Source organism: Patella vulgata, chromosome 5, assembly GCF_932274485.2.
Source record: "Patella vulgata chromosome 5, xgPatVulg1.2, whole genome shotgun sequence".
In the NCBI taxonomy this organism is placed as follows: domain Eukaryota; kingdom Metazoa; phylum Mollusca; class Gastropoda; family Patellidae; genus Patella; species Patella vulgata.
In genome coordinates this window covers 68,410,226-68,471,173 of record NC_065883.2, presented here as the reverse complement: position 1 = coordinate 68,471,173, position 60,948 = coordinate 68,410,226, and the positions used below count along the sequence as shown (strand labels likewise).

At 37.6% G+C, this 60,948-nt stretch overlaps 3 protein-coding genes and 1 long non-coding RNA gene across 5 annotated transcripts; all 4 read right to left on the bottom strand.

Annotated features, from left to right (window-relative positions):
• Positions 1-18,815: 18,815 nt before the first annotated feature.
• LOC130010285 (histidine N-acetyltransferase-like) lies at positions 18,816-22,655 on the bottom strand. The gene is made up of 4 exons (XM_050550257.2): positions 22,572-22,655; positions 20,954-21,127; positions 20,214-20,441; positions 18,816-19,642 (listed from the first exon to the last, which is right to left on the bottom strand). The coding sequence occupies exons 2-4, from the start codon at positions 21,116-21,118 to the stop codon at positions 19,097-19,099; spliced, it is 939 nt and encodes a 312-aa protein (XP_050406214.1). The 5' UTR covers positions 21,119-21,127; positions 22,572-22,655; the 3' UTR covers positions 18,816-19,096.
• A 5,813-nt stretch (positions 22,656-28,468) lies between these two features.
• Positions 28,469-32,271, bottom strand: LOC126821760 (histidine N-acetyltransferase). The gene is made up of 4 exons (XM_050550256.2): positions 32,185-32,271; positions 30,708-30,881; positions 30,003-30,230; positions 28,469-29,014 (listed from the first exon to the last, which is right to left on the bottom strand). Exons 2-4 carry the CDS (start codon positions 30,870-30,872, stop codon positions 28,469-28,471), a joined length of 939 nt encoding a protein of 312 aa, XP_050406213.1. The 5' UTR covers positions 30,873-30,881; positions 32,185-32,271.
• Positions 32,272-34,006: 1,735 nt separating this feature from the next.
• Positions 34,007-38,687, bottom strand: LOC126821768 (uncharacterized). 2 transcript variants are annotated; one of them, XR_007680488.2, is made up of 4 exons: positions 38,594-38,687; positions 36,656-36,829; positions 35,390-35,623; positions 34,007-34,870 (listed from the first exon to the last, which is right to left on the bottom strand). It is a non-coding gene; the product is annotated as an uncharacterized LOC126821768 (long non-coding RNA). The 2 variants fall into 2 exon arrangements; XR_007680489.2 differs by lacking the exon at positions 38,594-38,687 and adding an exon at positions 38,453-38,514.
• Positions 38,688-40,765: 2,078 nt separating this feature from the next.
• LOC126821759 (uncharacterized) lies at positions 40,766-43,277 on the bottom strand. The gene is made up of 4 exons (XM_050550255.2): positions 43,262-43,277; positions 42,814-42,987; positions 41,812-42,045; positions 40,766-41,317 (listed from the first exon to the last, which is right to left on the bottom strand). The coding sequence occupies exons 2-4, from the start codon at positions 42,970-42,972 to the stop codon at positions 40,766-40,768; spliced, it is 945 nt and encodes a 314-aa protein (XP_050406212.1). The 5' UTR covers positions 42,973-42,987; positions 43,262-43,277.
• Between the last annotated feature and the right edge of the window lie 17,671 nt (positions 43,278-60,948).

Here is a 60,948-nt window from a genome sequence, read left to right as displayed (position 1 = left end):
AATTATTTAATCTTCAGTAACAAAAGAAGGTGAATGGAGACTCGCTATAACTGTTCCACTGTACCGTTTACATGACAACTTTTAAGCGTGCCAGGAACGGTGCCGAGAACGGCACTGTTATTTTTTGTAGTGTAAACCGGTCAAACAGAAGTGTGCCTTACTGAGGTGCCAGTTTGGCCCACTGAAGTGAGGTGGTCTCGGAACGGCTCTCAGCATGGCCGGTTTAATTTTCGTAAATGGTTCTCAGTACGGATTATTGCGCATGCGCCAAATAAACCTTGTCAAAATGACTTCCCCAAGTAACATAAGCTATGTTATAAGCTATTTATAAACGACATGATTCGTCTCCTCTGGTAGCTTGATATCAATCAATAAGTTAATGATTCTGCTAAGGCATCGAGTCCCTTAAAAAATAACCATTCATTTTTGATTTCTTCGTACTCTCAATAACAGAAAGAAAATAATAAAAAAAATGGGCAAAGCGTAACTAATTCAACCGCCATAATTGTTTTCATCTGGGTAATTTGCGTAAGGACTGAAATTAACTTTTCGTTGAAAAGTTCCACATTTAGCGCACCTGGCATGGTCCCCGAATCGGTTGTCGTAGAATAATGTAAACGGGTCATTTTCTTGTAATTTATCGCGGCCAAGTGTAAATGGGGCTTATGTCTCTCATGGACGCGGGAGGGGTGGGGTGGGGATGTGTGTCTGGCGGGATGCAAGATATCTGGGTTAAAGAACTGTTGATGCTGTGGACAGTCCCAATAGTTAACCTTCTGGAAAAGATGAATGCATATTTGTAACAAACTTACGCTAAAGGGCCGTTTTCTGTTTCTGCGAACTAAATAATAAATTACAGATCGCTCAGATTCGCCAGTTTCTAAAATCGAAAGGGGCTTTGTCTATTTTTGCGAAATACAGATCGCTCTGATTCACCAGTTTCTGAAATTGAATAGGGCATTTCGTATTCCAAATGGGAAGTATAATTGAACGGAGGCATTTAATATTCCAAACGGGAAATATACATGATTAATCGAAGATTGGCCGGGGTCCTGACTATACCTATTACCTAGAGATTCCTCAATGCCCTATTACTACGAAAGGGGCGTGTAATCGCCCTATTAAAGCCAATGTATCCGAAAATGTTATAGTAGTCATTATTATACATCGAGTATGGGTGATATCAACGACGCATTTAGTTTTAAGATCATAATACCTTTGGTGTAATACGACTTGCTTAAATTTACATCCAAATAGTAGTTGTGGGTGTTGAGTTCGACCAGGCTATGCGTGACCTTATCCAAACACATTTCAAGCGGGAACGGTTTCTCCATTGGGGAAGTCCACTTACTGTTGCCCAGTTGTGTCTTTTATCGTCGGCAGAAATTTTGTTCTGACAAACGGCTATTTCTTATGTGGGCCTCGTCTTTATTATGCCAGTCGGTGCAGAAAAGTAGGATGTTAAACCCCATTTCATTTCTTAGGTGGGCTATATATTTCAAAATACAAGGTCCAACAATATAGGTCGAGCCTTAGTTTTTGGTATTCAAAACTGACCCATTTCGGACAACAAACGCCCTTTATCATCACCACAAACACACCAATCAATTAAGAAATCAAAGAGCACGTTGTCATTTTCTTGTAAACACGTCGAGCACTGGGGTAAACCTAGGATAAAGGCTGATCGTTAAGTAATGTGGATTAAGTAACCACTTAAATCTTAAGTTGAATAAAAACAAGGGGTACATGTATAGTACGCCTGGAGATTCAGGTACCTCTTTATTTCGTTAATCCGCGAGTAAATATACATAAATCGATAATGTTAATAAAATTTGTAAACTCATCCCAAATTAAGCTCATATTGCGTTGATAGCTATAGTTCAATCTACTTCAAGGGATTTTCGTTTCAATAAGAAAAAACCCAATTAAACTATAAAAAAAAAAAAAAAATTGTTTTTAAATGTCAGTTTACCCAAATTAATATTATCAGTAAATCATTAAAGGAAATCAAATGGGGTTTAAAGTCCTACTGTTCTTCTCTGACAAGGCAAATAAAGACGGTCATTAAAGTAAATCGTTTTAAATCAGTGTTGGTCCTAAAGTGTATCGGGATGTTCCAGACTAATTATCCTCTTTCAGTGGCGCGGGACGAAGAGTCTTGCTAGCTAAAACCTCTAGTCTTTTGGATGGGATGAAATATCGAAATTCCGTGTATTCGACTCGCACCAGGTTAAAGATTCCCCGGTAGTAGGCCATAGCGACGCTGTTTAGACTAAAGTTCTTTCATAGCACATAGTCTTTTTTCTCCCGGTTAACGTTAATAGAGAGAGAGAGAGAGTGTGTGTGTGTGTGAGAGAGAGAGAGAGAGAGAGAGAGTTTAACGTCCACTCGACATAAACTAGGTCATTTTGAGACTAACATATGGTTTAATTTTATTTCAATAATTCGCTTACGCGTAGGGGTCTTTAGCAGTGGGAGGACAACAGAGGACCCGGAGAAAACCCACGAGGTTGGACAGACGACCCTACTCCTTGTCACGTACAACCGGGGATTCGAAACCACGCCAGTTGACTCAATGGCAGGCCTTATGATACAGCGCGCACGTGCTAATTATTCGCCCCACCCCCAGGACAAAGGGTCTTGCTAGGTAAAACCTCTTGTCTTTCGGATGGGGTGGAATATCCGTGTTTTCGACTCGTACCAGGTTAAAGATTCCCTTGTTGTAGGCCATAGCGACGCTGTTTAGACTTAAGTTCTTTCATAGCACATAGTCTTCATTCTGCCGCTTGACGTTAAACTCCATTTCATTTCTTTGCATTATGAGGCTGTAGATCTTAAAGGGCCACCGAGTCCATAAATACAAAATGACAGATTAATTAACAGTATATGGACTTTACTCTGAAAAGTGTCAAAGCGACCGACCATCTATGGGGAAGGTGTTATCGGATGTTCTAAAAAGAACAAAATGTACAGATAACTTTTAATGCTAAGACTTATCTAAAAATAAGTCCTTACATAGAAAGAGGAAAAAAGGGGATTATATAAGGCTCACTCAACACAAAGCTGAGTTTGCACTTGGTTCTCGCGGGTGACAAGGAGTAGGGTCGCCTGTCCAATCTCGTGGGTTTTCTCCGGGTCCTCCGGATTCCTTCCCACTGTTAAAGACCTCTATGCGCAAGCGAATGATTGTAATAAAAAATTGAACCATGTGTTAGTCCTGAAATGACCTAGTTTGTGTCGAGTGGACGTTAAACCCCATTTCTCTCTCTCTCTGGTGCTAGCGGGGGGGGGGGGGACTTAGTATCAACGCGTGCATGTTTAATTTTTGTGATGTAAACGGAGTTTTAGTCCTTTCGGGACTAACATATGGTACAATTTATTTAACAAATTCGATTGCGCGTAGGGTCTTTAGCAACGGGGGTGGGGGATAGGGGCAGGGATAAACCCCACGAGCTTTGGCAAGTGACCCTTGTCGACCATTGATCGAAACCACGACACTTGACTCAATAACGGGAGTCACGGTTGCTACGTGAGTAGGACGCTGGCTCGTAGCCTGAAGGCCGCGGGTTCGATCCTGGTTTATCGGGATTTTCCGCATGGTTTCCCCTTGTTAGTTGTGCAGGACGGAGGGCCTGAAAAGGACAGTTGTCTGATGGGACGAAAAACCGAGGTACCGTGTACACATTGACGTGCACGTAAAAGATTCCTTGGCAGTTGGAATTCGATATACGAGTAGGCCATAGCGCCGCTGCCCGGGCAAAATTGGCCCCATAGCACAATTTATGGCATATGCCCGTCTTGATTAGCCGAGTCGGAGCAGAACAGTAGGACGTTAAACCCCATTTCATTTCAAGACCCAATAACGGACCTTACGATCTAAATCGCGTTATTCCAATCAGCCACTCAACCCCCTCCCTATCTAGAATATTCCAAACATGACACATTATAATGTAAACTTATCTATATAGGTAAATAAAGAAGGATATATATTTCCTGAATGTGCACCAGTAATACAACTGTGATTACCGCAGGACATAACTTTACCATGCTGTCAGTTGCACGTCTAATTAATCTATTGACTTCTTGCCTTTAACAGCTTAAGCGATTAAGGTTAAAATATCAATAACTGTTTTAGTGTTTAAATTACGACTTTTTTGTGTGTTTCGCGTCAACGCCGATACCATAAACTCAAATCAAAGACTCGACTAATTTTAATTAAATACGACCGTCGTTTAATCGATCCCCGTTCCTCGGCGCGATGCTGGAATGTCTTCAAATACAGAACCGCTGTGTTATTGCGGACTTTGTCGCAAATTATACAGTCTTAAATAAAATCTTTATCTAACTGAAATCATTACTGTCAACAATGCAGTTATTAATGATGATATGATATTTAATTGATGACAAAATTACTATCTGTTCAAGAAATATGAGCGCTGGCATACGTCACCAATATCACGTGGTCTTAACTAGTTATTTTTCCAGACGATAGGATTGGTCGGTTGTTGTGACAATCTTCAAGAGCCCCATAAGACCTAAATCAACATAACGTAATCCCATAGGTTTATATAAAGTAGCTCTTTCAAGTAATTCCAGCAGATTTTGGAAGAACTACCCCAAAATGGCAGTGTTATGGTTTATTTTGGGATATTGTCTCCTAGTACAGACGTTTTCATTGAAGGTAAGTTCTTCTGTTGCTATTGTATCGCAGTGTCACCGTGTCTGAAATGAGATAAAACCAAATTCAGTTTTTCAATTTTGATTTCTAAGATTAGAAATTGCATATATTTATTTAAATTGAATACATTAAAGCACCCTATTCTCAGGTCGTTTTCACCGAACAGGTTGTCTGATTTTCCAGCGTGGTTTCTCAATGTCAGGAGAGCCTGGCATGGAACATTGAAAAAAACGAAGTCCAGCGTGACCGTTGGCGTGCATTTACAAGAACCCTTGAAGGTTTGGATTCGGCAACATTTGTCTCATAGAACACTGCAGATGGTGCAAACGTTCCCTGCCTTATATAAATCTCATCCAGATTCAACGAAAGAATTCGCCAACTTTGTTCAAGCTGCTACCAAAAATATGGCCTACTGACAAGTTTCGTACGTTGCAGAAAGAGACCAAGTTTTGTAACAAACTTTCGATGTTGTAATAACTCCCTGATCGGGGCAGTAACATATTATTTATAAATCATCATTGCGCTCACTCTATGGGTCGTTGTAGTCATGTGGTTATGTGATATTACCAGTTTTCAAGTTGAGTTCTAACTTGTAAGAGCAACTAGCGCCTGTATAACTGTTCAGGAAAGTCTGGTCTTTCGGAATAAAACAAAATCTGAAGCCTTGTGGGTTAGTTGTAAAGGATGATATGACGAAGGGAAAGGAAAACAGAGAGAGAGAGAGAGAGAGAGAGAGAGGTTAATGTTAACTTGACACACACTAGGTCATTTCGGGGCTAACACATGGTTCAATTTTATTTCAATATTTCGCTTAGCTTTAGCAGTGGGAGGAAACCGGAGGACCCAGAGAAAATCCACGAAGTTAAATGAAATAAACGAACACAGGTCTAAATGTAATATGAAAGTATATGAAGTGATATTTAAAAAAAAATATTTTAATTTCTAATCAAGTATGTTCGGCGAAATACGCTAACAGCCCAAATTGAGGACAATTCATTTCTGCCAGCTTAGTCCACCATGTTTATTATCATTTTGTCGTTTGTGAATCAGTCATTACTAATTACATCACCTTGTACTGATTATAAAATGTTCATCGTGTCTTAAATATTGGATATTAGGATTCCAACAGAATAACAACATTAATATTGTTTGAAATTTTCAATGTCATGGAAAATATTGAGTTAGAGGTTTAGCACCTTTAAAGGATCACATTTTATACCAACGTAACAACGACGAAAATGTATCGCTACTTATAATAATTCTCCTGTTCGATGGCTTTAATCGCTGTTTGATATACAATGTATATATAGCAGTGACTTATGTCAAAATCAATTTAGACTCCAGAATACATCATACTAAACTTAGGCTGTCTGTCTGAGAACAGACACTAAGCTAGTTGACCGACATTTTAAGTCCTAAATCGACGTTTTTAGTCGAAAACACTAAGTATACATCGATAATTTTGTTTAGTATTTATTCTGCTTCCATTTAATAAAATTGAAAAAGTTTATTTAGTCTTTGTGTGTGTGACAGATGTGAAACAGAGTAGAACCGCATTACAAAAGAGTATACTATTTTTTAAATATGGCGGTCATTTAGGGCAGAGATCTATTCTCGAGGAATGAAGTAGAGTATAGAATACGTGTTACTTGCAGATCCGTCTTCATTATCCTGGTTTGTGCATAGCTTCATTTCCGTTTAATACGCGGATAATAATGTTGCTACAATATGTTGTAAATACCGAACTATCACTGAGAACATTAGTCTGCAGAACCGTCTTCATAATCCCCACTGGCGCAGAATTAAACCCCATTTCATTTCATTTGTCTCAAGAAATCCACTCCAAGACCGCGAATTTGGTTCCATCCATTTATTAAGGCTTGTCGAGTAACCGTTAACACGTGTATTTTTTTTTGGCGTAATGGAACTAACACAAATAAAAGTTTTGTTTTGTTTTGGCCTAAATCAGAGTAAAACTTATATTTTATATTTTCAGATTCCTAAACAGGATGTGGATACCCGTCTATTGAGGCGCATGAGGGGTCAACATGTGGCTGGACCACATAAACCAGCCGAAGAACAAGGCACCAAGTTCGAATCAGACATGCAACTCCAGCTTCACCAAATCGAGTCTATTGCCAGTGTCGGGAATGGCCGAGTTCGAAACCGAAGAGAAGCCGAAGAAAAAATGATATGGCCTGAAGGCATAATGCCATATGAATTTCACCCAGATATACGTAAGGGAATTCTGTTATATTTCTTGTACACACTGGCGTGCACGCAAAAGAACCATTGGCAGTTGGAATTCGATATAAGAGTAGATCGCAGTGGATCTGGCCGTGCGAAATTGCACTCGTAGCACAATGTATGGGGTATGCCCGTCTTCATTAACCCAGTCGGAGCAAAACAGTAGGACTTTTTTTTGACGCATTTCATTTCATTTCGTTTCGTTATATTTCTGATTCTAACACACGGTTATTGTTCCTGTTTGTACTATGGCCATGTGTACAGTATAAAAAAGGATACATTTGCCCAGACAATCACGTGTTCATCGGCTCTTCTAATTGTCGTGGGTTCCCTTTCTTAATGCACGCTAAGGTGTACATAAGGTTGATCTGGATTTTTTTTGTCCCATCCGAAAGATTAGATGGCCATGTCAAATGGGAACAGGGCTAGGAGATTAGAGGTATATTATAAATATAACCAAAACACGAATGTCATTAATTTTTAAAATATTTATCAGAAGTAAAATGGAGTTTATCGTTCTACGTTCCGCGCAAACCGGGCTGATGGAGACTCGATTACGCCGTATTGTGTGCTATGTGAGCCCAGTCCCGAAATGGTCTAGTTTGTGTCGAGTGGACGTTAAACCTCTCTCTCTCTCTCTCTCTCTCTCTCTCTGTGAGCCATCTTGTCGACCTTCGGTGAATAAAAGCTGTCCGAACAAATTCACGTTTTTCCTTGTCATGTACTCTGTCCTGCACCACTGAGAATGGGGAAATCACGCTGACAAATCTCTAGGACTTCCCCAGCCATCACCGGCATCGAACACATGTAGCACCATAGGTCCTTCTGTCTGACGTGGAGAGCGGACACAGTACTAAAACCGGTCGCCACATCCTACGTAGAACCCATGCATCTTTTCTTACTACATATTTCTGTAGCCTTGTGATCGTCTAGAATTTGTCTCTAGCTGTCTTTACTTCTGCTTCACGTTGTGTATTTACTTCTTACAGTTTCTTAAGACGTTTGTCTTACCAGGAATAACAATGCAACAGTTTGCTTCTACATATTTTATATATATATATATATATATATATATATATATATATATATATATATATATATATATATATAGCTGAATACAGGTATACAAGCATAATAGATAACAATACTAGCTAAAACCATTTCTCTACCCTAGCCAGCCTCGCGGCTGTCTAGGAACTCAGATGTAAGCTCTCTGGAACCTAATAGAAGTCTGTCCAGTTTAATCAGTCAGCTGGAACGATCGGTAATTACAGGTTACTTCGAATCGAAAAGGGGGTCACTGACAAGGGGAAACTACGCCGGAAAATCTGGATGAGCTTTCTCGGCCAATGCAGGGATCGAACACCCGACCTCCAGGCTAGCGAGTTAAAGCACTGAAGCTCGTATAACCGGCCCGTAACAATACTCTACATGAAGCTGGCATATGATCAAAAATTTCATATCAAGGAATTTTGGTTACATCTCAAAATAATTTATGTCCCTAATTTGTTACTGTTGCAAAAAAAGGAAAGTTTTGGAGGGGCTGTATTTACACACATGTATAATTTGTGTGTGGGGTGGGGAGGCCGTTGGCCGAATGGTTAGCACGTGCGCGCTGTATCATAAGGTCTGTCATTGAGTCAACTGGCGGGGTTTCGATTCCCCGGTTGTACGTGACAAGGCTTAGGGTCGCTTGTCCAACCTCGTTAGTTTTCTCCGGGTCCTCCGCCCCCCTCCCCTCACTGCTAACTATATGTTTGTCTCGAAATGAACTAGTGTGTGTCGAGTGAACGTTAAACCCCATTTCTCTCTCTCTCTCTCTCTCCCTTCTAAACTTGAGATTTTTTAATATTAAATTTGGATGTAACATTGATGATTGATAAGTCTTTATTTTGAGATGTAACCAAAATTTCTTGACATCAAATTATTGATCCTATTTTAACACGATAATGTGAATTCTCTTTCCACAGCCCTGAAAATGAAAACGACCGTAATGGCGGCCATGAAACACTGGGAGGATAACACTTGTATCAAATTCTGGCAGTACACACCGGAAATAGCAGAAGAACTAGGACATCATGATCGTGTTCGATTCCAAAAGGGAGATGGGTGAGATTTCTTTTTATTTTGTTGTAGTACAAAAAAAGCACAAAAATTAAACACAGCAATAACAATCCCTTGCAAGCTACAATATTGTGCTAGGAAAATGTCGGTTCTGTTTGTATTTACAAAGATATGTGTAATGGAAATTTCATCGGTCTAATTTTGTGGTCGAAAATGTTGTTTGTTTTACAAATCCGATTGAATCCAAGTCGGGAGTTTATATAGCGTTGGTATATTAATGTTGTTTTATTAATTAAATGCTAAATAATCAAGCTGGGTACATATTAGCGTGTATTAAGCCGTGGTGAATTTGATATTTTAGAGAAAAATGCATATAAATTTGACGCATAGTTACTTTAATAGAATCCAGCTTTATCGAATAATAAATAAATTGAAGCTGTACAAATAAACTGGGTGCAAAAAGCTTAAAGATACATTATGGGAACCTAATCCAGTAAACATCGCAGGCTAGCCTTGACATCGCGAGTTTATTATGGTCTGGATAAGTTAATTAATGTCTAATTGATAATTTAGAAAACATTTCAGGCCTAAAGAAAGAACTTTAATAGGCAGATTTAGCTCTTGCATAATGCATGTTTAATATTAGTCCTGGTTATTAAAATAATGATCAGTAACTATACACAAGATAAAAGTTATGCATTCTCTGTATGTTTCACAATGACTGGTAATATAACCTTAATTGCAAAAATACGCCTTTGACCACCAGAAAACCTAAATGGTTTATCTGATTTTGAGATTTTAATCGTGATTCTGAAAAAAAAGAATTCCAAGATGGCGTATTTGAGCCATCGGGTTTAAACGCCAATAATGATCTATGTCATCAATGCTATCAGTGAATTGTGTATGAAATAGCTTTATTGAACGCCCGCTTGGACCGAAGTGATATCTTCGACAAGTTATCGAACTCAAAATTACATCAATCACGATGTTGAATTGTGTTTCTGACCCTGCACGTCCATGCTTATTGTGACTCCCTTTTCGCTCAAACACGATATCTAGTTTTGCCGTAGTTGTAGAAATTTTTTTATTATTTTACCAGCTGTACATCAAGTGTTGGTAGAAGTGGTTCAGGTGTTCAAATTACAACAATTGGTACAGCGTGTAATATAGTAAGTATTACTGTCAAAAATGAGTCCGGCGACCAACAAAACCTATATAAAAATAATATATTACACCTGTTTTTCGTCAATAATGTTTGTCAAGATCAATCTGAGACCACATGTGGCCGCCATCTTGGATTTGTTGCTTTCCTGAAGCTAGCCCGTTGGCAAACTACATATATCTTCACTATTGACCCTTCTATCAGAAACCTTCGCCAAACCTTATTCCCCGAGAAATTATCACGGATCTGGGGGTTGTGCCCTATTCTTTCTGGTTCTCACCTAAATTCTCTTTAAAAACAAAAATATTCGTTTTGATAAATTATTAAATTCTGAAATTGGTATAAGTATCTTTTCCACATGTTCTGTTAAACAAAATGCTTAAATCGAATCAAAATTTGGTAAATTTCAGATGGGATCAGCCGCCCACGAGATTGGACATTCTCTTGGATATTATCATGAACAAAGTCGTCTGGATAGAGATGAACACGTGACTATTAATTTTGATAACATTGTTCCTGCAATGGTCGATAACTTTCGGAAATACGGAGACAACGTGAAGAGTTCGGAACCTTATGACGTAGCATCAATCATGCATTATGGGCCAACGGTAAGTTTAAACGAAGAGTAATGGTACGTTTTAAAACCCCTATGATTTGGTTCAGTCACAACCATGGCTACTCGCCATGGTGTGTGTGGGTGTGTGTGTGTGTGTGGGTGTGGGTGTGTGTGTGTGTGTGTGTGTGGGAGTGGGGGGTGGGGGGTGGGTGCGTGGGGGGCAATGTACCATGATAGCTTTGATTAAAACCAGTAGTTCTTGCTGCGTCTGGACTCGGGTTGCCAGCTGCTACGCAAGTAAGCACAATCACGATCCCCTGGCCACGGTCAAGGTCTCATTGTGTTTCAGGCATTGATAAATGTGTCCTTAAAAATATTTAAAAATGTCATAAATTAAAACTGACAAAATAAATATATTTCAGTTTTTAAGTCGTGATGGACAATCTGAAACAATATCAGCCAAACAGCGACAATTGGCCGGATACATGGGTCAAAGAGAAGCATTGAGTTTCTTGGATATCAAAACAGCAAATAAAGTCTATAGATGTGATGGTAAGAACGTTAGGATTGAATATTTTTTATGCCAGTTGGGGGCGAAGGTGAAGGCCGTGTGGAGAAGTTACTTCGATACGGGAAAATCATCTGTTGGGGAGTCTGGCATAGGTTTAAGAATTTGGGGGAGAGGATAAGTCTCCACATAAGCACTGGCCTAGAATGATGAAAGATTAGTTCGTGATATTTCCTAGTTTTATTAAAAATACATATAATACATTAGATTTATATACAAAGGCGATTTCACTGTTATTGGGTGTTGGTGGAGCTGATGGTCTTCCTTGGATGGTGCTTCTGGTATTCTGGTATTTTTGTTTCTGAAGAAAACAAAAGGGATAAGTTTGAGGCTCTCAATCGACCCTGAAAATACACCCTACGTATTTTAAAACAGTTTAAAAATATTTCTGAACACTGTACATACATACTAAAACATAATATGGAATTCTTGTAATTCCGCCGCCATTTTTTGTGTCATTTTAATTATATTGCCCGGAATAGGTCGGATGTGTTTAGCGACCCCGAAAACGTACAAAACGATATATTACACGACCTAGGATGGTGAAAAATGATTTTTTTTTTTATTTTCCCCCCACCATTTTTGGCCGCCATCTTGAATATTTAATTTTCCCCATGGGTGACACGACCACACCCACCCTGGAAAACTCAAGGGTACCCTACCCAACAATAATCCACCGAGAAACATTTATATCAGACAAAAGTGGGTTCAGTGATAATTTGGCATTTGACGTCTCGACTATTATTATAGTAGCAGTAAGTGGACTTCCTAAACCTCGTGGGGTTTTTTCCGGGTCCTCCGGTTTCCTCCCACTGCTAAAGACCCCTATGCACAAACCAATTATTGAAATAAAATTGAACCTTATTAGTCCTTAAATGACCTAGTTTGTGTCAAGTGGACGTTAAACCCCATCTCTCTCTCTGCAACATTTGATATTACTAGTTATTACAGGTCACAGGTTTGGGTTTATTTGGTTTTATTTTCCGAGCTAGTTTTATTTCCGGAAATGTGATTTATCTATCTACCCACTCGGTATTGTTTTGTATTAGCTCAATGGTTATTACAGATCGGGTTTTTCTTTGTTTTTTTTTGTAGCAAAGTGTGAAAACCCACCGAAATGTGAGAATGCAGGTTTTGTAAATGAAAGATGTAGATGTGTCTGCCCACTAGGAGTATCTGGACCTACATGTGAAAACGTAGCTGCTTCTTCTGAAGGTATGTTCTAATCTAGTTCATCTCTTGGCCATTACGGTCCGCGGGAAAATTAATTATACTAATTTCAAACAGACTGGACAATAGAGTGTTAACAACGGTTCGTCACAAAAAGGGCCATAAAACTTAAAAAGGTATGATCAAGAATCGTTTAAATAAACTAATCCTCGATTGTCAGTTCAGAACGTTCTGAATTAACGGAATTGCAATCGAGTGAAGCGGAATTCAATCCTGTCACAGTTCTGTCAGGCCCAACAACGGAGGTGGTGTGAGTAGAATCATGACGTAATTAGACCTATTGGATATGTTTCAGCTGTCATGGCATGTTCCTGAAGCAACGTCCGTGAGTTTTACAACATCTAGCTTGACAAGATGTACGTAGTTAAGACGAGATCAAGCCTTCTATTGAAGATGCTGTCATGGTTGGCTGAGATAATTATTTTCTCATGCAGTCAGCGCATGCGTTCAAGCCCCAAATCCCAATTTCACTCGATTATCACTATTTTTGGGATTGAGAAAATTCAATTCCGGAACGTTCAATCAAGTACCCCCTAGGGTTTGGTTAAAGGGGGATAACTCCGAAATGGAAAATATGGTTTTCATTTGGACAATAAGAATATTTTTTTGTTTCTTTCTTTTTTCATAATTAATTGTATTGATTAATAAATAAATTGTATTTTTTTATATTTTTTACAGGATGTGGTGGTTTATTGACATCAACAACAGGCAGTATTCAAAGTCACAATTATCCATCTGGCTATGGTGATCGAGCTGTGTGTAACTGGTTGATACAGGTGAACATTACTGGAAGTCTCAAAGATGTTTGGGAGAGAGAGAGAGAGAGAGAGAGAGAGAAGAGAGAGAGAGAGAGAGATGGGGTTTAATGTCCACTCGACACAAACTAGGTCATTTCGGGACTAACATATGGTTTAATTTTATTTCAATAATTCGCTTGCGCGAAGGGGTCTTTAGCAGTGGGAGGAAACCGGAGGACCCGGAGAAATCCCACTAGGTTGGACAGGCGACTCTACTCCTTGTCACGTACAACCGGGGATTCGGTCATTTCGGGACTAACATATGGTTTAATTTTATTTCAATAATTCGCTTGCGCGTAGGGGTCTTTAGCAGTGGGAGGAAACCGGAGGACCCGGAGAAAACCCACGAGGTTGGACAGGCTACCCTACTCCTTGTCACGTACAACCGGGGATTCGAAACCACGCCAGTTGACTCAATGGCAGGCCTTATGATACAGCACGCACGTGCTAACCATTCGGCCATCCAACTACCACAAGATGTTTGGGAGCCACGGTGGCTCAATGAGTAAAACGTTGGCTCGCTAACCTGGAGGTCCCTTGTTCAATCCCGGCCGAGAAAGTTGATTTCTAGCGTGACACGTCCTTGTCAGTAGTGCAGGACGGCAGGCCTGGTGTGCCACAACGTATAGTAGTTCGGGGGACGACAAACCGAGATCCCGTGTACACATTGGCGTGCACGTAAAAGAACCCTTGACAGATGGAATTCGATATAAGAGCAGGTCACAGCACTGCTGTCCGGGCAAAATTTCCCTTATAGCACACTGCATGGCGTATACCCGCCTTCGTAAACCCAGTCGGAGCAGAACAGTAGGACGTTAAACCCCATTTCATTTCATTTTATTTTATTTGTAGGGACCTGCAGAAGCAAATATTACAGTTGAATTTGATCATTTTGAAGTGGAGGCTGATGACTATGCACCGTGTGGTTACGATTGGTTAGAAGTCAGAACTAAAGGACCGGAAATTCCTGGTCTCAAGTAGGTTGATGTTTTTATTTACATTACTCGCTTTACTACAGTAGTAGCCCGGGAATACGTCAACGACTAAGTTCACCCATTATTCGTTAATTGTTTTAAACAGCTATTTTAACCACCCTAGTTGCCCATTGTTTGATCCAGTGGTACCAGCCCATCAGGTATTGCTGAAATGACTGTAATACCAGTCCTGCTCAGCGTGCCCATGAATGATGCGACACAGCAGGATTGTACGTACAGTGAGTCATTAGGTGGTTCATTCTTTTTCCCTACGTTTTGTGTGTTCCACACATTCTATCCTCGAACATCCTTGACTAATTTCCATACCTCAAATCTTAGTCATCGCGGTGATCATCATTTATTATAAGAATTTGTGGAATATTTTATAGGTTTTGTGGAAACAAGATTCCAGCACCCATTCACCATTCATCAAATATTTTGTTTCTACAATTCCGATCTGATGCTCTATACAATAGTTACACTGGCTTCCATGCTAGGTACACCATCACCACAAAACCTAGTAAGTATGACCCGATGCTCTATACAATAGTTACACCGGCCTAGGTACATCATAATATACCTGATGCCTTATGCAATAGTTACACTGGCTTCTATGCAAGATACACCGTCAAAACAAAACCTAGTATGACCTGATGTTGTATATAATAGTTACACTGGCTTCCATGCTAGTTACACCTCCAATAAAATCCTAGTAAGTATGGTCTGGTAGCCTTTTAGATGACAATAGCCCAATCGGAGCAGAACAGTAGTTTCATTTCATTTTAGATGAAATGCATTAGAGATTAAGGTCGCAGTGTCCTTCTCCATTTTGCTACCGTGACGGGTCCACGTGTCCATCGCGGACTGTGTTCTGTAAGTCGACGTCCCAGACGGCGATATGTTGGACAAATTGTGACTCACGGACATCAAAATCTGCACACGTTTCAAGAGAGTTATCTCCTCCATGCGGCTACGTTGCATGGTGTGCTTGAAGAGGACACAAACGTTGCTGTAAACTAAACGATTTGGCCTAATGATTCGGCTAGTGTGTCCACCGTTACATAGGTCGGCGATTGTGCATTTGTGCTATATGTTGAACAAATTGTGACTCACGGACATCAAGACCTGCACACGTTTCAAGATGCTGACGCCATTCAGCGACTTATCTGATCTCCTCCATGCGGCTACGTTGCATGGTGTGCTTTAGGAGGACACAAACGTTGCTGTAAACTAAACGATTTGGCCTAATGATTCGGCTAGTGTGTCCACCGTTACATAGGTCGGCGATTGTGCATTTGTGCTATATGTTGAACAAATTGTGACTCACGGACATCAAGACCTGCACACGTTTCAAGATGCTGAAGCCATTCAGCGACTTATCTGTTCTCCTCCATGCGGCTACGTTGCATGGTGTGCTTGAAGAGGACACAAACGTTCTGTAAACTAAACGATTTGGTCGAATGATTCGGTTAGTGTGTCCAGCGCTATTGTGCATTTTATTGCTTCGGTAAATGTCCAATTTGTAATTATGCCCAAATCACATTTCAGTTGCATTATGTTGACAGTAGGCCGTTAAACACCTTTCATTTCATTAATCGTCTCTATATATTTGCTATTATCCGGGCAAAATTTCCCATATAGCACACTGCATGGCATATGTTCGTCTTCATTAGTCCAATGGGAGCAGAAAAGTAGGACGCAAAACCCTATTACATTTCATTTCTATATATTTTAGACTATAAATGGTCTGATTGGAACGGATGGACAAGCTGTAGTGCCAAGTGTGGCGGCGGAAACAGATTAAGGCGGCGAGAATGTCTGGAGGGAACATGTGTCGGATTGAAGTTCGACGTTGAAAGATGTAATATGGATCCCTGCTAATTTACGCAAAATGGACACTGTGAAAAAAGGTTTAATGGGAAATGACCACAATCTAAAATATTTGTCTGTATTGAAAACTATGCTTCATCAGTAGAAGAATAAGGTCTCTTTAATTTGGACTAAATCTATTTGTTAAGGCCAGCTCAATTTTTGCAAAGGTCGCTGAGATGTAAACAAGGTTAGGGCACGTGATTGTTGGCGAGATTATACGTTAGGGTTAGGTTAAGCATTGAGGCTGTGTCAAAGGTTAGGGTTGGGATTAGCGGTAGCCATGTTTACGTCTCGTGAGCTTTGATCAAACTTAAAGTTGACCTTATCAAATAGACCCAACCCTTTAATTTGGGTTAACATAAAAAATAATATGTTTGGCTAAATTTTTGATTTATATAAATGAATATGAATCCATATATGAAGAAAACATCAGCTGTTTTCTCTTCAGCAGTTGTTCGTTTAAAGTCGAAAACGAAACTAGTCAATTAGTAAACAAACATACGTCCGCTTAACATGTACTTGGATTCGGTTTGGAAAAGCTGTACGACAAACAAACAGAATTGGTTCCAAATCTGGAAAGAGTCTATTATTATTTGAATTTGGATTAATAAGTCTTTTACATCAAAACAATACGATTATCTTCACAGTACAGCTTATTAAATATTACATATGTTTGACTGATCGTATCAGGCCTCTCTATATTAGCTGCCTTTAATACTAAAATTCTGTGACGTCATTTCCCATTAAACTTTAACGATACCATTCTCTACAAATAGATATTTATTGAGTCGAGTCTATCTTGTCATTGCATTTCAATGCAGATTATTCCGTCCACAATGAATAATACGAACGAAAAATATTTATTTCTCTTATATATTCAAATTATTCCGTCCAAAATGAATAATAGAAACAAAAAATATTTATTTCTCTTTTCAAATGTAATTTCTTTTATATTTTCAAATTATTCCGTCCAAAATGAATAAAACGAACAAAAAATGTAATTTCTTTTATAATTTCAAATTATTCCGTCCAAAATGAATAATACGAACAATAAACATTTATTTCTCTTTTCAAATTTTATTCTTTTATTATTGTAATGAAATTTATGTTTTTAAATCATTCCGTAATTACCCCTCAAAACATATTCGTTTGTAAATTATTTTAATGATTATTATAATTATCTTCAAGTGGCATTTAGTAACTGAGAAACACATTTATAGAACCATCAAATATGAATGTAAACAAAGTTTTATGAATTGACGTACGGGCTCGATTTTTGTTTTAACTTTACACGTCTGCCCGAAAAGTCAGATTGCCCGAAGGTTAGTGGGTAGTTGCCCCCTCCCCTCTGGTTTGTACGCCTATGGTTTTATGGAAAACATTTACTGAATGTAACCTGAACAACGTTTCAGCAATGTTTCTTGTGTCGTAATCAAACTTGATACTGAGAAGAGAATCATTATTCGATCGTTGCTCCTATTAAATTCAATCATTGTCATTCCATAAAAGTTTTGAGTTTCATTTATTGTGACCAATTACTAGCATGTCACTTAAAGAAATGTGTATCTAATGTGTATTTTGTTATGAATCATTTGATATTTTAATAATTAAAAATAATTATGATTATATATTTAAATGAAACAAATCAATTGTAAAAATTAATGAAATCAGAAAAATAAAATCAAATCTTTGCAACAAGTTTTATTTTGGTCAAGTCTGAAAAACACTGAGAGAGAAATGGGGTTTCACATCCACTTGACGCAAAGTAGTTCATTTCGGGGCGAATATATGGTTGAATTTTAGCAGTAGGATGAAACCGGAGGACAGGCGATCCTACTCCCTGTGGCATACGAGCGCGGAATCGAAATCACGCCACTTGACTCAGTGACAGATCTTTTAAGCGCATGCGTTAAACCACCACTCAACATACCAAGCACAGCTCTCATAGCTTTATTTATGCATTTTTGACTTTTTAACATTCTGCTTTGTTGTGCCTATAAAAAGAGAATTGATATGTATGTTTATTTAAGTGATTCGTATAGGGGTCTTTGCAACTCCGAATCTATAACAACAATCAGATTTCTGATGCTTAGATTCGATCTCTTGTTCCCCTAGCCTGGGTTCGAAACCTTGACTACCTTACATAACGCACTGAATGGGCTACAGCGCACGCAGAAGACGCATTGTAACTTTACCCCAATACCTTGTCGTTTCAGTTCGCGAACCGACGTATAATTCGTGATCACAATACAACAGAGTCATACAGATCAGTTCGGACCACTAATGTTAACAAAATGTTTCGGAAACACTAAGTAAATAACAACAACATTGAAACTGCTAAATCTGCCTATTGCAGGTCTTTCTTTAGGCCTGAAATGTTATCTAAATTATTAATTAAACATTAATTAACCTTTCCAGGCCATAACCAATTCTCGATGTCATCGCTAGCCTGCGATATTTACTGGATTAATATCCGATTTGCTGTTCAACTTTCATTCATGATTAAATCATGAAATGGATAATCGAGACTATATTTTTTTTATCGTACCGACTTTAGTAATGATGATCGAGTGGATCGGTTCAGAGTGGATCAATTTGACTGAAATTTTCAGCAAATTCCCTTTACATTATCTAAATTTTATCTATTATAGTGAGAACTGACAGCTCTTTATCTAATCTCAAATAATGTATCTTTAATAGAATAAATATTACAGTGAAAGCGCTACCACCTTTCTGTACGTTAAAATCTCAAAATGGTAATATTCAGATATTTCTGTCTTTAATCTTGTTTTTGAAGCAGTTGGAATTCGATATGAGAGTAGGCGATAGTGCCGCTGCCCGGGCAAAATTTCCCTCATAGCACACTGTATGGCATATGCCCGTCTTCATTGGCCCAGTATATGAGTAGGACGTTAAACCCCATTTCATTTCATTTCTTGTTTTTAAAATTATCTTATTTCCCGTTCAACTACTATCGACCTATTCCCGGCCAAATCATCGTTAATTTTAAGGCCACTCTTTTCAAACGTAGATAAAAATGTCCCGGTATCTTGACAATCTAGTGAATGAGTTATGTGAATCATAATAGACGTATATGTTCCGCTTTTAACCAAGATATTCAGATTATGTATATGTTTCAGACAATGTTGTTGTATATCAACTGCGTCACTCCCATAAATACAAAGTTTGAACATCAATCTATTTCTTAACTTGAAATGTTCTGTAACAGTCAGTGTCGTGTATTTCGATTGATCAGAACTTTTAGTGCCCCAGAATTGACACCCGTCCATCATTAGAGGAATATTCTCAGGTAGCAGACGATAGGGATAGCAGTTCGGCACAATTCTTTCTCCCGGAAATAATTTGGAACACATTTCTTTAGATTGGAATATTTCCTTCAAATCTTCTGATGTCAGCTCTTGAACTCTAGTTTGATCAGAATCAATTTTATTTGGTTTAAAATCCCCTACTTCTCCAATTATCTCCACAGTTACCTGAAAAAGTAAAAGACAAATTTATAGCATCCCACATAAAGATAGAGAAATGCGGTTTAACTAGTTCATTTCGGGACTAACTGCTAATTCGACATAACCTTGTGAAATGAAATGTAGTTTTATGGCACGTCAGCTCTAACCGGGATAATAACTATGTATATATTTTAAAGGGGCATTAGTAAGATAAGATAAAGAGCCGAAAATTTCATTCAAATTGCGTTGCTCTGGGCCCTGATTCAAGAAATTTTAACTTAAGATAAAATCCAAATTTTAGTAGATACCTCAATTTTGATTGGCTAAGCACTAAAATCAATCTAATATTATCCAATCAAATTACTAAAATTTGGATTTTATCTCAGTTAAGTTTTCGTGAATAAGGGCCCAGAACTTAGATATTAGCGATTCTATTTTAGGCTAGCCACGATCGTCATTACTACCATTGTCATGATATTAAACAAAGTCTCGATTGTCCATTATTGTGGTTATTTCATCCAGCACAAAACACTAAACATCGCAGGCATCGATTTATTAGGCACATATTGTATTTTTGCATTTCTTTCAAGATGCTTACCCTTTCTAAAATCTGTGTAAACTTTCGTTTTATTCTTTCACCATTCACGTTAATATTATTAATTGTCATAACTTCATATTTTACCGTCTTCATATTTATATACGAATCGTGCACATGTTTCAAAATGGCTGCTAAAATTCCTCGACCTTGGTAACCCTCTTTAACACGTGCAGCCGCGGTTGCTAAAGTTTCACCGGCATCTACCAATCTATCTGCATGGAAAGCTACCTATAAGTAAATTATTTACCAAATAAGTGACACTAGATGTTCTCTGTAAGTCATCATTTCTAATATTTTAATTGGGTGATTGTGATATTGGAAGCTGATTGGCGAACCGCATTTAATGTAGCGCTTTTAATCAATACCCAAATCTCTATAAGCAAACAAAGGGAAGTAACTATCCCTATGAACTGAAATTCGGTTTAATATTAGCCCTGATATGCTCCGACTGGGCTAATACAGACGGCACACGCCATGTACCTTGCTATGGGGACATTTTGCCCCGACATCGCCGCTACGGCCTAATCTTAAATCGAATTCCAACTGTCAATGTTTTTTTTTTACCAATATGTACACGGGACCTCGGTTTTTCGTAACAATCCGAACGACTAGACATCTGTTCTTATCAGGCCCTCCATCCTGCACCACTGACAAGTAGAAGCCACAGACAGAAATACCGATGAACTATGATAAAAATAAATGCCTGAACAGTAGAACATAGTCGGAGAAACATTACTTACAATTTCACCATCTATTTCACCAACATAGCAGTTGAACCATTTTAAATATTTTTCATACATTGCAGGAAGATAATCTCGTCCTCCATAAAGATGTCCAATATCCATAACACCCCGATAATCTTCTAAAATTGCTGATCTTATGACCAGATCGTCCGCCATGTTCATTTAGTAAATCTAATAAAATAAGAGTTTGAAAATCTCATGAGACGAGAGTCTTAAAGGACAATATTGGTGTCAGGCATTATCACATATGTGATAGAACTAATTAAACACGTTCCAAATATAATTTTAACACAGAGATCATTGCTACGATCATTCTATATAATTGACTGAAGTGACGAGTGATAACAGATACATAGGCGAATTTCTGCTCACTAATAACCCCTTCCAAGCCCAATAGTTGTTGTGTGAGACTGTGAGAGGATATCTGACAATTCATAAAAAGAATTGACTGTCACTAGATAAGAGAACACGAAAGAAAAACAGAAATCGTCCGTGCATTACCATGTTTTTATAAGGTATAGAATGAATATAAACAAGGGAATGTACGGACTATTTCTATGTTTCTCGTGTTCTCTTATCTAATGACATTCAATTACTGTATTGAATTGTCAGGTATCCTCTTACAGTCATATAACAACTTTTGGTCTTCGAAGGAATTATTAGTGAGCAGAAATTCGGCCGTGTATCTGTTATCACTCGTCACATCAGTCAGTTATATAGAGGTATGACTCGTGTTTTCCTTTGGCGTTCGTCACTTCCGATTCAGGAAACCTGTATTACTCAGCTATCGTAGCAATGATCTCTGTGTTAAAATTATTTTTGGAATGTGTTTAACCAGCTCTATCACATATGTGATAATGATTGGCACCAATATTGTCCTGTAACCTCGTAGTGGCTATACGATCATGTTCTAGAATATTTACGATGTACATTTGATGTACGGAGAACTCGGGGTTAAATTGTTTATATACCCCGTTGTGCTACTATCTGACAACCGGGCCAATGTTTTGCGTTTTTCACAATCTAATTTACAAATGTCACTTCTATCGTTTAATAATTCATTTAGGTACTGCGCGTTATGCCAAATTTCCATGAAATGGTCGTCCTTCATTCCTTCATACAATCATCGTGTTTACCATTAATAACCATAAACTTAGTCTTCTTTTGGTTCATCACCATACCTGACCGTGTGCAGGAATCGTTCAGTATCCTTAGTTTGTTAATACAGCCATCTCTCTAGTTGTTAATAAAATGGTGTCATCCATCAATAAAAGAGCGTGTACCCACTTCATAAAATCATCGTTTGGGCATAGACGGTGAAGATTACGGACAATCATCTATGTACAAATTAAATAGAAAACAACTGGAGAGGGATCCTTGTCGGACTCCCATCGTTGCCAGTATTGATGCTGCGTCCAGTACCATCCTAGTATCTGAGTACATTGACGCTATAGCGGTTACCATTAGATATTCACAGCCTAATCGGGATAATGTATGGATGAGGGCATTACGGGGTACCTTGTCATAGGCTTTAGAAAAGTCTACGTACGTTATAAACAGGTTAACATTTTTACACATTGCATAATCTATCAGTAACCGCATCGTAGAACCTTACCTTTTTATTTGATCTTAATTTATGTCAATGTCATACTAAGTAATGACGATATATATAGTATAAAACCATGCAGCAACATGTCCTGGCTATCTATAAAGAATACAAGTAGTGTAAAGTTTCTTCTTTATCTATTGTACATATTGTTGAATGTGACTGGGAGATGAAATAAAGGGAGTAGTTGTCGCGTTCCCATATATTGATGTATATGGAGTTATTTTCTACCCCTGAATACATATTTTCTGTTAAACACACTTACTACTCTTGGATTTTAATATGATATGTTTAAAAGATGTAGTGTAAATTCACGTACATAATTACTATTTAATATGTATAAACAAATAGTGATAACTGTGATATTTGTAAAAAGGATAATTTTTTGTTAAAAGACAATTCAACATAGTACTGATGGGTACAATGTGATATTTGTTAAACATACATTATGCAAGAGCTAAATCTACCTATTGCAGGTCTTTCTTTAGGCCTGAAATGTTATATAAACTATTAATTAGACATTTATTAACAAACCAAGACCATAATCAACTTTCGATGGCATCGGATTTTAACTAGATTATAACGGTTCGCCATTTAAAAATTTAATTTAAAACATGCCATGGGAAAGCGAGGCCAAGTCTCGAATATACCCGTGCCCTGGTTATCACTATGCACACATCTTGTCAAAACTACAAACAGTGATAATTTGGCTCACAATTAAGTAATTTGAATGGAATTTTCAATATTCTCTTTTTTATCATCTATTTTTGAATTATTATAGCAAAAAATCGCCAACTCTTTATTAAACTCTTAAATAATGTATCGTTAATAGATTATTGCACATAAAGTGTGATATTTGTTAACAGAATTGTGTACGTAGTATCGATGGGTAGAATGTGATATTTCTAATAAGACGATTGAACATTGTTCTGATGGGTAGAATGTGATATTTTTGAACATAGAGTGTGATATTTGTTAATAGAATTGTGTACGTAGTACTGATTAGTAGAATGTGATATTTTATTAATAGATAATTAAACATAGTTCTGATGTGTACAATGTGATATTTGTTAATAGATAATTGAACATTGTACTGATGGGTAGAGTGTGATTTTTGTTAATAGATTGTTATATACGGAGAACAAGAAAGTGTTAAGTTAATCCAAGGTTCTACTTCCTACACTTTTATTCCCAGTTTAAACATTATCTCGACTATTATACTCCCTGGAATCGTCAAAGTATGCATGGTCACGTTTAGCCCTAATTCGCCATGATCTCCATCGGAGGTCAGCTGAGTTAAATGTAAATAAAATAAAATGGGGTTTAGCATCCTACTGTTCTGCTTCAACTGAGTTAAATGAAGACGGGCATACGCCATATAGTGTGTTATGGGGGAAATTTTGCCCAGACAGCGGCGCTACGGTCACTCGTATATTGAATTCCAACTGCCAAGCTATCATTTTGCCTGCACGCTAATGAGTATACGAATGACCAGACAGCTGTCACATGCCGAAAAATGCCGATGCACACTGGGAGCGAATCCGCGACCCCAGGCTAGCGATCCAGTGCCCTACTCTATTAGCCACCGTGGCTCTGAGATGTAAATGAATCAATAATCCATTGAGGGAAGAAAGCCTTACCCTTGAACGCAGTCATAATCCTATGGAATTACTGAATGCCGTTTCGACTAGGCTTCTCTAATCCTTATCTCGCAAGTGTCTGTAGCATATTAAAAATGAATGGACATCATATACAAGTAAAGGAGATTAAACGCTAATATAATATGAATATAAATGATTAACATTACATCGTTTCCTTTTTTACTTTAATTTCAAATACGCCAGAAGTCTCAGTCGAATGGCAATTCTAGCGTCTGGTTATTCCATTCTACGCCGATAGTATTTATTGCGCATGCTCTCTATATAAGAATATGAGGTCACCGTTTGACATGACTTGTGGAATATGTCTAGCCTCGTTCTTCGAGTCACTCGTTACAAATGGACCTGAAACGCATCAAGGAAAAGGTTTATTTTGTCTTAAATATTGGATATCAGAAGTCCACCATTTCCCGGTAAGATCACAATATAAATTGACAAATAATTCATGTTTTCAATGTCGAAGACTTTAGATGAAACTGGGTTAGAGACTAAGCTATTTTAATCGATGATGACCAATAATAGACATTTAACTAGTTACCCCGGGGGAGACCAAACTTATATCACTGTCACGTTTTTATAATCATATAACCTTAATTAATTTGAATCTTTAGTATTGACTTGTATGTTTGTGTGTTTCATACTTGCACTCGTATTGAGCTGAATACATTCGAGTACATAAAGTTATTATTTCCTGGTTGCCTCTTTAAAAATGATTGTGTCACAGCATACCTTTGTATATCACATTGGGGATGCTCGATTGAACGTTCCGGAATTGAATTCTGTCAAACCCCAAAATATTGACATTCGAATGAAAATGGGAATTTGGGACTAGAACGTATGCGCCGACTGCATGAGAAAATATCTCAATCAACCATGACAGCTGAAACATGCATCTATTCGTTGTGCTTAATTACGTCGGGATTCTACTCACACCACCCTAGTTGTCGAGACTGACATAACTATGAAAGGACTGAATTCTACGTCACGCGATTGCAATCCCGTCAATTCAGAACGTTCCGGACTGACAATTCAAAGACATAGAATTTATATGTTATTAATTTGTATGAATTTTGGATGAAAATGACCCATTGTGCAATACTATAAAGGTTATTTTAGTTATAAGAAAGGTGTTCAGTTTAATATAGAAATTCTTTAACTACATGATGTGTGACGAAAACTAGGTCAGTTAAGTACCTTGCATTAATCTACTACTTTCTTAGACTAAGTTATGTCAGTATCCATTTCTGGAAAGTGGGGTACTATCGTCCAGTCATCTCATGCTCAGATTAGTACAATTAACTAGAATAGTGTTGACGTAAAACGGTGCCTATACGAAACACTTACCCAAAAATGGTAATTGTCCCGCCTTAATAGCTGACGCATTATACTTCTATATGGGAGAGAGCGGGTTTGATTTACCCTCAGACATCATGACAAGACTGTAGAGAAGATATCATAGAGCAGCCCGAGAGGAGAACATCATACCCACAGCCGCCTCGGTTGAGAGACTGGTATAGAGACAAAATGTATTATTTAAACCGTTAGGTCTGAGTTGTAAAGGATGCTAAACTCAGACCGTAGATATTTTAATAAAGTTTAAGGTTTCTATAATAGATGTAGTAGTTTTCCTGTATTTAACTTTGTAGTTTGCTGTATTTGTTATATAAACTTAGTAACAACATAAACGGTGTTCCAGAGTCAGTTAATTGATGACTGAAATAATTGATCACACAACGTGAAGTCAAAGAAAGTCCTAAACGATAATGTCACAGGTAATTCCTCTTTAGTGCCGTGACGAAGGATAGTCATATCTACCCCGCAGTGTCACAGGCGTTTTTATTTGGAACCGCGACACAGCATAGTGTCAATATTGAACGTTGCCATTTCACTGAATGGGGCCTACACTACTCCATAGGAGCTAGATATAGAACAAGAAACGTGCCTGGTTGATCAAATGAAATGAAATGGACTTCAATGTACTTTGTATATCTGTTGAATTTATCTGTATAATTTGTATGTTTTACATGGGATGGGAATGACTCATTGAACGTTGAAATTTCACATTTCACTGAATGGGGCCTACACTCCTCCAAAGAAACTAGATATATAAAAAGTATCATGTGTCTGACCGATCAAATGAGAGACCGAGAGAGGCGGGGTTTAACCTCCACTCAACACAAACTAGGTCATTTGGGAACTAACATATGGTTCAATTTTATTCCTAGCAGAATCACAGCCAGTCACCATATTACAATATATAATCATATAACATAATCAAAAATAATGTATAATTAAATTACTATATATAAGTTGTTTAAGCGGTATTTAGTAACTAAATGAGACTAGTATATAATCATAAAGTAATTAACATAATCAAAAATAAAATATTATATATTATCAAGTTACTATATATAAGTTGTTTAAACGGTATTTAGTAACTAAATCAGACTAATATATACTCTTCAAAAAAAGAAACGCACAGCTCATATTTTGATCATTTTTTTTATTTGTGTAAGGATAAAAGAAATTCACTATTGGTTTTAAATGTAGGGTCACTAATTGTGACTAGTCATCATTTTTGCCAAAATGTGTTTTCGCTTGATTGCACCAAGACACATTAATTTAACAACTTCGCGAGCTTTTCGCATGGAACCTAAATCTAAGGCCTTTAAAATCCCTGGGTTCTCGGTTTCCAAATCAGTTGCACATGTAAACACTCAACGAACCAGATGATGCCACATCTGAACGAAGACCAACGCAACAACGTTATTGGTTGATTACAAGCAGGTGAATCCCAGACAGATGTAGCCAGTCTGCTGAATGTTTCCCCGAGTTTTATTTCTCGCCTTTGGGATAGGTACCGACACCGAAGTTCAACACGTGACCGCCCAAGCTCAGGTCCAACAAAAGTGACCCCACCTGTCCTGGATCGTCAATTCCGGTTATGTCATTTGCGGAAACGGTTCTCAACAGCGACCTCTACTGCAGCAGCAATTCCCGGAGGGCGTAGAATCTCAGACCAGACAGTTTGTAAACGCCTACGTGAAACCGGATTACGAGCCAGACGTTCCCGTTAGAGCTGATGTTTTGTAAAACGCCGACATCGTGAAATCCAATTTCGGTGGGTTCAGACACGAATATTATGGCCCCAACAACACTGTAGAGCAGTTTGGTTCAACGATGTGTCGCGGTTCCTATTGCAACGAGGCGATGGTAGAGTGAGGGTATACCGACGACGAAATTTCACATTGCGTTTCTTTTTTTGGAGAGTATATAATCATAAAGTAATTAACATAATCAAAAATAAAGTATTACATATATTTAAATTACTATATATAAGTTGTTTAAACGGTATTGTGTAACTAAATGAGACTATTTAATGACACAATTATATGGCGACCTTACTTAATTAAAGGAGCTAAATCGTTAATATTTGGGACCTACAAATTGACACAAATGGGTCGCAACGTATATAATAATGTAATATGAATGTAAAAAACTGATTTACATTCAATCTTTTCCGTTTTTACTTTAATTTCAAAACAGTTATGTTCAGCGAAATACTCCAGAAGTCTCATTCTAATGGCAATCTCTAGCGTCTGGTTATTCCAGTCTACACCGATAGTATTTATTGCGCATGCTCTCCAGAGAAGAATATGGGGTCACCGTTCGACATGACTTGTGGAATATGTCTAACCTCGTTCTTCCGAGTCGCTTGTTACAAATTGCGCTGAAACGCATTATGATACACGATTCGTGTACCAACCGTAAAATGTTTATTTTGTCTTAAATATTGGATATCAGAAACCCATCTTTTCCCGGTAAGATCACAACACCAATGTTGATTAAAATTGACAATTAATTCGTGTTTCCATTGTCGAAGGTTTTGGATGATATTGAATTAGAGACTTAGCTACTTTAAATATAAATTCCTATTTACTCTGTATACAACTGTTAACATGTCAATAGTCTTGTTGTTTCTTTATGATTACATGGACATTTTAAGTGCCCCTGAATATGTTATATGAAAGCGGGGACTATAAATATGCTGTAATAATAATAATAATAATAATAATATCATAAAAAAATAAATAATTAAAATCCAATTGATATAATCAGAAATTAATTAAAATAACAACAATCGAAATGATTACTTAATAATTATAAAGTTATTAAAATTAAAATTACAATTCAATTTTTAAGTTCAATTATTGCTGATATGATGTAATGTGTTATATTTCTAGAAATTTATCTTATTTTCCGTTCTAATAGAATCAATCTATTCACGTCCAAATCATGGTTAATTTTAAGGCCACTCTTTTCAAACACAGATAAAAATGTCGAGGTATCTCCACAATCTAGTGAATAAGTTATGTGAATCATAATAGACGTACATGTTCCGCTTTTAACCAAGATATTCAGATTATGTATATGTTTCAGACAATGTTGTTGTATATCAACTGCATCACTCCCATAAATACAGAGTTTGAACTCCAATCTTTCTCCTACGATAAAATGTTCTGTAACAGTCAATGTCGTGTATTTTGATTGCTCAGAACTTTTCGTGCCCCAGAATTGACACCCGTCCATCATTAGAGGTATATTCCCAGGTAGCAGACGATAGGGATACCAGTTCGGCACGATTCTTTCTCCAGGAAATAATTTGGAACATATTTCTTTAGATTGGAATATTTCCTTCAAATCTTCTGATGTCAGCTCTTGAACTTTAGTTTGATCAGATTCAATTTTATTTGGTTTAAAATCTCCTATTTCTCCAATTATCTCCACAACTACCTGAAAAAGTAAAAGAGAAATTTATAACATAACATATGAAGACAGAGAAATGGGGTTTAACGTCCACTTGACATAAACTAGATCATTTGGGGACTAACATATGGTTCTATTTTATTTCAATGATTTGCTTGTGCGTAGGGGTCTTTATAAGTGGGAAGAACGGGAGGACCCGAAGAAAACTGACGAGGTTGGACAGTCGACGCTACTCCTTGTCACGTACAACCGGGGAATCAAAACCACGCCAGTTGACTCAATGACATACCTTATGACGCAACGCGCACGCGCTAACCATTCCCATATAAATGAAAATGGCAAATGCTATTAGATGGTATTACTTTTAGCTAATTCGACATAATTATCCTTGTGAAATGAAATGTAGTTTTATGGCACGTCAGCTCCAACCGGGATACATAACTATGCATATACACTTTAAAGGGGCAGTAGGCAAGACTAGATAAAGAGCCGGCAATTCTTGCTATAAAGGTTAAAAAGTAGATAATGACAACAAAATATGCTGAAAATTTCAGTCAAATTGCTTTGCTCTGAACTTAGAAATTAGCGATTCTATTTTAGGCTAGCCACGATCGTCATTACTACCATTGTTATGATATTAAACAAAGTCTCGATTGTCCATTATTGTGGTTATTTCATCCAGCACAAAACACTAAACATCTCAGGCATCACGAGTTAATTATAGTCTTGGTAAGTGAATTAATGTTTAATCATTAATTTAGATAATATTTAAGGCCTAAAGAAGATTGTGAAGAAAAAGTAGGAAGTTAAAAGGTTTTCGGTGATCATATTAAAAATAATAATGATATTGATAGACATTTGTCGAGAATTTAATCGATTTTGACTGAGACCACCTTTTAATCGTGGGATAAACAACACCAAAGGACAAAAGCAGTCGTATTAATTTCGCTCAGTTGTGTCAACTCTGGTTGATTATGCACAGATTTTATTTTTGTATTTCTTTCAAGATGCTTACCCTTTCTAAAATCTGTGTAAACTTTCGTTTTATTCTTTCACCATACACGTTAGTATTATTAATTGTCATAACTTCATATTTTACCGTCTTAAGATTTATATACGAATCGTGCACATGTTTCAAAATGGCTGCTAAAATTCCTCGACCTTGGTAACCCTCTTTAACACGTGCAGCCGCGGTTGCTATAGTTGCACCGGCATCTACCAATCTATCTGCATTGAAAGCTACCTATAAATAAATTATTTACCAAATAAGTGACACTAGATATTCTCTGTAAGTCATCATTTCTAATATTTTAATTGGGTGATTGTGATATTGGAAGCTGATTTGCGAACCGCATTTAAAGGACAATATTGGTGCCAGTCATTATCACATATGTGATAGAGCTGGCTAAACACATTCCAAATATAATTTTAACACAGAGATCATTGCTACGATAGCTGAGTAATACAGGTTTCCTGAGTCGGAAATGACGAACGCCAAAGGAAAACACGAGTCATCTCTCTATATAACTGACTGATGTGACGAGTGATAACGGATATACGGGCGAATTTCTGCTCACTGTGCTATGGGGACATTTGCCCTGACATCGCTGCTACAGCCTACTCTTAAATCAAATTCCAATTGTTAATGGTTCTTTTACGTGCACGCCAATATGTACACGGGACCAGAACAGTAGAACATAGTCGGAGAAACATTACTTACAATTTCACCATCTATTTCACCAACATGGCAGTTGAACCATTTTAAATATTTTTCATACATCACAGAAAGATAATCTCGTCCTTCATAAACGTCTCCAATATCCATAACACCCCGATAATCTTGTAAAGTTGCCGATCTTATGACCAGATCGTCCGCCATGTTCATTTAGTAAATCTATTAAAATAATGAGAGTTTGAAAGTCTCAATATGTTTTGGGGTTTCGGCATTTATGTTTCTATTTCTCGGTGACGATCACACGTTTGTTCAAAACATATTCATACATTTGTATGATGATGTCTCATGTACAAGTGTATGATCATCTGTACTCTCTCCCCAGCAGCCATTAACCAATCAGAATCTGTATATAGTTCATATGGTATAGCTGCCGGTCATGTGACATACAAAATGGCAGCACCCAGAGAAGAAACATGGATTTTTCAATAGTTAACCGTGTCAAGTGATGCAATTTTAAAAACATGTACCACCAAATTTGTGTTTGTTTCACAAATGTGGACGAAAGTCTGCATCTTATTATACAAATGTATGGTCGTCTGTACGGGGTTTGGGGAATACTGCACCTTTTTTTTCGTCATGTGAACCGGACATGTGCGTTATGTGGTATGAACGGTAATAACGAGAAGAGCTTTTTAAGTGGATTCTGTATTTATAAAGTGATAACGAGTTGCCGACGTGCATGTTGTAGTTATGGTAATAACGACTTACCGACGTGCATGTCGTAGTTACGTTAATAACGAGTTACCGAGGTGCATGCTGTATTTATACAGCAACAACGAGTTAGGGCAATAACCAGTTTCCGACATACATATCGTTGTTACGGTAATAACGTACCTATATATCAGGAATGTCTGTATAATCTCTACATGCACGCGATGCTGGTCTTAGAATTCTGAGATTCGAATAGATTGTAGGTAGAAACAATTTCTACATAAGTTTGTAGAAGTGGTATCGGGTGTTTAAGAGAGAGAGGGACACAACATATCCTGCACCATGGATGACATCTGTAGGCTATAGTTAATGTATTAGCGATCAGCGTGAAAACCTACTTTTCGAGTAGTGATGAAACTATAAAATATCATACATGTGTCCGACTGTGTCAATATATAGGACACACCTCTCAAATTACGTTAAACATGTTTGCGTGAAGTTAAGACCAAATCCATCTCATATCGGGAGGTTGGATGCCGAATGGTTAGCACGTGTGTGATGTATCATAAGGTATGTCATTGAGTCAACGGGCGCGTCTTCGATTGCTCCGATGTACTTCACAAGGAGTCCAACTTTGTGGGTTTTCTCTGGGTCCTCCGGTTTCCTTCCACTGCTAAAGACACGCAAACGAATTATTGTAATATAATTGAACCATATGTTAGTCCCTAAATAACCTAGTTTGTGTCGAGTGGGCGTTAAAACCCATTTCTCTCTCTCATCCCATATCGCTTTGTGCATCGTAGAAGCTTACCTTTTAAGTTGATCTCAATTTATGTCGATGTCATACTTAGTAATGATGATATATATAGTATAAAACCATAGGTAGTAACAAGTCCTGGCTATCTATAAATAATACTATTGAAGGATAGCGTTGCCAATATTATTTCAATGTTCACTATACATGTATATACAAAATGCATCTGTCAGCATTTCAAAATACGTATTTTAGTTTTAAAATTTGCAATTTCCATTGCTCCACAAACCCATTGACACAGGTATATGTTCTAATATGCTAAGTTCTATTATGCATTTGTCCATTATTCAAAATGCAGAATGGAGAGGTGTAATGTGGAAAATAACTATTATACTGTATTTTGTATTATTGACAAATGTGTTCTGTATTTTAATACTGTGACAGTTGTAATGTGGAGCAATGGAAATTGCAAATTGTAAAACCAAAATATGTATTTTGAACAGCTGACATATGCATTTTGCACCGTGAACATTGAATTAATACTGGCAATGTTATCCTTCCATAGTATACAAGTCAGTCGCGACCTGTATTGTGAAGTAGCTTCTTTATCTATGTTACATATTGTTGAATATGACTGGGAGATGAAATAAAGGGAGCAGCAGAAGCTCCTCTGTAGTTGCCGCTTTCCCATATATTGATGTATGTGGAGTTATTGTCTACCTCTGAATACATATTTTGTGTTAAACACTCTTACTACTCTAGCATTTTAAATATGATATGTTTAAAAGATGTAGTGTAAATTCACGTACATAATTAACATTTAATATGTATAACCAAATAGTGATAAATGTGATATTTGTAAAAAGATAATTGAACATAGTATTGACATGTAGAGTGTGATATTTGTAAAAATATTATTAAACATAGTACTGATGGGTAGAATGTGATATTTGTAAAAAGATTAATGAGCATAGTACTGATGGGTAGAGTGTGATATTTGTTAACATATTATTGTACATATTATTAAACAATGTACTGATATTTGTTAATAGATAATTGAACATAGTACTGATGGGTAGAATGTGATATTTCTAATTAGATGATTGAACATAGTACTGATGAATAAAGTGTGATATTTGTTAATACATGTAGATTATTGTACATAGTGTAACATTATTTAATAGAATTGTGTACAATGTACCAATGAGTAGAATATGCTATTTGTATTGATAACTAAACATAGTACTGATGGGTAGAATGTGAGAATAAGAAAGTATTAAGTTAATCCGAGGTTCTACTTCCTACACTTTTATTCCCAGGTTAAACATTATCTCGATTATTATACTCCTTGAAATTGTCAAGGTATACATTTACCTCCCTATATGTGTATGGTCACGTTTAGCTGTTCTACGACACTTCTATATAGCCCTAGTTCGCCGTGATCTCCATTACAGGTCAGCTGAGATAGATGTAAATGTAAATGACATGGAATGGGGTTTAACGTCCTATTGTTCTCTTTTCAAGTTGAGGAAGATGTAAATAAAATAAAATGGGGTTTAGCGTCCTACTGTTCTGCTTCAACTGAGTTAAATGAAGACGGGCATACGCCATACAATAAGCTATGGGGAAATTTTGCCCGGACAGCGGCGCTACGGTCTACTCTACTATTATATCGAATTCCATCTTTTACGTGTTTTAGAAGACTCACAGCCAGTTACCTTATTACAATTATTAATCATAAAGTAATTAACATAATAAACAATAACGTATTATATATAATTAAATTACTATATATATAAGTTGTTTAAACGGTATTTAGTAACTAAATGAGACTAACACATGACACAATTATATGGAATAAAAGATTTATTTCTGGCGACCTTACTTAAATATAAATTCCTATTTACTCTGTATACAACTGTTAACATGTCAATAATCTTGTTGTTTCTTTATGATTATATTGTCACTTTGTAAAGTGCCCCTGAATATGTTATATGAAAGCGAGGACTATAAATATGCTGTAATAATAATAATAATAATAATAATAATAATATTGTAATCATAAAAAAATAAAAATAAATAATTAAAATCCATTAAAACAGAAATTAATTAAAAGAACAACAATGAAATTATTACTTAATAATCATAAAGTTATTAAAATTAAAATTACAATTCAATTGTTAAGTTCAATTATTGCTGATATGATGTAGCAGTTCATCTTATTTTCCGTTCTAACATAATCATTCTATTCACGCCCATATCATCGATAATTTTAAGGCCACTCTTTTCAAATACAGATAAAAATGTCGCGGTATCTTCACAATCTAGTGAATAAGTTATGTGAATCATAATAGACGTACATGTACCACTTTTAACCAATATATTCAGATTATGTATATGTTTCAGACAATGTTGTTGTATATCAACTGTGTCACTTCCATAAATACAAATTTTGAAAATCAATCTATTTCTTAACTTGAAATGTTCCGTAACAGTCAGTGTTGTGTATGTTGATTGATCAGAACCTTTAGTGCCCCAGAATTTAAACCCATCCATCATTAGAGGTATATTCTCAGGTAGCAGACGGTACAATTCTTTCTCCAGGAAATAATTTGGAACACATTTCTTTAGATTTGAATATTTCACCCAAGTCTTCTGATGTCAGTTCCTGGACATCGGTTTGATCAAATTCAACTGTTTTTGGTTTAAAATCCCCAACTTCTATAGCCATCTCCAGAAAAACCTGGGACAGAAGAAAAGATCAAAAGTATAAATGAAAGTGAATATGGAACGGGTTCTGGTACGGAAATCACCGGCGCACTGAAGATCGATAGGGTTTGTATTCTCATGACCAAAGTGTTTCAAACCAAATAACCTCGGAAAGTTAAGTTGTGGGAAGCTGAACATTGGTAGGCATTATGTTCTCATGACCCCATGCTTCAAACCACATTTGAAAAGAATCCGACGAAAGCTGTATTCTCTATCGCACTCACAGGGTTTTCAACGAAGGGGGATAACTCTGTAACGGAAAGTCGAGAACGCTGAATATCAATAGACCCGTCAAAAAATGTAGGCCCTTTCACGTTCACAGACCAGTTGTTGACGGACGGGTTGAGAGGGTGACGACAAATATACTACGCGTGGACGTATAAAATTGAACTTGAAAAACGATATCAGATATAATTAACCAGTCACTATTTACTACGTGAGCTAATTAAAGGCGATATCCTTTTTGATAGATATGCAATATAAAAAGTTGTACCCTTTCAAAGAGTCTTGTAAATCGTCGCTTTATTTTGTCACTTTTCGCTTCCATACTGACGTTGCTAATAGTAATCGCTTCATATTTCACCGATTCTTTATCTTGATAAAACTCATAAGTATCTTTCAATATGGCAGCCAAAACACCTTGATCTTTGTAAGTCTCTTTCACACGTGCTGCCGCTCTACACAAAGTCATACCACCATCCACCAGTCTTTCTCCATTAAAACCCACCTAATAACAAATGAAATGAAATGGAGTTTATCACTTTTTGGACATAGATATTAAATGGCCTTAAAGAGGTAAATACAGATACTAAAATATTTGCACACTCATACCGTTTGGATTGGGTGCGCAATGAAATAAATTTATTGATCCCCTTTGTGCGACGACAAGCTGTCGTCGTCCATAGATACCTATACAACAGTACATACACAAGAGCGCCATAACAGACAATCAAAGGATTATTACTTAAAGATACATTATGGGAGATTCGATAACGAGGTGGCAGTTCTCACTATAATAGTTAAAAACTAGATAATGTAAAGGCCATTTGCTGAAAATTTCATTCAAATTGATTCACTATGAACCGAGGGGAGAAGCGACTGAAATTTCCGCCTCGTCTCGATCATCATTACTAAAGTCAGCACGATAAACAGCATAGTCTCGATTATCCACTTACTCGTTAAATCGTGAAAGAAAGTTATGCAGTAAATCGGCTCATAATCCACTAGAGTTGATTATATTCTGGATAAGTTAATTAATGTCTAATTAATATTTTAGATAACATTTCAGGCCTAATGAAGAAAGACCTGCAATAGACAGATTTAGCTCTTGCATAATGTATGTTTAATAGACTTAAAATGCTAGGGATCTAGTAGATGACACTTGGAACACATGCCACGTATATTTTAAGTAGTCCCTAGGGTTATTTCCTACATACTTGTAATTCAATGGTATGGTTATGGTCCTAGGGCCCACTGGGATATGATTATGTAATTTGGCATCGCCCCTTCTTCTTCTAATTTGTGTTTAACATCCGCTTCCACCGAGGGTGATATCGCAGACAAGTTGTCTTATTTTTATCTTAGCGCACCTGTGGGCGGAAACCGGAGTAAACCCATGAGGTTAAGATGGCGCCCCTGTTTCCCAGCCATATACGCCCACACCATATACGTCCGACACTCCCCACCCCCATGTCATCGCGCTTGTGCCCCAATTATCTATTGGCAAATGGCTCCAAATATAATGAGAATTTCAACGTACTATTTCGCCTTTTATTTCTGCCACCCGACAGTTGAACCATTTTAAATACTTTTCATACATCACAGGAAGATAATCTCGTCCTAGATAAATCTCTCCAATATCCATAACACCCCGATAGTCTTCTAATGTAGCTCGTCTTATGATCAGACCGTCCGCCATGTTCATTTAGTAAATCTATTAAAAGAATGAGAGTTTGAAAATTTCTATATGTTTTGGGATTTCGGCATTTATGTTTCTATTTCTCAGTGACGATCACACACATCTGTTCAAAACATATTCACACATTTGTATGATGATGTCTCATGTACAAGTGTATGATCATCTGTACTCTCTATCGAAGAAAACTTGAACAACTGCAAGCCATTAACCAATCAGATTCTGTAAATAGTTCACGTGGTATAGTTATCGATCATGTGACATACAAAATGGCAACATCCAGAGAAGAAAAACATAGACTTTCCGATAGTTAACTGTGTCATGTGATGCCCTTGAAGATGCATTGTGCAAGATTTAGAAATATAGCCGGTCTTGCTTGCTACAAAAGTTTAAAAATGAAATATTGCTTTCAAATTACTTTATATTGGGCGATGTGGGCGTAGATCGATTATTATTGTAGCAAGCAATTATACGTGACAACCGAGATTAAGTCTCGATTATTCATTTTATCGTTAATTTTATTTAAATCTCGCGGATGTTCAAATCCATTTAATATCGTAGGTTTGCCAGAAAAGTTCTTTGTCACCCGAATTTTCAGAATAAATCCAACATTAACTAGAACGAGTTTTCCACAAATGTTATTCCACGGTGTCTTAATCATGTGACAAAGAGACCCATAACATGTATCATATTAAGATTATATTATATACATGTAAAGTATTTATTTAAATGCATAGAACCAATTTAAAGCCCCACATGTGCGAACCCATTGAACCCCATACGTTATTGATCTACAATATAAAATATACTGTTCACTGATGTCTGTGTCCGAAAAACGGAAATACATTGCCCGAAAAATGTACAGTTCACCGAATCGTAGTAAGGGTGGTGCAAAAGTGCAATAACGCCGGTAAAGGTCGACCGCGATTGCCATGGCATCCATAAACGCAAACGCTCCGAGCTCGATAGAAAATTTGAAGTCCGGGCCAAAGTCAAGGTCACGGCGATATTCACACGTAAATGCCAGTCCAACTGGTCAACGCCAAATAGTCGTTTATAGAAATTGGTGGCTTAGCAGAACAATTAAATATACGAAAATTATTGTTATTATCATGAACTGCAGCGTTAGGCAGGAAGCGCAGTGTGTCGGAATCCGCCTTAGTGTCTTGTCATTCGAGTCTAAATAGTCAACAAACAAAATGGCTTCAAAATCGGATAAACCTTTCTCTCGGTAGAAGTTAAACTACGGTCAAATAAAAAGTAATTGACCTATTCGTCTGAAATTTAGTGTGGTCATGGCTAGTCCCCCTGAACATCCCCTGAAAACTGGTAGAGGTACTTTACTGAAATAGAACCCAAACTTTTAGACAAGACCCCCAGATTAAACGAAGGGCTGTCACGTATGTTGCTGTAGGAGATATTTGATTGAAAGGGAAGAATAGACATGTACGCCCTCAAAGGCTCAAGTATCAGAAGTCAATCCAGCAATCGGGCCATTGCTCCAGGAATATGCATGAAGCCCTACTTTTCGAGCAGAGACGAAACTATAAAATATCATAAATGTGACAGAGTTTGCCAATGTTTGCGTGACGTTAAGACCGAATCCATCCCATATCGCTTTCTGCATCGTAAAAAACTTACATTTGTATTTGATCTTATGTAGATGTAATATCCCATATCGCTTTATGCATCTTAATATCTAGAAGTAATACTTAGTAATAGCGATATATAGGGTATAAAAACATAAAGTAGAAACAAGAATAATACTATACTAAAACTCACATATTTGACCTATATTTTAAAGTTGCTACTTTATCTATTGTTGAATAATTAGACACAACTCACATATTTGACCTATATTGTAACGTTGCTACTTTATCTATCGTTGAATAAGACTGAGAAATAAAATAAAGGGAACAGAACCTTATATAACCTTGAGAAATTTTCTGTTAAACACATTGACTACTCTAGCATTGCGGCGTTAATTTTTAAAGGTAGATGTTTAAAAGATGTAGTGTAAATGCACGTACGTAACTACCATTAAATATGTATAACTAAATAGTGATACATGTGATATTTGTAAAAAGATTATTGAACATAGTACTGATGGGTAAAGTGTGATATTAATAAATAACTACCATTTAATATGTATGACCAAATAGTGATAAATCATTCACTTTTAATTTCAAATTATGCACTCAGTGACAGACCTTATGATACAACGCGCACGCGCTAACCATTCGGCCATCCAACACCCACGAAGTTTCTACTAATATTCTGTTGTCTGTATCAAGCAATGATAACATATTAAATATGAACCAATCTGATTAAAATACAGATCTATATTTCGTTTCGTTTTTTTATACTTTCGATGACCTACACTACATGAAGATCTGACCAGTTGCCTTCCCTGGAAAAAATCGGTTCCCCCAATGGGCGCATATGGTGCCCTTTTCATTTGGACGCAATACGAAGCCAACGAACAACGCGCCTCTCTTGCCCCCCCCCCCCCCATCCCCCGCTAGCTACGGACCGAATGAGTGGGAACTCTATGAACCATACTCTCAAACACCATGGTCAGTTCCTGGCCCGTAGTACGTTCGTACAAGAACACCTACAACGTAAAAGATATGGGTACACTAGGATACAAAGAGTTACCCCCCTTTATGCAAAATGTCACAAATTATTGATAACAGTATTTGGTTTAAACATTACTTTATTCAATAAAACGAACCGGGTTGAACGACAGGCAATGACATTATATAAGTTCTCCTCAATCGGAGTGAAATAGGGTTTAACGACTTACTTTTTTGCACGGACTGGGCTAACGAAGACAGTTGTGCTATGAAGGATATTTGGTCGGACATGCACTAAAATATTAGTTCTATGGACGTTTCCTGGATGACATATTTATCGTATGGCCATTAAATTTAATGCACCCCTCGGTGGCTAAGCGAGTAAGATGCTGGCTCGCTAGCCTGGAGGTCGGGTGTTCGATTCCTGCATTGGCCGAGAAAGTGCCCCCCCCCCTTGTCAGTGATGTAGGATGGAGGGCCTGACAAGGACAGCTGTCTAGTCGTTCGGATGGGACGAAAAACCGAGCTACCGTGTACACATTGGCGTGCACGTAAAAGATCCCTTGACAGCTTGAATTCGACATAAGAGTAGGCCGTATTGCCGCTGTCCGGGCCAAATTTCCCTCATAACACACTGCCCGTCTTCATTAGCCCAGTTCGGAGCAGTAGGGGGTTAAACCCCATTTCATGTCATCTCATCTCGACCACCGCACATAGTTAGCGGGCCGTATGATATAAAGCGCACGTGGTAACTAATCATAGCTTTATCCTCATTTTTTCTGTCGTTTCAGTCCGCGGACCCACAAACCTAATGATAACGGTGATCGTAATATAAGGCTTATCTAAAATTAGGGCTAATGAAGACGGGCATACGCCATACAGTAAGCTCGGAAGCGGCGCTACGGCCTACTCTTGCAAGGGATCTTTTACGTGCACGCGGGATCCCAGTTTTTAGTACCACCCGAACGACTAGACAGCTGTCCTCACTGAGCCACAGTGGCTCCTATTCAAGAAACAACAGTCCTATGCATTCGACATAAATTGGACACAGTAAGTGGACTTTATAAATTGAAAAACAAATCCCATTGGAAAAGGGGTACCTTTTGTTTGTAAAGGGAAGGGCAAAGGACATTCGAGTAATTCCGGCAGTGAAAGGACCACCACTGTCCGGTATAATAAATTTATAATATGTGTTATATATATGATATTCAAAATTATTTTTCTTGCATTTACATTCAAATTGCTATAATGTAATGATAAATTATTATATATAATCATAAATTATTATATATAATCATAAATTATTATATATAATCATAAATTATTATATATAATCATAAATGATGAGTTAATTATGTTTCTATCTTGATCGTTAGTTTTAATTTGATCTTATTACCCTTTCAAATAGAAACATTCTAGTTACAGGAAACTCATCGTTAAAATTAAGACCACACTTTTCAAAATCTGATAAAAATGTTCCCGTTTCTTGACAATCTAATGAGTAAGTTATGTGAATCATAATAGACGTATATGTTCCGCTTTTAACCAATATATTCAGATTATGTATATGTTTCAGACAATGTTGTTGTATATCAACTGCGTCACTGCCATACATACAAAGTTTGAACATCAATCTTTCTCCTAAGTTAAAATGTTCTGTAACCGTCAGTGTCGTGTATGTTGATTGGTCGGAACTTTTAGTGCCCCAGAATTGACACCCGTCCATCATTAGAGGAATATTCTCAGGTAGCAGACGATAGGGATAGCAGTTCGGCACAATTCTTTCTCCAGGAAATAATTTGGAACACATTTCCTTAGATTGGAATATTTCCATCAAATCTTCTGATGTCAGCTCTTGAACTTTAGTTTGATCAGATTCAATTTTATTTGGTTTAAAATATCCTATTTCTGCAGTCATCTCAACACAAACCTGACACAGAAGAAAGGATCCAAAGTATAAATGAAAATGAAACTCTGGTACTAAAAATCCTCTCATGACCACAATGTTTCACACCAAATTTGGAAAGAATCCGTTACAGACTTTAGCCTCTTTCGCTATAACGGAAGTTCCTGGAAATCCAAACATTGATTGGCATTATCCTCTGATGACTCTAAATTTGAAAAGCATGCGACAAATTTTGTTAGCTATATCACAGGGATTTCGGCAAAGGAGGGAAACTCTTGAACGGAAAGTCGAGGAACGCTGAATATAGGTAGGGTTCTTTTTCTCATGCCCACAATGTGTCACACCAATATTGAAAAAGATCACTGGCCAATTATTGACGGATCGAGAGGCCAACAATATACACCCAAACTACGTGTGGGCGTATAAAATGAACATTAAAAACGATATCAGATCAAATGAATCAGTCACTATTTACTATTTGAGCTAATTACAGGAGATAACATTAGATATATACATACCCTTTGTAAGATTTGTGTAAATCGTCGCTTTATTTTATCACCATTGACTTCCATACTGACGTTGCTAATAGCAATCGCTTCATATTTCACTGATTTTTTATCTTGATAAAAATCATAAACATCTTTCAATATGGCAGCCAAAAGACCTTGACCTTGGTAATTCTCTTTCACACGTGCTGCCGCTCTACACAAAGTCATACCACCATCCACCAGTCGTTCTCCATTAAAACCCACCTAATAATAAACAACCATGTCCATTTGAGGTTTACATTATTTTTAAAATTACTGTTTCATTAGCCTTAAAGCGGTAATGCCAGAATAAATACAAATACAATTATAAATAAGTATGTGTAAACCAAATCGATCCAATGTAACTTTCGTTTTGGCCATTTGAAGTTTACATTGATTCATTTCAATTAGATATAATAGATCATAACACAACCATTCCTCTTAAATCAGCGTTGAATATAAAATTATCCATTTCATTCGTACTTGTATGCTAATTTGCTTTGGGGGATGGGGGGGGGGGTGAAAATATCTCTTCCTCCATAGATGTTCCTGTCGTCTTTCCTAGATATTTTATTTATAATTAAATGCTTTGGTTGAAACACTTAGATAGGATGAACGAAAAAGGTCCAAGAGCTACGCCCTGGGGAACACCATGTTATTGTATCTTGTCGTCATCAACCCCGCCCCACCGACCCTTGTTTTGCACTACCCAAACAAAATTTCCTATAATGGTATTTGTTTAATGACCTTGATTATTTCATAGAATTTATACAGTATAGATATTTTGCTTTTTATTTACCTAAAAATGAGACAACCCAGCTTAAATGTGAGGCTGACTATGCGTATATACGTTAATTGGCGAATGATTTTTATGAATATAATATTTTGCTCGTGGAATGTAAAAATAAGGTCAACCTCTGATTACCAGCCAACAAGGGTTATGTTTTATTGTTCCAAATTTTTGAATGTGCTCATTGAAAAATATAAACTTACTATTTCTCCATTTTTTTCTGCAACCCGACAGTTGAACACTTTTAAATATTTTTCATACATCACAGGAAGATAGTCTCTTCCTTGATAAATCTCTCCAATATCCATAACACCCCGATAGTCTTGTAATGTAGCTCGTCTTATGATTAGTCGGTCCGCCATGATGATTTATAAACACTAATAAAAGAATACACGTTGGAAAGTTTCTATATGGTTTGGGTTTTTTGTTTAGTCACTTTGCACACGTCAGGCATTAATGTTAGTATTTCTCATGGGCAATGTGCTTTTGGGACTTTATACCGGAAATACTTCATGTTGTTTTTACGGCAATAATGAGTTACCGGCTTGTATGTTTTAATTAAGACAGCGAGTGGCCGACGACTTTTGTATTTCCATGGACACAAGGTTGGTAACTCGCTTATATCGTAAATGCAAAACTTATTAAACTTACCTTTTAGAAGGTCCCGGCGTAATTATCTAGATTTCATTTGGACTAACGACGATATATCTTATGTAAAACAAACGTGTTCTAAATAATGTTGAATAATTATAAGACTGGTAGATAAATGAAGGGAGTGGAACAGGGCTCTCACAAGCCTATGTGGAGCCCCAGGTTGAGAGTTTCAGTGACGCCCACCCCCTCCTTGCATACTGCATTGTTCAGTGCCTGCGCTCAGTTGACTTTTTATGGGTAAAGAAATTTTTAAAATATATTTTTTTTATATACTTTTAAGACTTTATCTAAATAACTATTTATTAAATCAACTTATGTGTAAATTTTTTATGTTTATTTCCCTTCAATTCTTCATTTGATCGAAAAACCCTATAATATGTCTTGGAAAAATCATAATTCTACCCTCTGAAATATGAACTGGTTTAGACATACAGGTCTAGAAGAAGCGAAGGCCGGTGATTTGTTATCTCCGCTTCCAAAGAGGCCACTCAATTAATATTCAAAGAAGCCCCCCCCCTCTTTGAATATTTCTGGCATGCACTTCGATAATTTGGCGCTCCCAAGAGGTGTCGACCCCAGGCATATGCCCCCCCCCCCCCTCTAAGAAAATGTGAGGGCCCTGAAGTAGAATTATATTTCACCCCTGAATAAATATTAAATAGACTACTCTAGAATACGTCCTGAAATAGTGACAATTCGCGTAGATAACTGACATTTTATATCTATGACCAAGTAATAATGAATATGATTCTGGGCCAGATTTATAAACTTTTAGAATTTTCTATTTCTACGCCATATTCGCAAATTTATTTAAAATAAAAGAAAGCAATTGCTAAATACAAAACAGATTCACAAAATTTTGAATAAAATCAAAACTGATCAACTTTCATTTCAATGTTGTCCGGTGTTTTTTTTTGGAAACAATAAGCTACTTATATTATATATCTAGAGTTAAAGCAGCCAAAATGTTTCACGTCGCTGCGCTAGGAACGTCTTCTTGGCTACATCTTACAACTGGGCCCCACTATCACCATCCAGTTCCCTGAGAGCCCCATGCGTCAGTAGGGAAGTAAGAAAAAGCAAAAGGTTATTTACACGTTGTATAGAGCGTTTGCTTTCCCAGCATTTACTTTTTTAGTCTGACCCAATAATATACTGATAGATATTAAATGCCAATTTATTGTGATTATATAGAGACCAAACAATGTAGTTGGGGGTTTATAAAGATTAAACAAGGTGTGTGTGTGAGGCGGCGGGGGGGGGGGCGTAAAGTATTGATAGGTAGACTAAGTTATGGTCACCAATAGGGGCGTTATGGTCATCGATAAGGGCGTTATTGCCCGCACAACGGCGTTACGGCCTACTCTTATATTGAATTTCAACTGCCCAGGGACCTTTTACATGCACGTCAATGTTTAGACAGGACCGTGTTTTTCCGTCCCATCCGAACGACTAGACAGTAGCTCTCCGTACTGCACCACTAACAATGGAAATCCACGCCGGAAAATCCTGATGAACCCTCTCGGCCTACACTGTGATGGAACCCGCGACCTCCAGGCTAGCGAGCCAGCGTCCCACTCACTCAGCCACCGTGTCTCTTCCATGCGTTCTTAAACCGCTGCTACAAAATAACAGTTTTGTAAGCAATTGCTATAAATTTGCCTAGGAAAGTAAGAAAAAGCAAAAGGTTATTTATACCTTTCTTTCCGGGCATTTACATTTTCTATTATACTTTGCTTGTTAGCAAAAGCTTTTTATTTTATTTCTCCAGGTCTTCCCCCACTGCTAAAGATCCCTACGCCCAAGCGAATTATTGAAATAAAAATTGAATCATATGTTAGTCCCGAAATGACCTAGTTTGTGTCGAGTGCACGTTAAATCCCCCCTCCCCCTCTTTCTCTCTCTCCCAGAAGAAGAACAAGAAAATGTAAAGTTATTTTGAGCTTCTACTCCCAATACCTCTTATAGTAATACTAAACTCACTGTACAGGTTAAACTACCTATGCATGGTCACGTTTAGTAGTGTTCTACAACAACACTTTTCAGTTGAAATACGCCATGACCACCAGAACTCGGAAGGGTAGACTTAAATGAATCAATAGACTAAAGGAAAACAATCCCACCCTAACATGGAACACAATTATACATTAACTGAACCACGTTCCGTAAAATATGAAATACAATGGAATGTAAAATTAATAAAAACTTAATTAATGTTGAATAACCCATGACATATCAATAATTACCTTGAAGGAGACCTAATTTGAGTAATGTAAATTATTATGGAAACGACCATGTTCGGGTAATTCCCAGAATTTGCTCAGGGTGTTGTGACCATTAAAACCTGGTCAATTAAATATCAATTAGGAGCTAAACACCTCCTGTTTAGAATTTAAAGGACTGTTATTGTCCATTTGATACCGCTTAAATCATTAGAGGCGGAGATCGCGTGTATGTATCCTAAAACTATATGTAGCCTCTAATGAAAAATTATGTATATGTATCCTAAAACTATATGTACCCAGGCCCGTAGGTAGCGGGGGCAAGAGGGCAGCTGCCTCCCCTGGAGAAAATCGGCGCACCCAATGGTGCCTTTACCCATTGGGAAAGAATCGGTTCCCCCAATGTGCGCCTATGGGGCCCTTTCCATTGGAAGCAATATGAAGCCAAAGAACAACGCGCCTCTCTTGCCCCCTCCCCTTCCCCCGCTATAGCTACGGGCCTGGTACCTGATTGAGTGGGAACTCTATGAACCATACTTTCAAACACCATGGCTAGTTCCTGGTCCGCAGTACGTTCGTACCTGTTTTATTTAAACAAGAATACCCACAACGTAAAAGACATGGTACACTAGGAGTTTTGGAAATACATTAACGATACAAGGAGTTAACCCCTATTTATGCAAAGTGTCACAAATTATTGATAACAGTGTTTGGTTTAAACATTACTTTATTCAATAAAACGAACCGGGTTGAACGACAGGCAATGACATTATATAAGTTCTCCTCAATCGGAATGAAATAGGGTTTAACGACTTACTTTTCGGCACGGACTGGGCTAACGGAGACGGTTGTGCTATGAGGGAAATTTTGCCTTGATATCCACTACATATTAGTTCTATGGACGTTTCCTGGATGACCATTAAATTTAATTTACCTCTCCACCACCGCGCATAGTTAGCAGACCGTATGATTATTTTCTGTCGTTTCAGTTCACGGACCCACGAACCTGATGATAACGGTGATCGCAATGTAAGGGTTATCTAAAATTAGGGCTCTGTCCGGTATTCAAGAAACAAAAAAAAACCTGAAATGAAATGGGGTTTGACGTCCTACTGTTATACTAATTGAGGCGGGCATACGCCATACAGAGGGTTCTTTTACGTGCACGCGGGGCCCCGGTTTTAAGTACCACCCGAACGACTAGACAGCTGTCCTTGTCAATCCCTTGCTGGGCCACAGTGGCTCCTATTCAAGAAACAACAGTCCTACGCATTCGACATACATTTGAAACAGTAAGCGGACTTTATAAACCGAGAAACAAATCCTATTGGAAAAGGGGTACCGTTTGTTTTAAAGGGTAAATGACACTATTCGAGTAATTCTGGCAGTGGAAGGGCCACCACTGTCCGGATAATAAATTTATAATGTGTGTTAAATATATGATATGTAAAATTATTTTTCTTGCATTTCCATTCAAATTACTATAACGTAATGATAAATTATTATATATAATCATAAATTATCATCAATTATTATATATAATCATAAATTATTGTATATAATCACAAATTATTATATATAATCATAAATAATTATATATATAATCATAAATTATTATATATATATATATATATAATTATAAATTATTATATATATAATTATAAATTATTATATATAATCATAAATGATGACTTAAGTACGTTTCTATCTTTATCGTTACCCGTCTTCATTAGCCCAGTTTAGAGCAGAACAGTAGGACGTTAAACCCCATTTCATTTCATTTCATTTCATTTCTTTATCGTTAGTTTTAATTTCATCTTATTTCCCTTTCAAATAGCAACATTCTAGATCCAGGAAAATCATTGTTAATTTTAAGGCCACACGTTTCAAAAACCGATAAAAATGTTCCCGTATCTTGACAATCTAAGCTGTGAGATATGTGAATCATGATAGACGTACATGTTCCGCTTTTAACCAATATATTCAGATTATGTATATGTTTCAGACAATGTTGTTGTATATCAACTGCGTCACTGCCATACATACAAAGTTTGAACATCAATCTTTCTCCTAAGTTAAAATGTTCTGTAACCGTCAGTGTCGTGTATGTTGATTGGTCGGAACCTTTAGTGCCCCAGAATTGACACCCGTCCATCATTAGAGGAATATTCTCAGGTAGCAGACGATAGGGATACCAGTTCGGCACAATTCTTTCTCCAGGAAATAATTTGGAACACATTTCCTTAGCTCGGAATATTTCCTTCAAGTCTTCTGATGTCAGCTCTTGAACTTTAGTTTGATCCGATTCAATTTTATTTGGTTTAAAATCTCCCATTTCTGCAGTCATCTCAACACGAACCTGACACAGAAGAAATGATCCAAAGTATAAATGATAATGAAGATGAAACGAGATATAACTGTGGTAGTAAAAATCTCTAGAGTTTGTCCTCTCATGACCACAATGTTTCACACCAAATTTGGAAAGAATCCGCTAAAGACTTTAGCCTCTGTCGCTATCACAAGGCATTCGGCAAAGGGGACATAACTCCGGAACGGAAAGTCGTGGAAATCGATAGGCATTGTCTTCTGATGACCCCAAATTTGAAAAGCATCCTATAACACAAGTATTTCGGCAAAGGTGGGAAAACTCTGGAATGGAAAGTCGAGGGACGCTGAATATCGGTAGGGTTCTTCTGCTTATGACCACAATGCTTCACACCAATATTGAAAAAGATCACTGGCGAATTATTGACGGATCGAGAGGGTAACAATATACATCCAAACTACGCGTGGGCGTATAAAAATGAACATAAAAAATTATATCAGATCAAATGAACCAGTCACTACTTACTATTTGAGCTAATTAAATGCGATAACATTGTAGATATACATACATGCAATTTAAAAATAATTATACCCTTTGTAAGATTTGTGTAAATCGTCGTTTTATTTTATCACCATTGATTTCCATATTGCGGTTGTCAGTAGCCATCGCTTCATATTTCACCGAATCTTTATCTTGATAAAAATCATAAATATCTTTCAAGATCGCAGCCAAAACACCTTGACCACGATAAGTAACTTTTACACGTGCTGCAACTGTACATAATGTCATTCCACCATCCACCAGTCTTTCTCCATTAAAACCCACCTAATAATAAACAAGCCAACAGTGAGGCTGATATCCCCAGCCGAAATCCCAAAATAAATAGATGACATATTAATTAATCGCACATTTATTTTATTCAAAGGATTCGAGCAATCAACCTATACACTAAGTTTCATCAGATAGAATAAAGATTATTTTGTCCCAAAGCATCGACCAATGAAATTGTTTAGCTCTGCTTAGCTTCAGCTCGAAATGTTAATCATTGAACTCAGTCAAAACATTCACCTAATGAACATCTACATCAAGTTTAAACATTCTACCTCAATTAAAAGCAGAGTTGTTATTTTCCAAATTACTTATCACTCCTTAGCCTGAGCAGAAATTTATCATTATCGAACTTAGTCAAAGGTAATGATATAATGAATCTATATTCGGAATTTCATCGCTCTCGTTTCATTATAACCAAACTTATCGTGAACGCCTACACCAAGTTTGAACATTCTACCTCAATTAGAAGGAGAGTTATTGTGTTCCAAAGTCTCGACCAATCAAATTGCTTATTGCCCTGCTTACCCTCAGCAGAAAATGTTCATTATCGAACTTAGTTAAGGTATTGATGTAATAAAGCTATACACCAAGTGTCCCCACTCTCACTTCATTAGAACTAAAGTTATTGTGCCCCAAAGCATCAACCAATCAAATTGCTTATCTCTGCTTACCCTAAGCAGAAAATTCTCATCTTCGAACTCCATCAAGGCATTGACCTAATAAACACCTACACTAAGTTTGAACATTCTAGCTCAATTAGAAAGAGAGTTAGTGTGTCCCAAAAAATGTGACGGACAGACAGATGGATGGACAGACTGACAGACAGACAGACAGAGGGACGAACCCATTTTAATAGTCCCCTGCTTTCTTCGATAGGCGGGGGACAACAACCATGTCTATTTGAGGTTTATATTATTTTCTAATTATACACGCTTATTTTGTGTTTCATTGGCCTTAAAGCGGTAAATGCATGTGTAAACCAAATCCATCAAAGGTAACTCCAGTTTTGGTCGTTTGAAGTTTACATTGATTCATTTCAAATAGATATAATAGATCATAACACAACCATTCCTCTTAAATCAGCGTTGAATATAAAATTATCCATTTCATTCGTACTTGTATGCTAATTTGCTTTGGGGGATGGGGTGTGTGTGTGTGTGTGTGAAAATATCTTTTCCTCCATAGATGTTCCTGTCGTCTTTCCTAGATATTTTATTTATAATTAAATGCTTTGGTTGAAACACTTAGATAGGATGAACGAAAAAGGTCCAAGAGCTACGCCCTGGGGAACACCATGTTATCGTATATTGTCGACATCAACCCCACCCCACCGACCCTTGTTTTGCACTACCCAAACAAAATTTCCTATAATGGTATTTGTTTAATGACCTTGATTATTTCATAGAATTTATACAGTATAGATATTTTGCTTTTTATTTACCTAAAAATGAGACAATCCATCTTAAATGAGGTTGACTATGCGTATATACCATTAATTGTCGGATGATTTTTATTAATATAATATTTTGCTCGTTGAATGTAAAAACAAATAGAATCTGTCAACCACTGATTACCAGCCAACAAGGATTATGTTTTATTGTTCCAAATTTTTGAATGTGCTCATTGAAAAATATGAACTTACTATTTCTCCATTTTTTTCTGCAACCCGACAGTTGAACACTTTTAAATATTTATTATACTTCGCAGGAAGATAATCTCTTCCTTGATAAATCTCTCCAATATCCATAACACCCCTATAGTCTTCTAATCTAGCTCGTCTTATGATCAGACCGTCCGCCATGTTCCTTTATAAACACTTATAAAAGAATACGAGTTTGAAAGTTTCGATATGATTTGGGTTTTTTGTTGAGTCACTTCGCTTACGTCAGTCATTTATGTATGTATTTCTCGTGGGCAGTGTGCTTTTGGGACTTTGGACCGGAAATACTTCATGTTGTTTTTACGGTAATAATGAGTTACCGGCTTGTATGTTTTAATTAAGACAGCGAGTGGCCGACGACTTTTGTATTTCCATGGACACAAAGTTGGTAACTCGCTAATAATCGTAAATACAAAACTTATTAAGCTTACCTTTTAGAAGGCCCTAAGGCATATATCTTATCTGTGTCAAAAGTCACAAGGTCTGTCATATGGTCTAAATAAGGTTGAATAAGTCTGGTAGATAAATGAAGGGAGTACAATTATATTTATCCCCCGAATAGTGACAATTCGCGTAGATAACTGACATTTTATATCTATGACCAAGTAATAATGAATATGATTCTGGGCCAGATTTATAAACTTTTAGAATTTTCTATTTCTACGCCATATTCGTAAGTTTATTTAAAATAAAAGAAAGCAATTGCTGGGCAATATAAACTTTAAATATAAACAGATTCACAAAAGTTTAAATAAAATCAAAAATGGGGTTTGACGTGATACTTTCCTTCCCCGAATGGGCTAATGAAGGCGGACATGTGCCGTAGTCTGATATGAGAGTACTTTTACCGAGACAGCGGCACTACGGCCTACTCTTATATTGAATTTCAACTGCCAAGGGATCTTTTACATGCACGTCAATGTTTACACAGGACCTTGGTTTTTCGTCTCATCTGAACTAGACAGCAGCTCTCCTTGTCTTAAACAGTAGGACGTTAAACTCCATTTCATTTCATTTCTTCTTGTCTTACCCTCCGTCCTGCACCACTAACAATGGGAATCCACGCAGGAAAATCCGAGGAACCCTCTCGGCGTACACTGTGATTGAACCCGCGTCCTCCAGGCTAGCGATACAGCGTCCCACTCACTAAGCCACGGTGTCTCCCCCATGTGTTCTTAAACCGCTGTTACAAAATAACAATTTTGTAAGCAATTGCTATAAATTTGCCTAGGAAACTAAGAAAAAGCAAAAGGTTATTTATACGTTGTATAGCTTTCCGGGGATTTACGTTTTCAGGTATCTTTTGCTTGTTAGCAAAAGCTATTTATTTTAATAAATCCGGTTTAATGATAGATACTGTATGCAAAATTAATGTGATTTTAGAGATCACACAATATGGTTGGGGATTTATAAAGACCAAAGGGCGGAGGAGGGGGTAAACCGCATTGATAGGTAGACTAAGTTACCAATAAGGGCGTTATCAGGAGAACAAGAAAATGTAAAGTTAGTCTGAGCTTCTACTCCCTTCACCTCTACTCCCACTTTAAGCCTTATCGCGAAGAATACTAAACTCTTTAGACATGTTAAGTCTGATAAATAACTCCCTATGTATGGTCACGTTTCGTAGCTGTTCGACGACACCAATTTTGAGCTGTAATACGCCATGACCACCAGAACTCGGAAGGGTAGAGTTAATACCCCCGTCAGAACAGGGTGGCGTCCTTACTTCGCTGCTACGGCGACTGAAAATGGTTTTAGAGCGCGTTAAGATCGCCATAAGACTAAAGGAAAACAATCCCACCCTAACAGCTAGGTGACAGCGATGTCTTGTGAAAACATCGGAGACAGCTCCAACTGTAGAGAGGCTAGTTCCATTATTACATAGAACATAAGTAGGTGGAATACAATTACTAGGCCACGTTTCTCCAACTGTAGAGAAGCTAATTATACATTTACTAAACCACGTTTCGACAAGGTTTCTGTAAAATATTAAATATAATGAAGCATTATATACATGTAAAATAAAATCTTAATTAATGTTGAATAACCCAAGACATATCAATAATTACCTTGGAGGAGACCTATTTTGAGTAATGTAAATTATTATGGAAACGACCATGTTCGGGTAATTCCCAGAATTTGCTCAGGGTGTTGTGACAATTAAAACCTGGTCAATTAAATATCAATACTTCATAAACATGTTACCTATTTAATAATGTTAATTATTTGATTGACTTGTATATTTATGTATACATGTACTAGCATGGACTAGGAATGATCCACGGAACATTGCCATGTTAGTTTACACGGAATAGAATGCTTCCAATAGCTAGATAGGCAACTCAACTCTGTGTCACACACAATCCTGGAATCGAAACTACGCGTGGTTCAGTGAAAGACACGTTTGTTTTGGTGAAATAATGGCCCTCAACCGCCACTAACAAGTTAAAGGGTCATATTGTCTGGCATTTTGGATTTTACTAATATCTATCACCCCACAACATAATGAACGATTTCTGTGTATTCCTTGGCCCCAGAAACATACGGTTGGACACCAAAATTATCATCCTAGACTAAATACTATAGCGGTTATAGGAAATTATTTGAAATGTTGGTCGTCTTGGACACCATCTTTAATTTCTCAAAACGCTCAAAAGTGACCGATGTTCACCCGGCAGATTCTGAAAGAGGACACCCTGGGCTACTAAAATCAATCATAAAAAAAATCTTTGTATACAATTTCCAGGTTCACTCGAAATATTGGGATTGGCGACTGGACCTTTTTATATGCTGAGTTCCATCACAATTGGATAACAAATATGACATATTATATGGCAGAATGAAGTAAAGATATTTTTCAACAATTCACATGTGCGAACGGATTTTTAGACGTAGGATGGTGGAGGAGCTTGTCTGTTATTTTCACAAATTGCAAATATATGTACATTTAATGTGCACATGGAATAAAAATAAAATAAAACCAAAGACGAACAATCCAAACCATTAGACAAAATTCGAAGTCCTAAAAAAATGGTATAGGCAAAATAGTGTAATCAGGCAAAATAGTGTAATCAGCATATGGACTGGAAGAGATAACAGACTGTTAATATCTAGTCTTTTTGGATATTTTTCCAGTTAAATTGTAATAAAGCTATGATTCTGAGCTAAATCGTATCACGCTGTTATCATGCTTGTGTATTGAGTCATTTAAATTAATGAAAAGAATGAAATGATGCAGAACCAACACGTACTGAACTGAAACCAATTAGCCACAAACAGTAGAATATTTATATAAACACCAGTGTAAAACAAAACTGTTCGGCAACAAAACATTGTTAAAGATTAATATTATTAGTAACTATTATAATAAAATCAAATAAGTTAACGGTATCTACATGGAATATAAAACAAAACTCAATGGCAATTAAAAAACATATAAATTATAAAATACTATTGCAGTAGATGAAACATGTGAACCGTGCAGGCAAATGAGTCGGAACGCACACAGACTAATAATAAGCTACAGGTTAAACAAGTGTAAAGTATGGATTTTGGTCTACATTTTCACAACAAGCGATTGCCATGCTAGATATACCCACATTTTGCAAGACATGAACAGAGAACATGCTAACAAAACAATAAGGGACAATAATCCAGGATGTCACGGTCCAACATCCGCCAATATCAAAAGAAACCATTGGCCATCGAAGGTATAAAAAAAACGAAACGAAATATAGATCAATATTTTAATCAGATTGAAGAATCATAAAAAACTTGGTATTACAGGTTTTTACATTATTGGCGTAAGGGGCGGCCATTTTCACTGGAAGTTTCGGTCCGATTTTCACGAAATAAGGACCCGAACGTAATTACGGCGTAGCGGTAATATCCAAATATCGAAAAGAGCCGAGATCTTTGGGATATAATCGTATCTTTTAAAAAAGCAACCTTGTGATAACACCAACCACCTCCAACGTACTATAAGGTTTGTTTATTGGGAAATTATGGTATAAATGAGCCAGATTTATTAGATTCAGTTCCACCAACAGTTGATGCCGACTGTATCATGAACAAAACATTAGGGATGGAAAAAAACCAAAGGGTAGGTGCTTGGGTGATAGGGATAAAAACCGCAGTAAACCCACCCACAGGCGACCATACTCCATATCACTTACTAGCTGGGAATCAAAACCACAACAGTTAACTCAATAGCAGACCTTATGATTTGAAGCGAACGCTTATCGGCTATTCAACCTTTCGACACACATTAGGAGATAGAGAGAAATGGGGTTTAACGTCCACTCGACACAAACTAGGTCATTTCGGGACTAACACATGGTCCAACTTTATTTCAATAATTCGCTTGCGCGTAGGGGTCTTTAGCAGTGGAACGAAACCGGAGGACCCGGAGAAAACCCACGAGGTTGGACAGGCGACACTACTCCTTGCCACGTACAACCGGAGATTCAAAACCACGCCAGTTGACTCAATGACAGACTTTATTGTACAGCGCGCACGTGCTAACCATTCAGCCACCCAACCCCCCCTCATTGTCGTAGCATAATACCAGCGGTCCTTGTCAGGCTCTCCACCCTGCACCATTGACAAGGGGGAACCACTCGAAAATCTCTATGATCTTTCTCGGGCAATGTGGGGGTGGGTAGAAATGGCAAGGTTTGGGGGCGTTTGGAAAAGTGGACAATGAAATATTTATGAAACATTTTCTTTTTATTTCGCTGGAACAATAATAGTTTATCCTATCATCTTGTAAGATGTGGGGAAAAAATATTCTACAAAATATATTAATCTGTGGTGTTTTTCACTACAAGAGTTCCACAAGATATTGAACTTAAAAAAAAAATTCATTTTTTTCCTAAAAATTTCTTCTCAGACCTCCCTATATGCCTGTGTGGTACCACATTCCACAAGATTTTCGCCTTAGAATAATTTTCATAGAGTGTTTTGGGTCTGGGGTGTTTTTCACCACGAGCTCCACAAGATATTTTTCAAAAATTTCTTCTCATACCTCCCTATGTGCCTGTGTGGTACCACATTCCAATATCTTGTGGAACTCTTGTGGTGAAAAACACCACAGACCCAAAACACTCTATGAATATTATTTTAAGTCGAAAGTCTTGGGGAATGTATTTATTTTCAGAAACCCAGTATCTTGTGGAACTCTTGTGGTGAAAAGTTCCACACAAATGCCCCCAAACCTTGCCATAGATGGGGGTGGGTGGTGGATGGCCGAATGGGTAGCGCGCGCTATATTATACGGTCTGTCATTGAGTCAGCTGGCCGGGTTTCGATTCTCCAGTTGCACGTGACAAGGAGTAGGGTCGCCTGTCCAACCTCGTGGGTTTTCTCCGGGTCCTCCCACTGCTAAAGATGGGGGTGGGTGGTGGATGGCCGAATGGGTAGCGCGCACTATATTATACGGTCTGTCATTGAGTCAGCTGGCCGGGTTTCGATTCTCCAGTTGCACGTAACAAGGAGTAGGGTCGCCTGTCCAACCTCGTGGGTTTTCTCCGGGTCCTCCCACTGCTAAAGACCCCCTACGCGCAAGCGAATTATTGAAATAAAAATTAAACCATATGTGAGTCCCGAAATGGCCTAGTTTGTGTCGAGTAGACGTTAAACCCCATTTCTCCTTCCCTCTCTCGGCCATTGCAGGGATCGAGCCAGCGGCTTACCCACTTAGCCGCGGTGGCTCCGCAGGGATGTTCCTGAAATCCCATAAAAACTGTATCCTCTATGCGCTCATATTTAATGTTTTTGCAGACGTTTTGAGACTTTTAAGTAGTCTTAAAATTTATTATTAATATTATGAGCAAAATAACAGCCTAAACAATGTTTTGACTGTCATAGGATCCCATGGAATGTCTGGACAGAACACACAAAAAGACCCCCAAAACTGGGGTGTGGGTGGGGGCGTGGATGGTCGAATGGTTATCACGTGCGCGCTGTATCATAAGGTCTGCCATTGAGTCAACTGGCGTGGTTTCGATTCCCCGGTTGTACGTGACACGGAGTAGGGTCGCCTGTTCAACCTCATGGGTTTTCTCCGGGTCGTCCGGTTTCCTCCCACTGCTAAAGACCCCACCCGTAAGAGAATTATTGAAATATAACTGAACCATGTGTTAGACCCGAAATGACCTAATATGTGTCGAGTGAACGTTAAACCCCATTTCTCTCTATATATCTATTGATTAGTTATGGGTGTAACAGTGGGGGCGTGGTTATAGCGTCCCGTGAGGATATGCGCGCGGCTTGTCAATCAATTATAAGAAGCTCCTCCCAGGATTTGATGTTTTCTGATTCGATCCGGTTTATGAAAAAAATACCCCAAAACGACCAACTGGAGGCCAGTCTATCACTTGTGAGTTTTGCAGGATTGGGTTAAGACCAACCAAACACTGCCAGGCGGTAAACATGGTCAATCTGGTAATACTGATAATCTTAGTATTGTGTGTATTCCGGGTAGTTTCACACATGTACTTACTGCTTCATACAAATTATATTCTTGAATTTACACCGGCTACCACCTTACGAATAGACGACTTAATAGATTGTGCTATAGAATGTTATAACAGTTATCCCTGTCTTTCGTTCGCCTACCATCCAGTAACAGCTCAGTGCTATCTTTATGGTGTGATGCTTTACAAGAACGACGCCAAAAATGTGAAAAATGGCATGGAAACATATATTTCTGAATTTGGTAAGTTTCTGAATAGATACATGCCCATTCGGTTGAAGAGAGAGAGAGAGAGAGAGAGAGAGAGAGATGGGTTTTAACGTCCACTCGACACAAATTACTAGTAAGTCATTGCGGGACTAAAATATGGTTTAATTTTATTTTTCAATAATTCGCTTGTGCGTAGGGGTCTTTAGCAGTGGGAGGAAATCTGAGGACCCGGAGAAAACCCACGAGATTGGTCATGCATTGAGAACTCTTGTTAAAGATTTGTATACAAACCGTAATCAGCTCCAGTGACGTGTTCCGAACGAGCATTAATGTGCACGATTGTGTCAATGTCAACTCAAGATCCTAAAATAAAAACCCGATATGTCGAAATATTACAAAATTAATCAACTGTCCCTAATTACTATAAATGTTCTGATGACGTTTCTTATATACTAGTCTCAGACCAGCTCTCTGGGGCCGTTGAATGACGAATATATCTGGAAAAGGGTTAAGACCCCTACTCCAATGGACTTTAGTGCAATGCGTACTAATATAGCGCCTTGGAAATAAATATGAATTTACCCGGTAAAGACAATTTGTAAACCTACTTAAATTGCTACGGAAGAAATGGCACTGATTTTGGTAGAACAAAATGACATTTTAAGCATGGGGCCCCAGAGTTCATTAATTATGCCAGAGAGGCTCATGAATTAACAATATCACATTGTGTACTCACACGACACTCCTATTCTAATAGTACAGTAGTGCGTGTCGGCTCCCAGTCTTTGGATGGCGACACCAGCCTGCGTCTCTGTCGTCGTGTAAAACGTAGGATCTGAACAAGATGTTGCAACCAGTTATTGCGATTCAGTATAGGGGACTCATGGCTTTCAAAGTCAAATCCTGTTGACGTGGTCCATGTAAACATTCCTTGATGCGAGTGCGTGAGGGATAGCAGCCGATTCCATTACACTTCTCCGAACCACTAATTCTTCCATCCGTGTCATGGAGGAGAAAGTCGCTAAAAACCATATTAGTAACAGGTCCTGCTGCTTTTAGGTGGTTTATCAACATTTTGACAAACCCGACTGGGAAACCATGAAGCTTGAGACTGGAACTCCCAGCAAGGGCTGACGTCCTATCCGACAATTCAGCAATCGCTTTTTGCGTTTTAATCCTACTTTAGGTTGCCCGGAACGTGGTCGGTCCGTGTTTCCTAACCAGACAGCTAATGACTTAGATAAGAAACCTGATCCCCCGAGATAAGAGATAGTATTATTTAGTTCTTTCTGGAAGTCGCCGATGTGAATGAAGTCGGAATTCCATCAGCAAAACGACGTTTGATTGTTTTTGGTTTTTATTACATTTCTGCCACACTCACCATATACTCCTACCTGTCACGGGTACAGATCATCTCTTTTAAACCGAGGCGTTAAAAGCTGGCTATGCCCGATATTTTAAAACGGAAGAGGTTTGACGTCTTATCGCCATGGCGGCAGGACTAAAGCCAATCATAATTCGCCACTTAGACAAAGGGAAAATCGCAAGTAAGGGTTGCGCATGAGTAATACCCCCGTCAGACCTGGGTGGCGTCCTTATTGCGCTGCTACGGCGACGGAACATGGTATCAGAGCGCGTCAAGATCGCCATAAGCGTGGTGGAAACGCCAAATATCGTGCTGTGGTCTCCATGGTTGCCAATGATCGCCGAGTCACGGCGTTTGTTTTGAGCATGTTCAAAACAAACGCGAAGGTTCTGCGATCTGACCTGGACAGCTGTGAGAACGCGAGGTTTTTCAAGTTTGTAATATTTGGGACATTTTCTTGCGTTGTGTTCACGTTTGCCGGCGACTCTGTGCATTCTCTAGTCGCCGTACGGTCGCAGTAGCGCAGTAAGGACGCCAACCCGATCTGACGGGGGCATAATGCACCGATATTATGAATAGCCTTAGTGGCCGTTCCAAGTCGGTTAAACGCACCTCTTGATTAACCTAACTTAAAATACTTGCAGTTAAATGAAAGGTGTATGTTTAATTAGTCTTAATAGTATACAATTATCTTATTTTAAAGATGTTACATGTATTAATAAAGAAATTAAGTTTTCCAGGTGAAATTTAAAGGGACCATCCTAATTTATACAGAGTCTCAGAAATAAAAATCTGTGTACGTATGACGTTTAAGCGCCAAAATATAGAAAAATGGCGTATTGACCTTGACTCAAAATTTTCAGTCGTTTGGACGTGAACGTCAAAACCGCTAAACCGGACACGTAACCCTTTTAAGAATTCGGGTCAATTTTTTCGCTGGGCGACCCGATAATCTATTGCTGTTCCTTTAGATTTCTATACAGTACATGACCTACGTGCTGTGCTTGATAACGTAAAGTAAATTTCACCTACTAGTTATATATATATATAAAATAAAAGTCGGGTTTTATCCAGACACCGTATAATACAGTTTGGGACACCGGTCTCCTTTTCCAGATGAAGACTGACTGATTTAAGTTGTTTGAAAAAGTATCACCTATATTGAGTTAGTTGTTCGGCCCTAAGGTAGAGGATTTTAAGAGCTTTTCACACAAAATTAAGCTTTTTTATTATCCAAAATATAATCGAGATTGGCCCTTTAAGGCAACTGAAACATTATTTGGTTCATTTTGTCAGGGATGTTTAACCTTTACACAGGTGTATATTATTATATAATGTCTATATGCAACAATTATCCATTGTAGGTGAAGAGAATGTCGCCTTAATGAAACCTACGGCTCAAAGTTCTATTTGGAGTGAATATATTTCCTCAAGGGGTGTAGATGGATTAAAAGACAAGAACGGTTTCCATACGGATAAGATAGGTTGGTGGTGCGTGGATCTGAAGGATGTATATGAACTGAAGTGGCTGGTTATGTACAACAATTATAATGGTAAGTGGTTTGTATGTATCTGGTAATTCAACCATTTTACAACATAACCCCGGTTACGCAAACAGAGTTTGCAGTGGGCCACAACTGTAATAATATCTAATATGTTTGAGATGATTGCTCTCAAGCCAAACGTGTTTAACTCTCAAGGGGGGCGGCGGATGGCCGAATGGTTAGCACGTGAGTAGTAAAATACAGTACTTAAAGGGGTATTTCCAGTAGGGGTTATCTTCCCCTGTTTTGTTTACCTTAGCAACGTCTTATGGGGGTGGTTGTTGACCCTAGTTACGATAGAATCACGTGACAATCACGTAATATGAACACCTTGTCCGTTTAAATTTGAATGGTTGGGTGTGTGTGTTTGTAATGTTGTCCGCCTTTTTTTTTAAAGGGGTGGGTGTTAACGGTTAATTGTAGTGCCGATGGAAACCCGTGGCAACTAGGTAATATGAAGTTGTGAGTTTAAATTTGAATTGTGGATAGGGGGCGGGGATCACCGTAATGAGCGTGCGTAGTTCACCTCGAACCCGCGCGACGCCCGCCCGCCCAGTCCAGCCCCCCCCCAGTCCAGCCCGCCCGCGTCCGCCCGCGCCCACCCAGCCCGCCCGCGGACGCTCTGATCATCTTTTTATTCAATGTATTATTGGTGGTGTGAAACAAAATGTTTTATTTGTACCGCGCATGGGCTCCGCCTCGCCACGCCCCAACGTCTTTTTCGTCGTCGCTTCAACCCAAAGACCAAAACATATCCTAAAAGACATTCCCGTCAATTGTATGGTTAATTGTATTTGTTAATTGTATTTGTTAATTGTATTTGTTAATTGTAATTGTTCATTTAGTCTTGTTATTTCCTCATTTAGTTGATTATTTATAATCTAATTATTCATGATCTAATTACTTTTTTTTTCATGAATTCTTTTTCATGAATTCTTTTTCATGAATTCTTTTTCATGAATTTCTTTTCATGAATTATTCATAATTCAATAATTAATTAATTTCTTTTCATTAATTATTCATAATTCAATTATTTTTTTCATTATTTTT

What these genes read in the sequence shown, in the direction of transcription:
- LOC130010285 (XM_050550257.2), bottom strand. Translation starts at nt 21,118, where the DNA reads ATGAACATGGCGGACGATCTGGTCATAAGATCAGCAATTTTAGAAGAT. An exon ending in GTGAAATAGATGGTGAAATT is followed by an intron (nt 20,442 to 20,953) that starts GTAAGTAATGTT and finishes ATTTACTTATAG; the next exon opens with GTAGCTTTCCATGCAGATAG. An exon ending in TTACACAGATTTTAGAAAGG is followed by an intron (nt 19,643 to 20,213) that starts GTAAGCATCTTG and finishes TTACTTTTTCAG; the next exon opens with GTAACTGTGGAGATAATTGG.
- LOC126821760 (XM_050550256.2), bottom strand. Translation starts at nt 30,872, where the DNA reads ATGAACATGGCGGACGATCTGGTCATAAGATCGGCAACTTTACAAGAT. An exon ending in GTGAAATAGATGGTGAAATT is followed by an intron (nt 30,231 to 30,707) that starts GTAAGTAATGTT and finishes ATTTATTTATAG; the next exon opens with GTAGCTTTCAATGCAGATAG. An exon ending in TTACACAGATTTTAGAAAGG is followed by an intron (nt 29,015 to 30,002) that starts GTAAGCATCTTG and finishes TTACTTTTTCAG; the next exon opens with GTAGTTGTGGAGATAATTGG.
- LOC126821759 (XM_050550255.2), bottom strand. Translation starts at nt 42,972, where the DNA reads ATGGCGGACCGACTAATCATAAGACGAGCTACATTACAAGACTATCGG. An exon ending in CAGAAAAAAATGGAGAAATA is followed by an intron (nt 42,046 to 42,813) that starts GTAAGTTTATAT and finishes GTTTATTATTAG; the next exon opens with GTGGGTTTTAATGGAGAACG. An exon ending in TTACACAAATCTTACAAAGG is followed by an intron (nt 41,318 to 41,811) that starts GTATGTATATAT and finishes CTTCTGTGTCAG; the next exon opens with GTTTGTGTTGAGATGACTGC.